Source organism: Myiozetetes cayanensis, unplaced genomic scaffold, assembly GCF_022539395.1.
Source record: "Myiozetetes cayanensis isolate MyiCay16 unplaced genomic scaffold, myiCay2020 scf12, whole genome shotgun sequence".
Lineage (NCBI taxonomy): Eukaryota > Metazoa > Chordata > Aves > Passeriformes > Tyrannidae > Myiozetetes > Myiozetetes cayanensis.
This window is the reverse complement of record NW_026086826.1, coordinates 5,529,747-5,600,479: the sequence shown is the minus strand read 5'-3', so window position 1 is coordinate 5,600,479 and position 70,733 is coordinate 5,529,747. Positions and strand designations below refer to the sequence as shown.

The 70,733-nt window shown below is 44.6% G+C and overlaps 2 protein-coding genes across 3 annotated transcripts; one reads left to right on the top strand and one right to left on the bottom strand.

Annotated features, from left to right (window-relative positions):
- Positions 1–33,134: 33,134 nt before the first annotated feature.
- Positions 33,135–47,841, bottom strand: CMPK1 (cytidine/uridine monophosphate kinase 1). The gene is made up of 6 exons (XM_050307027.1): positions 47,621–47,841; positions 38,774–38,920; positions 37,758–37,910; positions 36,159–36,235; positions 35,966–36,062; positions 33,135–35,499 (listed from the first exon to the last, which is right to left on the bottom strand). Exons 1-6 carry the CDS (start codon positions 47,693–47,695, stop codon positions 35,458–35,460), a joined length of 591 nt encoding a protein of 196 aa, XP_050162984.1. The 5' UTR covers positions 47,696–47,841; the 3' UTR covers positions 33,135–35,457.
- A 595-nt stretch (positions 47,842–48,436) lies between these two features.
- STIL (STIL centriolar assembly protein) lies at positions 48,437–68,633 on the top strand. 2 transcript variants are annotated; one of them, XM_050307135.1, is made up of 16 exons: positions 48,437–48,629; positions 49,679–49,786; positions 51,149–51,264; positions 51,360–51,547; positions 52,510–52,757; positions 53,577–53,660; positions 53,783–53,869; positions 55,500–55,647; positions 56,772–56,881; positions 57,707–57,821; positions 58,599–59,642; positions 60,935–61,100; positions 61,846–62,071; positions 63,960–64,152; positions 64,772–65,025; positions 66,837–68,633. In XM_050307135.1, the coding sequence occupies exons 2-16, from the start codon at positions 49,695–49,697 to the stop codon at positions 67,660–67,662; spliced, it is 3,897 nt and encodes a 1,298-aa protein (XP_050163092.1). In that variant the 5' UTR covers positions 48,437–48,629; positions 49,679–49,694; the 3' UTR covers positions 67,663–68,633. The 2 variants fall into 2 exon arrangements, with proteins under 2 accessions (XP_050163092.1, XP_050163093.1); XM_050307136.1 differs by lacking the exon at positions 58,599–59,642 and having other exon boundaries at positions 66,837–68,632.
- Positions 68,634–70,733: the final 2,100 nt, after the last annotated feature.

Below are 70,733 nucleotides of genomic sequence, written 5' to 3'. Positions count from 1 at the left end.
GAAGCGGCGGGAGAAAGAGCCCCCCCCGAAGGGAGGGGAAGGGGGAGAGGGAGGGGAAGGGGAAAGGGGCTGGCGCCGCGGCAGCTCCCTGCGATGGGGAGGTCGGTCCCGAGCCGCTTGGCAATATATAGGGCGTTCGCCCCCCCGGAGGGGCGTGCGGTGCCGGCCCGCCCGGCCCCTCTCCCCCGACGGGAGGAGGAGGTCCCCGGGGAGGGGTCCCGACTCCCATGACTAAATCCCCCAGCCTCTCCTGGGGTTCGATCCGCAGCCGTGCCCCCGAGCGGTCCCTCCCCCGGGGGTCCCGGGGCCAGCGCTGGGCCGGCCCCGCTCAGCGGCGCTTCGCCTTCCTCGGAAGAGGTGTTTCCTCCCAGGAGAAAAAGCAAACAAAACTAGTCCCGACGGCCAGCCCGGGACTAGTTTGGTGCCGCCGCCAGCCCCCAGCAGTAGAGCAGGTAACCTCCCGCCGGGACCCCTCCTGCGCTTGGATTTCGTTGTCTTTTTTCCTTGTGGAGAGCTCTTAGAGTTGGCCCCAAGTCAGTGCCGGCAACAGCCAGGGTTTCTCCACGAAACCAAGCCCCTCGGTTTAGTTACTTTGCAGCCTGGTGAGACCTCCTGGGTAAGGAAATCCTGGGAAAAGGTTTCTCCTTTTTCCCGAGAGAAAGAGAAATGGTCCGCAGAGCTCAAAGGCCGCCCGCAGGTACCTCTCGCAGTGCGGGCAGGGTATGCAGGAGAGGGATGGCGCTTTGGGGCTGGACAGGGGAAGTGGAAGTCACTTTATCACTGCAGACAATCTGAAGCTGGAGGAAGACACCCGTCTCAGAACGCCCTATTGGTTTTTGGAGAAAACCTCTTCAGTTCTCAGAGTGGTGCTTCAGAGCGAGCTGGCTGGGCAGAACCGCGGCCCCTCATCCACATGCTGACACCAGAGCTGGGGGCTGCTGGCTGCTTTAGCGGCGCCAAAATAGCCGGGAGCTTTCACACCGTCCTCACCCATTGCCGCCGACCGTCACCTCCAAGCCAGATGCCCAAGGAGCCCCCAGCAGGTAAGGGAGCTGCTGCATAAGGGTGGGCTGGACAAGCCAGGGGGGATTTCTGTAGCCAGATCACAGCTTTACACATAGCTACATGTCCATGTCCTGAGAAGGCAGATGGAAATGTCTAATGTCTACACCGTTAATGCAGTGGCAGATCTCTTCACATGTGTGTGGAGTAAAAATTGAAACCTTCAAACTTCATAACTTGGTTGAAAGTATTTCCAGTAGCAAAGCACGATGAAAGCCATTCTCCGCAGAGGCAAACAGGTGATCTTGGTCGGGTCATATCATCCTTCTTCCTTCCTCTTTAAACTAAAAAACCACCCCGTCTTTTGGAAAAGAGCTCTTCAGCTCTTTCCTTTAAGCATTACCCAGTGGTTTTATGTTCACCATCCAGGTTATCTCCCACCATCACTCATTCCCTTTCTTGTGCCTGCATGTGGTTTTGTCCTTGTTTTATTTTTCCTGCAGATACATGTGGTTCTTCATCCACTCTCCGGGGCTCAGTCAGGGAATTGTGGTCTAACAGAGCCATGGCAAGTCCAGTCCTGTTCTGACACAGAGCAGTGCTGTTGCAGTAAACTGCCTCAGTTTTCATTCTGCCAAATTAGGGTAACAACAGGAGTGTAGCTGCTGGCTGGAGGACAGAGAGCAGGTGAAAAAGGGTGAAACATGGCCTTAGGGAAAGGTACCTTTCTCCACAGAAGACAGATCTTCAGGGAGGAAAGCAAGGGAAAGGCACGGCTGGGACTATTCATTCACCTTGGGAGAGACATGGGAAAAAGAATGCAATATTTGTATTTCCCCTGGAGTGTGCATTTGAATCAAGCAAGTATCAGAATGCAGATAGTTCGTTTCAGTCAGAGGATCTGACTTTTCCACTCACTGGAGAGGACAGCAGGACAGGTGCCCAAGAAGGGAGTCACTAAAGATCACTCCAGAACGCACAAAGAAAATTAACTCCCTGGGGGAGAAGGAAAACTTTCGCTTTGCAAACATTAGCTGGTGAGCTTTTCACATCAGTGAGAGGATTGTAACATATCCTGATCTTGCAAGAATAGTTATGGGAGGGAAAAGGATTATGGAGTGGAAAAGAGGAATGGTTTTTCTCAGTTATATTAAATAGCCCTTACTTATCACTCACTTTTTTTTTTTTTTTTTAAGTTTAAACAACAGAAAAAAGAGTTGGAAAAGAAAATCCACCAGTATAGCTGGATCTGGAGCAGCCTGCACCTGAGATCAGATCTAGCAAAGGAGGAGACATCTCATCTGGACGATGGGCTCTGAAAACCCAACGGCTTTAAGTGTTTATAGTCTGAGGCCCTGATCTCATGTCATTTTACACACACTGGGAGAAGCCCTGGCCCCATCTCAGGCTGGGGGCTGGCTGAGACTCCAGCTGGTGAGTAGTTACTTTAAGGCTGACGGGACCATTCAAATTACTCTCAACTTCAGTGGGTTAAGACGCAGATGTCAGAGTAGCTTTGACAGACGGATAAAACAGCGGGATGGAGGTGGTCAGGAGCACACAGACAGGAAACAAACTGCGTTTTACCATGGAATAAGGAAGGCCAAAACACACAGACTCTGATTCCCACATATGCTTTCTCACTCAGGGTGCTCTTTGGCCCAGATCTATTATTAAAAACTGGAAGACAATAATAAAGATGGCTACCAAACAAACGCAACCTGGATCTCTCTTTAAAGTGAGGTGAGGAGAAGGGAATAAATCACATTCACTAGGCAAGCGTAAGTTTTGCCAGCAACTGCTGCCTTCTACATCAGCTCATCCTAACTGAATATGCAGAGCAATTTCAACTACTCTTTTACCTCCAGCTCCTGAACTTCTTTGCACTAGAACTGCAGCCTCCTCTAGAAATGTTGCACACACAAATCATTTCCCAGCACAGGTGAAGTTGTTTCACTGCAGAGGAACGGGGCTGTGCACCCTCAGTGAGCTGCTGTTTTAAGCCCTGCATGCACCCAGGTGTTGCACTGGTGGTACCCAGGCCACATTTCCAATCTACTCTTTGCAATCACATGGGTTAGAAAAATATGCATTTTCTTGCCCCAAAACAAAACAATCTTTTGCTAAAACCACATGAAATATGGGGGTAACTGGGTAGAAGGTTCATGATCTTTAATGCAGCCATGCTGAGAGACCAGTGGGTTTCTCCTATCCTGAGTAAAACAGTAGCCTAGACGTCTGCACCAGGCATAGTTGCACTTAGAGCATCCCTGTATCCAGAGCCCTCCCCTTAGCCATGAAGGAGTCATCTGTTACTCAGTCCCCCCTGGGATGTGCAAGGAAGAACAGGGGCTGAGAGCCCTGAGAGCAAGGAGTTCTCTTGTTCCTCTCCCAAGAACTTCCACAGTGAGCAGCCCAAAGCATCCTCCAGTGATGCCTTCAATGACACAACACCTGCTGATGGTGCTCTTAACATGGCCCTGAACTACCCTGTTACTTACTAACAACCAAACATTTGGGGATTTCCCTGGCTGAAAGCTGTACAAACCCATTCCCACCCTCCATGCATCACTATCTGAATCCATCCATGCTTCAAAACCCCAGATGGAGACCCTCAGAAGAATCTTGAGAGATCCTCCCACCACAGGTACTCTGTGTGAGGGGAAGGCTTTGCCACCAGAACATGAATCACATCGCCCACAGAATCACAGAATGGGTCGGGTTGGAAGGGACCACAGTGGGTGATCTGGTCCCACCTTCTTGCTTGAGCAGGGTCATCCCAGAGCACATGGCACGGGATTGCATCCAGATGGTTCTTGAATGTCTCCAGTGAGGGAGGCTCCACATCCTCTCTGAGTAACCTGTTCCAGTGTGCAGTTACCCCTCAGGAAAGAGGTTCTTTCTCACATTCAAGTGGAACTTCCTGGGCATCATTTTCTGCCCCCTTGCCTCTTGTCCTATTGCTTGGCACCCCCAGAAAGAGCCATGTAAGAGGTCAACACATTTGCACGAGGTTACTTCAGCTGGGGTGTGTGTGTATGGGAAATCCTTTCCTCCTGGGACATTTCCCTCATGGGATGCCACCTCTCAGAGAAGGAACATCTGATGGAAGAAGCAATGAAAGCAAAACAGTAGACTTGGAGGGTTCACTCTGAGGCTTGTAACCCCAATTAGCACATGTGCAGGAGTGGGGCCACAATGCTGCTCAGCTACAGGATCAGCAGCCATGCAAAAAGCAGCACAGGACACCAGGCGATGACTGCCTGGGGTCAAAGGAGCCACAGTTAAACACCCTTCCTGAGCTGTTCCATTTCTTCAAGATGCAGGAAACTGATAACTAAAGCAAATAAATTCTTCCTGAGAACTAACTCTTTGAGTCACTTATGTATTTGTAGGTAAGTGTGCAGTAAGGTCCAGACAAAATCGTTTCTTCACAAAAATGATAGGTAAAGCATCTACCAAAACTGGGGAACATCAGGGAAAAAAATACTAAAAAAAAGAGTCTCATAACCTACTCTTCACCTTTCTGGGCAAGTTCTGGGTGTTTTTTCCCTCCAAACCCAGTCCAGAATGTTTTGTGCATTACCACACTATTTCTCTCCCCCTGACCCCACACATTATCCCAAGCCTTCCCCATGCTGGGAAGCTCTGCCTCTACCCACTTCTTCCTACCTGCCATGCAGGAGATTTTTCTGCTGCCCAGATCCTGTCTCCATCACAGCTCTAGCCAGCCCCCCAAGCCTCTTGAGGCTTGGGTTTGTCAATGAAATCAAGGGAATGATGCCCAACTGCCCCAGATGCTGCATACCAGGGCTTCCAGGCAAGGACTTCACTGCAAAACTCTCCCTTTTCCTTGTCAGTTTGCTGGTTTCTTACAGATACCAATTGCAAGACCAGGCAGATGCTTAAAATCCCACATTGCTGGCTCACTACCTGCTCTCTTTTTCCTCTGTTTAATGCTCCTGCCAGCACTGATTTCACTCACCCCAACCATAATAGCCTTTTCCCTCCCCTCAGGCCAGGAGCACACCTCTGTCATGAAACATTTCCCTCCTGTCTTGTACCTTCAGCCTGATCTGCCTGCAGCCCGACTGGCAGGTTGTTTTTCTTCTCACCACTTAAAATACTTCTGAAACAAAGACTCTTTAAGGCCCCCCAGCCTAGCCAGGCCCCTCTGGGAATCCCCTCCTGGTAGTGCAGGGGGAGCACTAACCTCAGCAGGGTGTACAGGGCACCCCTTGAGCTGGTGGGACCAGGTAAATGGAGTCTGTGTAGGACACAGAATCTCCTGAGATGGTGAGAATGGAGTGGGACACAGAGTTGAAAGCATGAGATGGCAATCTAGGGCAAAGAAGAGCAGAGATCCTCACACCTAGCCCACGTGCTTGCTTACTAGCCTACAGAGGTGTCTCCAAGACTAAGATTTTGTGCCATGGCTTCAAAGTGCAGGAAAAGGGTCTCCAGCCATGACAGGCCAGCGTTCATCCCATCATTTCCTTGTGAGAAGGCAGGAGAGATGATTCAGACTCAAATCAGACTGGACAAGTATGAATCACAGCATTTGTCTCACATTCCTCCTAGCCAAAACCATCCCTGGCTGATGCTACTTCAGGGCTGGGAGAATCAGCCTGGGTATTTCTTTATTTCAGAGGTCCACAGACAATGCATTAATTCATTCCCATCTGCCACTTCTGATGTGGTGTGGATGCTGGAATGCCCCAGCTGAGATGGGAATCTCCATGTAAGAGCAGTGTTTGATGAAGGTAGGCAGCAGCATCCAGGTGCTGGGCCGTTTCTGTTAGAACTGAGTGCCTGGGGAGAGCGTTTGTGGTTCATCCATCACCACTTGCCCTGGAGTAGCTGTTCAGGAGGACCTCACCACATCACTGGCCTTTGGTGAATTGCTTCAGTTTGGATGAAGAGCAGTTGATGCCGGTCTGCAACATACCTGGGCCAACTCTATCACCTTGGAAGGCCAGTTAGCCCCAAAACCAGCACTCATTCCTTCCCAAGCCCTCCAAGCAGCGTGAGCTATGGGGAATGTGGCCTCCCTGATGGAATTACAAGCCCCTTTCACAGCTCTTTCTGTTGGCCTTTTGTCTTTGAGTCTGCCTTTCCCAAGGGTGCCCAGCAGCCCCAGCCCTGCCTCTTCTCTTTTCATGTTGCCAGCTCAAAGCCCCATTGTGGCCTGGACCAGAAGGGTCCATATGATGCTTGAAAGAAACCAAAGCTTTTGATAACCTAGCAGGGGCTGAACAGGTCTTGGGGTTCATCTAGAAGGTTAGCAATAAGGCCAACTCCATCTCGTAGTGCCACCTTGAGTATCAATGATGAGAGATGATTTTTGACTTGAAACCTGGCTTGGATCGTGGTTATCCAAGAGGATAGGTGTAGAACCTGAGACTGAACTCCCTTAGCAGCTGAGCATAGAAGAGAGCTCTGCCTGCACTACATCTCAGCCTCAAGGATTGGAGACCACGTGATGTCAGCCTGAAGCACCCATCTTTAAAAATGTCCAATAGAGTAAGTCCTTGGGGAAAGGTTAGAAATTGTTTTGCCTGTTTCTAAATGGGGATAGCAAGTAGAGCATAAGTGACTGACTCATCTGGAGCAAAGCAGCAAGCCAGTGACATCATTGGGACCACCATCCAAATACACTCTGACTTTGCAGAAGCATCTAATTGGCATCTCTGGAAGCTTTTCCCATATACATCATGTTATTTTAGTTACACAGAACAGATACCACATGCAGTTAGTTTTTGCATGCATAAAAAACATTTTCATCATGACTCTGTAGGACAAAGCTCATGGCTTAACCATACAGGTTAAGTTTCCACTCAACCTTCATAATTTAGTTTGTCAATAGGAATGAGTGAGTAACAAACTCTGGTGGAGTTTTCTGAATGAGAAACCTGCGGTAAAGGAGCAGAAGATCCTTATTTTTCCACTGCAACCAGAACTTCTGGATTGCCTCACCTTTTTTCTCTGCTTGAGAAGGGTCAGTGGTGAGGAGGCCATCAGTGACATATGACTGAGACCTGAGATGCCATGGGAAGGGAAGGATTTCTCTCCCAGGGATGGCCAAGTGGATGCTTTGTCCTTGCAGCATAAATGTTGAATGAAATACATCAGCAGAGCTTCCCGATGGGAGCCAGGATGGGAGGTGGCATCCCCTTAGTGCTGTGGGAAGAAATCCTCTTCAAAATGCCATGAAATCATCAGCTAGAAAACAACACCTGAAGGTCTCCAGGAGGTAACAGCAGCAGATACAGATGCTAATAAAGATTTACACAGGCCCAAGACAAGTCAGGAGACAAAACTCAGCATCAACTGCTCCCCTTTCTCAGTCAGTTTGCTGCACTACACAATCCTCTTTGAAAGATGATCAGATGGTTCGATATTATTTTCTTTACACTAAATTTGGAGTGTACAAACTTTGCACAAATTTCCCTGCCTTGTCACTCTCTCAGCAGACATGGCATATCTTCATAGACCTAAAAGATCAAAAGTGGGCACCTTGTCCCCACCACACAGGCAGGGAAACTGAGGTGGAGACACAGGAAACCTGGCCTAAGCCTGGAAGTGGGTCAAAAAACAGAAAGAAAGGAAAAAAAACCCACAAACCAACACCAGGATCATTTTTCCAGCGTAAAGAGTCTGGCAGATGTTTGTAAGAGAAACTTTATAACCCATCTTCCATTCAAACCAGCAAGAACTGGGAACTTACATCCTGCCATAAAGTTCCTTAAGAAAAAAAAAAAAATCATCAGCAACAAAAAGTAGTTGTAAGAGGTCCAAACAAGTACAGGCAGAGTGGAAGCCAAAAGAACTGTCTTAAGTCCCAGATGAACAGCACATGGACACCGAGGCATTTGAGGTGTGTACCTGACTACAGGGATGAAAGGGTAAAGAGGTGCCAGGGTGGGCAACCAGCAGCATGCCAGGCCCCACCAGGAGCGCTCAGCAGCTTCCACTGCAGAATTAGCTGCTTGCAAACAAGTCCTAATGGCTTTGCCTTGTAGACCCACAAAATCCAGAGGCTGGTGTCTGCCATGGGCTTGTGCTTCCACTGCTTAGTCTGCCCCTAAGGGGCCAGCCTTCAACATAATCCCAGAGGATAAAAGATGAGCAAAGGAGAAGGGAAGGCCATTTCAACAGTGAGGTGTCTGTGCTGTAAGCATCCTGGGGGACCAAGGTTGGCCTCCTTCCCAGAGCTGCCAACCCTTGTGTTTTCATCACGGATTTCTCAGAGTGGGAAGGATTTATTCCCATTTAATTGTTTTGGTTTCTTTACTTCTTACACCACAACTGAGGAGTCCAGATTGTGAAGGACAACAAGAAAACTCTGATTTTTCATGCACACCCCCCAGAGGTCAAGGGAAGATCCTGTGTTGCTGATGATGGTGAGAGCATGCAGATGGGGAAAAATGCTCTTTTTAATCCAGTCTCAAGAATTTGGTTGGCCTCAGAACTGAGCCTGAGGTGCTCAGTTCCCCCGTCATCAGCTGCCAGGAAGACATCCCAGTGCTGAGCAGACCCCACAGAAGGGATGTCAGCACCAGCTGGGCTTGTCCTTGGCCTCTGGAGATAGGAAGTCACTTTTCCTCCAAAGCCAAGACCAACCGAGAGCCTCCCAGGGGAGCAAATCGCAGCACACGCCCTCCGTCAGCAGGAGCCATTGCCAACTGCTGTCATGGGGCCACCAGCCAAGAGCTGGGCTTGGGATAACTGTATCAAAATTCATTAACCTAATTGTTGTGTTCCCACGTGGGTGGAGAGGGACTTCAGCAGGCAGAACAAGCAAGCCACAACAGCAGGCGGTACCTCCTCACTGCCAGAGCAGGGACTCGCAAGGAGGCTCTGCCTCTTCGCTGCTTCCCCTGCACACACTCAAATTACAAACCTGCCAACCCCCTCACTCTGCAAACAGAAACTCAGATGCCCCAGAGGGTCTCACAGGCCTTATTCAGGTTGATGCTTGTGAAGAAACTCCCCCATTCCTACCAATTCCAGGGAAAAACTGTGGCAATGGAGGTCCCAGGTTAAGCCTGCCATGGGATGCTCTACGCAGGACCCAGACTAGAGCCCTGCACACCACGTATTCCATGGGGCAGGAACACAGCAGCCTCGTGTCCTTGATCACCATCAGAGCATTGCTGCACAAATATCCCTGCAAAGGAGTATATGACAGTAATTTCTCCCCTTATGTGATGGCCTTTGTTGTATGTACCCACAGCAGATATTGTGGCCATCACAGCCAGGGTGATTCTCACAAGCTTGATGAGAGCTCTGACACAGACCAAATGTCCTCCAGATCCTCCACAGAGTAACCAAAATCTCAGCCAGAAAGGCAGGACATCCTAGGAAAGGCCAGTGCTTTGGTCTGTTGACTTGGACAGGAGAAGAACCAGACCAGACCTTCCTCCCAGGGTGAGACCCAACATGGACACAAAGTCATCATTCCCCTTATGTATCTGGGGAGCTCCCCTCCAGACCATTGAACCAGCAGGGCAGAAAAGATTCTTGGGATATAGGAAACCAGTGGAGAGTAATTTCTCATGTGAGACATCTTTGCATAATTACACATAAAACACATCTGCTCAGTAGAGTTACCTAGAGATGAAGAGTCAGAAGCACAAAAGAAAAGGTTGGATTTACACCAAACGTGCCAGTGCTGAGGAACGATGTGTCTGCTCTCACCACCTATTGCAGCCTACCCACACTGAAAACAGAGATAAATATTCATCACCTGCCCCAGAGGTTTGTTGCAAGGGTTAACTCATTAACCTGCTCACCTAAAACAGTACATGAAGAGCACTGGTGCCTGATCTCAGCACTGAATCACACCCAAACTCCTGGACCAGGGCTCTGGGAAGCAGTAGAAAAACACGGTGAGGTGCCACTGCCAGCTACACCAACCGCGGCAGAGCAGAGAGCATCGGTCACATCACCACTGGCCCTAGGCTTCACGTGTCACTGATTGACTCAAGTTTTAATTATGCCCCAATATCTCCATGTCTCCCAAAACACAAAGCTTCCAGCCGGGCAGTTCCTGCCAGCCGAAATTTCATAAAGAGCAGCGAGTGACTAAGACAGCCCAACCTTCAAGTCAGATGCTAACAGCTTTGGACAAGTGTGGGATTTTTACACCCCTATCTGCAGGAAAATCTGATGTTTGGTGCCCTGACTGTGAGCAGGTCACTCTTAAACCCCTGAACATCCCAGGCAAAAAAAAAAAAAAAAAAAAAGTCAGAAAAAGAAAAAAAAAGCGCCGGAGGGGAATTGTACTGGCTCTAATCCCTTCTGCCATTCTGCATATTCATGGAACATTGTCATAACACATCAGCAGGACAAAAGGTCTGTCGGCACCTCCTCCTCATTCCTTTGATAAACCACGAGACAAATGCTGAGTAAACACTTGGAATCCATTCACTGCACTATTCTCATCGGGATGAGAAAGGGCTCCTCTTTCTTGCAGGCCCAGAGCTGCTCAGCCTAATAAAGTACGGCCCACGGCCCGTGAAAAGAGAGGCCTATGGATGATGAAAACATGGATTATCTCATTTCACCCTCCTTGTATCAGACCCTGCTCACATTCTGAGTGCACTTGGTCTGACACGCAATTACACACGCCAAAAAAAATTAATAATAAAATTTAAAAAAAAAGCCGGGTGAAGGGGGTGTTTAGCAAGTGGGGGGACTGCCCATGAAATTTCACACATGACCTTTCCCTAGTGGGAAAGTAATTTGTTTCTGTTCCAGGACTATTCTCATTGATACCATCATTCCCTTAAATATTGTGGCTGGTGGGAGAAGAGATAATACTCAGGACAAAGCTTTGCAGGTCACTAATGGCCTGATTCAAGCTGGCACAGAGCACCCCATGAATGGCTGGGATGTTACTGAGTACCCCCACAAATGACCCCCTGGCCATGCTGCTGCCTTGGCTCTCTGTTGCCTGCCTGGCAGTGGGAGCAGGCAAAGCCCCATTCTCCTCACAGGACTGCAAAAATCAAGGGGTCAAAAAAGCACCTGGAGAAGGAAGAGTGACTTCTGTGCCCAAAGAGCGATGCAAGCACCTTGGTGGATTGGGATCTCCAGGTGAACACCCCAGTGCCAACGGCGCAGGTTGGGGCATGAGATCTCCTGTGATGGAGGTCAGAGAGCTCCAGTGTGGAGTCCCTTTGGTCAGGCTGGGACCTCACCAGAGTCAAGGGCAGGCTGGTGAGGCTGGGAGCAGCATGGCTCCTTCAGCCTTTCTTCACACCCCACAGACAGACAGAGAGACCAGAGACACACTGCCAGATAACTACCAATCTCCCAAAATCAACACAAAAAGCCTCCTTACCATTAGGTGTTCGGTGACTTGACCCAGGTTGCACAGGACGTCGATCACCAAAGTCAACCCCAAGCGCTTTCCAACTCTTAGAGCAGCCTCCTCTGTTGTTGCCCAGGTTTCTGGAGGCTCAGCTAAAAAAGCCTGCAATAAAACAAACAATTTAATAACCCAAAACAGGACAAGGAATTAGTTCTTTTGAAAGCAATCGTCTGAAAGAAATATCTTCCATTTAAATAAGGTCCTTTACTTGGAAGAATAAGAGCAGTTTTCAACATGAAAATAAATTTCAGAGATGGTACATGGGAAACAAGTACACTTAAAGCAATTGTGCCCATAATGAAAAACAAGACATAGTTATGAATTGCTGCCAAGTAATGAAGAAACAGTAAATAGACTGCTGATTAACTAGGGTCTCTTTGTTAAATAAATGGCTCATAATCCTGTCCACTAACTGATAGATGAGTATATAAATAGCGTATTCAATGTTTTTGTTTCTGAAGAATCCTTAGGTTCACCCCTAAGTTTCAAAAAAACCTGAGCAGTTGCTCCTCGACCTGGCACATCAGTGTTGAACGTTGCTGCTCAAATATTTGCGTTTTACAAGGTGTTCGTTACAAAACCTCCCCGAGGACTCGGTGCAGTCTCACTGCAGCTCCAGTCGCTCGCCGGGCTCGAGTAAAACCCGCGCCATCCCCTGGCCAGGCAGGCGATGCGGGCTGTTTGTTTTCCCTGAGCGGGTGACTCCTCAGCCACCAAGAAGCAAAAAGCAAGTGTGAAACTTGCACGGTTTCCAGGGGGCTGTTTGTTCTGCTGCCCGAATGCAATTCCTGGGCTAAACTGTGTTTGCACGTGTGATGGCTGCACTCCTCTGCCCCGGGATGGGTGACGAGCAGGCTGCTGCCTGCCACCTGCAAACACCTACATCTGACCTGCAGAGCAACACAGCACAGCACTTCATTAAACTGTTAGAGCAATGCACTGATTTCCTTCCTTAGATCATGCTTTTATTTCCCCAGTTACTGCATTATTTAAAAAAAAAAAAAAAAAATCAGCAGTGCTGTTAAGCCCAGATCCTCTGAGACTGCTTAGGCACATAACTCCCATCCACGTCCAAATGATCTCAGGCGTCTTTGGGATAGGAGCCTCGGAGAACTCATTGCTTGGTATTTCTTGCAGACACAAGTCTCCACGCAGTTTCTCTCCCTGCCCAGCCCTGGCTCCAGCCTGCAGGGCTTTGGGGCTCTGAACTCAATCCCATGGGATAAACACTGGTTCCAAGCACTCAAAGATGCTGAGCAATTTCCCTCCACTCATGCAGCCACCGGTACCAGATGCCCTCAGCTCCCTTCTCCACAAGCTAGCACCCAGCTAGGGGACAGACCAGTTTTGAAGGGGAGCAGAAACAACCCTCATCCTCATTTCAGCAGTTTTCCAGGGACTCTCTTAAGCTTAGCACCAGGTTTCATGGCTCCTGCACCATTCCCCAGGGCTGGGATGCAGGCAGCTGTGCTACAAAAAAGTTACCTGGACTTCATCCCAGGAGCAACCCTGGGTTGGGTTTCTCAGTTTTTAGCAGAGTACCTTATTCCAACCTGTTGCTCTCCTGGGATGACTCTGACACCCCTGAGAACTTCTGGGCCCTGGGGAAGGGTCAGAATTTGGCCCTGAAGATTGACAGGGAGTTTTCCCATTGACTCCTGCAGAAGCAGCTCTGGTACCTATTGCATCCTGTCAGCAGCATTCAGGTTAGAGCCTCCAGCTTTAAATCGACAAACGTTGCTCTCCAAACCCAATAAGTAATTGTGGGATTCGCTAATAGGGCTTGTCAAAATCAATTGGGGTTAAACACCTTTAGCTACAATAACAGTCATCTGATCCCGGGCTCCAGAAACCGCCGGGCTCAGAGGAACCCCGAGGGGTTATTCCTGGCTTCCCATTGCTTTGAGACAGATAAAAGAGCAGACGATGCAGAGCTGGGTAATCCGTTCAGCCCATCCCAGCCATGCACTGAAGTGACAGCTCCCAGAGTTTCTGCAGAGCTGGCTCCTCCTGGGAATTGTGTGCGGAGGGGCCAATTTGTTCAACAAAACCTGGGCAACCAGAGTTTTCTTAAATTCAATTGCCTGAAGGAGAAGGCAAATAGCATTTAAGCGGAGGAAAGTGCATTAAAACCACATCTTTGATACAATGGCTGATACACCCCATGCTGCCAACGCCTGAAATGATAATATTTTTTTTCTTAAATAAATAGCTCAGCAGCAGGATCCCAGCTTCCCCCAGCACAGGGAGGCTTCATGCTGCAGTAGCCACATTTCCAGCCCTCCAGGCTGGAAAAAAAAACTGCTTCAGTGCTTCCCCTTTGCTGGGCTCATTCCTGACGGTGGACCAGTTCAGGACGGACCAACAACAGTGCCCATGCTGGATCCACACATCCAGAGGGCACTTTCAGCTTTATGTTTTCCCAGGAGCCACGTGTAGGAACACCAGTTAGCATGGACATCCTTCCCAGGTTAGTACAAAGGGCTTTTCCTGCCCATGGGAACTTGTTGGCTTTAGAGACCTGCCAGACCTTGACACAGAGCATAGGCAAAGCAGGGTGGGTCAGGAAGAGAAACAAATATTCAGGATTTGGAGCACTTGCATAACCCAGTGAGCTTCTTTCTCCTTCTCCAGCTGTGGGATGCACCACCACCTCCTGCTCTTCCCTGGGAGCTTTTCATCTGTGCCTTCCTCGCTTTTCTATCTGGGCAGTGCCTGTGACCATGGGGGTATTGGGGACTGCAGGAGAGCATCTCCAGGTATCCCAGGGGAGGCTCCTTGAGGACCTGAGACCCTGAGCTAGACAGAAACAGTGCAGAGGAAAGGAACACAGCTCTCATGCTGTGCACAGACAGGATGCTCGGTGGCTGGCTGCCGCTTGTCCCTTTGCAGAGCAGCAGCCAACTTTATACTTAAGCACATGTGATATTTGAATGGAGTCAAGCCTATAATGAGGGATTTAAAATTGTCCCACCCGGTCTCAAAGTTTTTGAGAAACTATGAGAACGTCAAAGAAAAGCATCCTTTTCTATCCCTCCACAAACTGGAGAGAAAGCTGCTTTCAGGTCTTTCTCCCTGGGGATTTCAGCTTCTACTGCTCCTGTGAGAATCCTGACAAGGTTGCCTCTCACTCCAGACAGGCATTTGAACTTCTTACCTTGGCTGGAGCCCAAAGAACCAGTGCCAAGGTGAAAGCAAGCAGTACAGTGAGTGAACAATTACCCCAGCATTCCCAAACAGGCATCGTGAGGGGAGAGGGAGGGCAGAGGTGAAACCTGAGCAGAAGAAATGCAGGGAGTGATACCAGGCAATACCAGAAGGGAAAATGGGAAGGAAATAACAAAAAAAAAAAAAAGCTTTCCTATAACACCAGGGAAAGGTTCCATCTGCAAGGGATGTCACACTATGGACATGTGTGCTTTTACCAAGAATCATCTTCAGATTTCCCCCAAACCACTCTCTGCCTCAAGCCCAACTCCCTCTATCAGAGACCAGACCCCCACATGTAGGATGCTGGCACGTGAAACCTTCACTTCTGACAAGTTATTATGGTCCCAGTGGAGGGAGAAGAAGATTTCCAAAGGAATCTGAAACGGGGGGTTTGCTAGTGATTCAACATGAAAAGCAGATGAGGAAAACCTGGGGAATCCCAGCAGGGAAGGTGCCTGCCTGACCCCAGGGAACAGCAATACTTAGTCCTATCCAGGGATGGGATGCAGCCAGGACCACCCACGCAGTCATTCTCACATTGAGGGCTGTTAGTTGCCTGCAAGCCTGAAGAAATAATTATAAAAAATTAAATCCCAAGATCTCCCTGAATCTAGAATCATCTCCCTCAGCACCAGGGCTGTACCACCTGCCCAGAGCCTGTGTGTGCTGGTATTAATCAGAGGCTGCAACCAATTGCACCGCAGATGAAATCATTCTGCTGGGATGATTTAGCTCCCCCAGGTGACATCAGCATGGATCAGGCTTCAGGCAGCATCCCTTGAATGGTCCCAAATGTGTAGATAAGGGCAGGCAGGGCAGAACACCAGCTGTTGGGTACCCCTTTTTGCCCATCCTCAGAGTGCAGGAGGAGGGCAGCTCCAGGATTTGGTCCTCTTGTTGTGGGTCCACACAAGTGAAGAGGAAGCACTGTTAGTCCTTAGCCTTCTCCTGAGTCACTGCAGCAGTGGAAGTACATCCCTCTGCATGGAAAGGAAGGACTTGGTGGGTATCAGATAAAGGGGATATCAACCTCACAGCTGCTTGGGACAGATGCCAGCTCTCATGTGTCATATTTTATAAAACAAAAGTGAGTCCACCCAATCCAAGACACTTCTGGTGCCGGCAGCAAGACCCCTTTTGCAGGAAGATTGACCTGCGCCTTCACCTGAGCTCTATTTTACCAAAACCCCCCAAATATTAAATGGGAAGGGAAATTCAGAGGGAGTTGAAGGGCTCTGCATTGCTCTACTCGAAGGAGACTCCAAACTCCAAAGAAAGTCCAAACCGACTGTCATCGGCCGAGGGGCACGGTGTCCCTCGGAGCAGTGGCTGGTGCCACACTGGAGGTATTCAGTCTAAATTAACTCTCCCCCTAATACCTGAGCAAACATTTTCAGCTTGAGACTTAATATCCCTGGACATGTCTGCTGTCTCCCAGGTGAATCCCCAGATAAACAAGGTCAGCTCAGCCCTAATGCGACCATAAAAAGCTGTCTGTCAGCCCAGGAGATCTGGTTGCAAGGTCAAACCAGTTCTGAAGGGTGCTGGGGCCAAACCTGGCCTGTCACTCATTTTAAGTGCAGGAAGGTTTGTTTTCTTATTACCATGTCAGGTATCCCAAATTTAGGATTAGCTGTTGGCCGCCAAAACATTGTTCTTTCAAAAAAAAAAAAAATAAAATAAACACATGCACACATACATCCCTGGCCCCAAATAAATCTGTGTGCTGAGCCTGCCTGCAGCTGGGAGGTGAAAAGAAACCTGTCCTTCAGGAAAAGGGAAAGGGGATGTTCCCACACCTTGTGTGACAGTTTCTGGCACAGAAGAACCCCCAAAGCACAGAGCAACATCCTTCAGCTAAAATACACAGTTGAATTATGGTATCTCCACTGCTGAAAAGCCTCTTTGTGCAGCAGATGAGGAGTGAGGCAGGGGCACCCTCCATCTCAAAGGGGACATGTGGAAGCTGTCCCAGGCCACCTGCAAGCAAAACAGCTTTGCATGGGCTGAATCCTTGGTGCTAATGTGTGAAATGAACACATCACCTTCCCCAAATATTACCAGCTATTTAGGAGTGGGAAGCAGTTTCCATCTCTGCATTGTTTCTCCCAGCTACAAATCACTTGTGACCAGATGATGCTCTGGGAACAAGGGCCAAACCAAACAACCTGCCGGAGTCCATCCAATCCAACCTTGGCTTGGTCCTCCCACTGCCCTCGTGGTACCAGCAGCACAGCACAGGGACAGTACTCACAGCTGGGGGATGAATAGGAATGTACAGACCTGGCAATTGGGGAAAAAAGCCTCCCTGTTGCTCCTCTAACCACAAACTAGGGAAATAAGTCCACAGGGAAAGGGATATTAAAGAGGCTCTTAAGGCAACCTGTCCCTTTCAGAAAAGGGCCAACCTCCACCGTGAAACTCCCTTGACCTTTTGCCTCTCACCACCTGCTACATTAACTGGCTTCAGCCCTTCACCCTCTGCTGCTTAAAGCAGAGTAAGTTGGTCCGTGGCCAGTTTATCCCTTTCTGGGGGAACCAACTCCTGCTGGTGTTTGAATATGTTTTTTCTACTGATGCAGGGAGCTGGCTGGGCAGAACAGCCCAAGGTACATGCCAGGAACCCATCCTGCAGCTGAAGAGCAGGGTAATTTTTCAGCCTGTGTCTCAGGAAGGTAGGACAGGGAGCAGGGAGCTGCCCCAGCCCCTTAGAAAGAAAAAGGAAAGACAAATAAACTCCTCAGAGGAGGAATTATCAGACTGTGCACAAAGAGACAAACCTGAACAGACTTGTGCCAGGAATGCCTGGAGTGAGACAGGCTGATGACTGACAGCAGCACTCTCCCTCCACAGCAGGCATTGAGGCAAGTTTGTGACAAAGAGCAGGAGAGGTGTGTTCATTTCAGCCCCTGGTGTCTCCACACATCAGTGGAGGCTTGATGCCCCAGTCCTCAGCTTGTGCTGTCATGTTCCAGCCATCCATGAAGACTCATGGATCAGGTGGAGTTGGATGTGATACCTCAAAGAGAGATATATTGAGCCTCACCTCCCCAGTAATCGGATTCAGCAGAGGTGCCCCAAACCCCACCAACCATTGTCCCCAGGGCAGTAGAAAGGGCAGGTAACCACTGCCTCTTTGGGCCACACATCTTTGCTCTCCAAGGTTGTCAGAAGGCCCTCTTTACCTGCAGTGCATCTCTAGTTTTGCTAGTCAATGGCTGTGTCAGCACAGCAGTCACAGTACATGACTGCAATCAGCCACTGGAGAGAGATCATCTGAATGGCTGAATATTCATGTACAACCGTATAAAGCCTCAGCTCCCACAGCAAAGCCAGACTGAGAAGTTACCATCCTCAGTGCCTGCAGCTCCAGACCACAGTTCACTGCCACACCTCCAAAAGGGATTAGTTTTTAACCCAGACCATTTGGTTATCCCGTAACAGCTCGGCCTTATAAAACTGTTACAACCACACAGCATAAGGGATGGGGAACTGGGGCATAGCTGGAAGAGCAACCGGGCCAGGAAAAGCTCAATTTCAGCCAAAGTGAGTGAATCATGTATGACTTAAGCAAATCTGAGTTGACACCATCTGCTGCCCATCCTGGAGCAAACATCCAAAATGATATCTCATGGTGAAGGAAACCTCCAGAAAGCAAATAGACAACAAAAGCCTGTGGAATGCCAAGGGTGATCATCTATCACCTGCAGGGCTAAGGCACTTCCCTAAGAAGCTTCTCCTCAGTGCTGCCCATTACAGGGATGTCCCACAGCCAGTTAACAACATCCTTAATTGTTTTTTTTTTGTTCTTTCCATTTTCAAGGCACGTTAATTTCAAAACAAAGAAACAAGACACTGTCCTTAAACATCCCCAATATTTCAAGTTCGACTTTGTTTCAACATCCCTAAAACTGTGTTTTTTTCAACAATTAAACCATTCATCTTTTCCAGATCCACTCAGAACCTCATCTAGATACACATTAATCTTCCTGATCTCAAAGCCAAGGAGAAAATAGGCATTTCTTTCCTCTGCTCCTACAAGACAATACTGCCTCAGTACTTGCTGCTGCTTCCAACCCAGGCTATCAATGCATTCAGATATTAGGCTTCCCTCATGTTGCAACTCAATCTAAAATATCTGATTCTCAGTTTCATCCCATTACATCAACATACTAAAAAGAAAACCCCCAAATCAGCCACCTAATCAAAAAATCTACTTCTTGCTGAGGGCTCCTGCAGAACACTGCTCTTGACTGACCCAGAGGATCTCAGGAGCTGCTGTTTCTGCTGGAGATGGATGCATCCTGAAGAAGGATGATGATCCTGAAGAAGGGGAATGATCCATCCATCCACCCCCTCCTTAACCTAACTCAGGACCATTTGACCTTACTCATTGCTACAGCATGTAGGTGTTGCTCCTTCCTCTTCTCTCCTTTTCCACTGTTCAAGAGCTCCAGCTGAATCAAGATCCATTCTCCACTAAAGACACTGGAGCTACTCCTGGTATGCTGCAGTGGTAGAGAAGCTTTGGCCACACACCAGTTCTCTTCCCTGTTCCAAAAGATGTCATTCCCTGTTCTGGAGCATAGCGTGATGAATTGTCACCACTATCAATACACACAACACAAATACTCTCACGGTTTACAAAGCATGTTCCCTCCCCTCCCCTCCTGCCTTGCCTGCTTGAATCCAGAGATGGCCAACAACTATTAAACACATCAATGTAAACGTTGGTAGATTGCTTCTAATAGGAAACAAAAATGTTTTGAGCAAAGCTAATTGCCGGGAAATAAGGTCGTTCCAATATTTCAGCAGGGGGTTATAAATCTCTTGGTTCCTGCCTCCTTCCAGCATTAAGGTTTTACAGATGTTGCTGTCTGAAGGAGAAGAATGATTTCAGATGCTTGTTTCCACTGTACATTTAAAAAAAGGGCATAAATACATGCAGTAAATTGCTGGGCAAGTTTTCTTTCTGCAAGAAAAAAACACACACAAATCTCAACAAACAAAATACAGAAAATCTGCATTGGGACTCCTAAAAATCTTATAATGATGCAAAATGCTCAACACACTGATAACTGGCAAACTTTAACATGTAATTCAAGCCAGCCAGTTACATTGACTGCCAAAATGCTTCTTCCACTCCTCGGCTGCTTTCTACCCTTCTCCACCACCAAATGATCACTCTACATGGAGGAACCTTCTAGCACCAGGAGACCAGAAAACAGCCCTGTTCTTCCTGAGCTGGAAGAGGAGAAGGGGCTGAGCAGCCACAGAGAAAAGAGCTGTTCTTTTCAAAAGGTAGACCTAACCCCAAATCCAAATTTTAAGATGGCAGGGAGAGGGGAGAAAGCCTCTATTAAGTACAAGAAGATGGTTAGGGTAAAGAATGAGACCTGGTGTCTGTCTCCAAGTTGGCTTGCCAGGGTAGTTAACCATTTGCATGGGAAATATCCACCAGCAAAGGGGTTGGGCTCAGCTCTTTCCCCTTGCACAGAATGGCTGATGAGCTCTTGGGAGCCCCCAGACACTCCCAGGACTAGGGTAAAACTCCCCACCCCAACCCCATGTTGTATACCCCATGGTATACACTGTGCTGTCTTTGGAAACCATTCTTCAAGTAGCAAAATCTTGATAAGAAAAAAGAAAACAAGACCTGCCAAAATAAAGCACTCAGCTGCACAAACCATTTGCTTTGTGCAAAAACAGAGGAAGACCAAAGGCAGACCATCACAGACCAGAGGTCAGTCCCTGCAGGAAGGTGCCCATCCAGTTCCTCATCACTGTTTTAATTGGGATAATGTAGGCATTACAGAGGAGGACAGTGCTGTGGTTCCTTCTCAGCACCACCACCAGACCTCGGTCACCTCCCCAGTGCAGCAGGTGTCCATGCTATCAGCAGAGTCTGCACCCACCATCTGAGCCAGGCACCCATCAAACAAGGACTCGAGTGGGCTCTGGATGCCCATGTCCAAAACTGCCACCACAAAAGCCACGGTAGCTCAAATCCTGATGGGGACATGTACACAAAAGCAGACAGATTTGCTCTAACTGTAACTCAGTGAGCTCATTTAACTTTCATGGGTGTCACCATCACACATTGCAGTGTGTTAACGTGACCTTTTTTTCCAGCAAAGAATAATCCATTCATTCTCCTTCACTTACCTTTAACTCCTCGATGCCATCCAAAGGAGGGGAGGGTTCTGCTTCCCCCATCCCCAGTGACCTCCCTGGGGCTCAGTGGCATCCCTCCCAAGGTATGAGGTTTGCTCCAAACACGCCTGACTCAAGCCAAGGGGCCAGGACCTCTCACGAGAGGCATTCGGGCTGCTTTATTTTTCCAATTCAGCAGAAACTGTGACTCTCCTGCTGAGAAGCCTGGAGCCTGCTCTGAAGACAGTGGGCCTGTTCCAGATTTACACTGTTTTTCCTTAAGCTCAGAGATCGCCACTGAGTTGTTCTCTCATCCTGCTTTTGGCACTTTCTTTCATTTTAAACTGCAATCACAATCTCTCTCCCCACAAAAAACCCAACAAAAACAACATATCCAGACAAGAGACCATCCAGTTCAGCTCCTTTTACACTCCCAGGCATCAGTACAACTTCTCCAACTGTGGGGGGGTTACATTTTGGATCTGATTTCCACAAGACACAAGTGGCACCCCTAAAAAAAAAATATTCCACTCCACTGGGACAGAAGAGCTGAAGTTCAACATCTCTCTTATTAGAGGGATTCATGTCTATCTCAGAAACCAGACAACCACCACATATGAAGAAGCAGGTACATGTCCATCCCAAATCTCCCAGCATTCACCCATGGCTGGACCCCAGCAAGGAGGGGGCTGTACTCATGTTTCTCATTTCCCATCACGTGGGCTACTCTGCAGGACCCAAGAGCGGGGTTATACTTGCTGGACCTGGGACTGACACCTGCCAGCTGGAGAAGACAAGGATGCTGGGATTTCAGGATCAGCCTGTTAAACCTCAGAGCCCGCTGTGGCATCCCCAGGCACCCCTGTGTGGCGGGGTCAGCACCTCCCGAGCCGTTGTTGTCTCAGGAAACCCACCACGCAGGAGAAGCCCCGCCACCTCCACGCAGGAGATCGCGCCAGCTCCTCGCAGGAGGGGTGGCACAGCTGCCAGGTGTGCGCTCCAGAGTGCCCGTTTTGGGAAGGCTCCCCTGCCCTGGCTGTAAATACCAGCCCTGACCACGATCCCCAGCGGCTCCCCGCGTTCTTCCAGCAGATGTGCCAAGACAAGCTGATGCGAGGCTCCGCAACCGGCACTTTGTTGGTCTCCCGGGGCCAGTGAAAGCCCAGACTGGGGACTGAACACAGCTGACTCGAACACACAAGCAACCAAGCTCTGCTAGGGCCAGAAGCAACTGGGGAATGATTTAGGAGATGAGTCCTTGATTTTGCCAATTATTTATCTAGTTGATGACTCAGACAAGCAGTTTTACGGTCCAAACCTTAGGGGGAAAACATGTGGAACTAATCAGGGTACACCAAAGGGGAAAAAAAAAAAGACAAAATTAATATAAAATAAATTGAACAATGCACACAATAACCAAACCTGATTTTTCCTTCCAAATAGGCACTATATCTGAGATGCTTGTTCTTGTTGTTTCTCAGTTATTATTCTTTTGCTTTTAAAGGGCAACACATGGCAGTAGAAGTCATTTTTGCAAGCACAACAAAACGTAATCTCTCCACAAAGAAAGGCAATAGCTGTTTATTCAGCAGGTCCCTCCTATTCATGACGTTGCCATCTAAAAATAAGAATGTAATTGAAAATAATAATAATCCAAGACATTCTTGTGGCTAACCTAGAAATACACCAATGTGAGTGTTAGAGCAACTAACACGAGCAAGGTTTTATGCTAATGGGTGCTGTTTGTTGTCTGTTAATGTAGACTAAAGGAGGAGACAAGATGCTTTGGTGCTGTAACACCAGCTGGGAGGTTTGGAGCCCTCTATCTTTCATGTCCCAGAACCTTTGAGAAAGTCACTTGGACTCAGCTCATCAGGATCTAGCTGCCTAGTTCCCACAGAGATGCACATTTTGGGATCTTGTGGGATTTGGGACCACCTCACTGCACAGTGATGTCCAGAGCCTCACCCTTGCCCAGCCAGCATCCAGGGTATGTTAATCTATAGTTTCAAAGGTGTGTATCCCAGATAAAAATTGAGACTTTTCTTTAAAAGTACAGATTTTGAAGAAAATTCGTGGGGTGGGGGGGAGATTCAGGTACCAACCCCATTAAAACAATGTGCTTAGAAACAGGTCTGAAATTGCACCCAGCATCAGAGAGGACATAAAATTGAGTCAGCCTAAAGCAGACTCAGCCCAGCCAGTGCTCAGCCTCACATCAGCTCTCCTCCAACCCCTTGCATCCCTCTTCAGCCCAGGTGAATCACGTCCCCTCTCCCACAAAAATCACCCCTCCTTGGGACCCCAAGGCCTGACTGTGAGCCAGAGGCTCCTGCTTGCCTGCCCATTTCACTGCCTCCTGTCTCACAGCCTCCCAGATAACATCAGGACAAGGTGATTATGTCCTTCCCGGGCCAGCAAACCAGATTTTCTGAATGACCTGCCCAGATCACTTCTCATCAGCCTCATGCATTGGTCAGTGCCAGGGCTCTTCCTCTACACAAGTCACCAGGTATTGTGCTGGAGCCAGACAGTTTGCCCTCCTTGTGTTCACTGAAAGACCGAGCATTTCATTGCTGGAGCCATTCACTTCACACACGCTCCAACAATTCACGTCCCCACCCCGTCACCAGGTCACTCTGAAACTTGCCTTTCCACTGTGCCCTTCCTGTTTGCCTTCTCTTCTCCACTGCACTTTGATTGACAGAGTTAAAGATGCCCCTGTCAAGTAGGCTGCTGTCTGGGGCCAAAAAGGGAAAAGACCACAGTGAGAAAGGTACCTGCTGGGAGAGTTTATTTCTTCGCTGGCAGAGGGATTATGTTTCACCTGAGTGTCGTGGTTTAAATCCAGACAGCAAATGGCTTCAACTGGGAGAGAGTCAATTTTCTTCCTAGCAGCTTTTACAGTTCTTTGGTTTGGATTTAGTATAAGAATAATGTTGATAACATGCTGATGTTTTAGCTGTTGCTAAGTGTAGCTTACTACAAGTCAAAAACTTTTCCATTTCCCATTCTCTACCAGTGAGAAGAAGCAAGGGAAGCTGAGAGGGAGTGTGGCCAGGACAGCTGGCCTTAACAGACCAAATGGATATTCCATACTATAGAGCATCATGTTTGCCTTCTCTTCTCTACCACCCTTTGACTGACTTGCTTAAAGACCTCCCTGTCAAGTAGGCTTTGGTCTGGGGCCAAAAAGTGAAAAGACCACAGTCAGCAGGGAAAGGTACCTGCTGTGAGAACTTATTTCATTCCTGTCAGAGGGATTATGTTTAACCTCAGATATATTGTCTCCCTATTGAAGCAGCCTGAGACTCTCAAGACAGGGCTCAGCAGAGAACACCCCACTGCTGGCCCATCCCCAAAAGCTTCCCAGCAGCTGCTGGTGATATTTTTACTCATAGTGGGTATTTCAAGCAGTTTCACAGTTGTGTTTTCTATTAGAGAGCAGCAAGAGCCCAATTTCTGCCTGCCTCTCCCTCATCCACGCTCTCACCCATGAGGCAGGGGACGACCCCAGGGGCTCCTCTCAGCTGCAGAGTGAGGGGGACCTGCACCCACCCCGGGTGCTCATAGTTCTTTCCCTCTGTACTGACAGGTGCCCACTTTAAGAGACTACAGTGGCCCCAGCAACAGTTCTACTCACACACCTGCAGGCCCTGCCATCAGCCCCACTTTCACTAAAACAAACCTTTCCTCAGGAATGCACCTTCACTGGAGTCACAGGGCAGGAAAGACCAGGCAAATACCAAAGAGCAAGTGAGGGCACACCTTAAAACAGAGCCACAGCCTCACACAGCATCCCAGGGACTTTTTATTTAAGAGAGACAATCGGCATTCAGGCTGACTTAAAAGATTGAGCAGTATGATGACAGCTCCCATTTCAGGGGAGAAAGGCAGAGGGAGAGGGGATTTGGTTTCAGACTAAACCCTCGCGGCAGGCTCCCATCAACACGCACCCCAAGGTCACACATGGGAGGCAGCTTCTTTAAAATAATAGGACAGCTTGGGGCTTTATTTACCTCCAGAAAGGCTTTTTAACTCGGCTGGCGGTGACTTCACCCCCATAGGGACCTCATGGGAAGCTGGTAGTGTCAACTCTAAAGAAGCAGGTTTTGGGGACCAGTGTCTGTAGGGATGGGGAGAGCAGAGCCCAGACAAGGGTCCCATGTCCCCAGGGATGCACACCTGGTGGGTGAACCCATCCCCCAGAGAGGGTTTTACCTCTACAATACACAGCCCAGTACTGCCACTCCACTGGTGTCCTGTCCCCACCTTGGATGTGCCCTACACAAGGCAGGGTCAGGCTGACGCAGCCTCTCTGCCTGTGGCTGCCCAGCAGCAGCACAACACCTCCTGTCCACCTCCACAGACACAGGCATGTTAGGATGGACACTCAGTTTTAGGCACACAAAGAAACCATTCCCTCTGCTCACACCATCACACACTTAAAAGCACAAAGGATCAAGCCTGGGATTTTGAGTTTGCTGGGAAACAGAGTGTCCTGTCTCTGCAGCCAGGCACAGCAGCATCTCAGCACCATGCCAAACAGTTCTCATTTCTTTCACGTGTCTCAGGTGTTAAATATACCTCTTTGCAGCAGAAAAGGGAAAATGGCAACACCTGTGCATGAAACAGAGCGCAGCTGGTGGGATCATGGTCTTTCTGTCTTACCTCTGTCACTCGCAGAGGAGGGTCAGAGTTTACTCGTGCAACTTGCCCATTATTTAGAGCTTGCTCTGACTTAAAAGTGAGCCAAGAAAAGACCAACTCCCCAGCATCACACGTGCTGATCTGTGGGCAGGGCTGAGCCCTGGCAGGCAGATCTTGCCACCAGTCTGATACACCAGGGCAGCTCCTCCAGCAAGGGAGGTTCACTGATTTGCTGCAGGTGTGTGGCAACTCATTTAGTCTTCAGCATTTCTTTCACCTCTTGTCCTTTCCTCACGTTCTCAGTTTAAAGTCTGAAGCACAGGGACAGCAGGAGAAGTTTTCTACTAAATAGAGCTAGCAATGCTTCCTTAAAGCTTTCAATACTGGAGTTAGAGGGAGTTGAGTATGATTTTTTTCCCTTTAAATAAAGCTCCAAGAGATGATATCGTAATCTATGTCCACATAAAAAGCATCCATCTTTCTGACTCTTTGTGGTTATTGAACAGAAACAAACAAACAAAAAACTCCCAAACCAACAAAACCAACCAACCAACCGAACAAATGAAAGCAAAGGGGGAAAAAAACAAACAAAAAACCAGCAAACCAAAAAACCCTCAAGCTTTAGATGATTTCTAACCAAATTTCATGCTCTCTGAGTGACTGGCAGGCAGTCCAGTCACGTAGTCTTTGAGGCACCAAAGTCCCCTTAAGTAACATCAAACTCCTCAGTAACCTGGGAGCTTTGGGGCATTTACCCCTTGGGAAAGGGAGTCAGGAGCATGGGAAAGATCCCAGCTTGATGGAGACCTCTGCCCAAGAGATCCCAAGGTCTTGGGCTCAGGTCTCTGCCTCCTAGTAGTGCCCTATGAAACAGAAGGAAGCTACACAGCCAAACGTCCTTCACTGCTCAAAAGCATCCCAGCACCTTCCCCTCATACCACAAAACTCCTCTCAGACAGCCCAAAGGAGCCAGCAGCTTTGTCCCTGAGCAAACCAATGCAGTAATAACTAAACCCAGAGCTCTCACCTCTGCTCCTTCCCTGGATCCCAAAGCTGGGGCTGCAGGACCAGTGCTTCCCTCCCCCGGGTGCGAGGTCCTGGGCTCCCGTCAGCACTTCCCCACTAACTTCTGGGGACCAGCAGGAGCCCAGTTAGTAACTGCCTGTCCTCACCCATCTGGGCTGGGTTCCCTGCTGGAACCAATTAGAACAATTAGTAGCTCATCAGGGTTGCTCTGTGCCAAGGACTTTCACATGTGGATACTTGCCAAAGCCCTTACCCATTTCTGCACCCTTCAGCATCTCCTCGGCTGTTTGTGGGGGTTCTCATCTCCCCATTTTTATTCTTTTCCCCCAGAGCTCATATTGTTAAGGGACTGTGCAGTTCAGGGAGGGAACAGCAGGGGTAGATAAGGCAGGAGTTGATGAATTGCTCATGGTGGAAGAATAACAGCCAAGCTAATTAAGAGTCTTCATATGCCTCGTGCAACCTTCATTAGCTGCTGTGGTGACCCTGTGCCTACTTAGACAGAAGAAGCCTAACTGCTCTCCAAAAGACTCAAAATCTCCCCTCTCCAGAGCAATCCCTATCAAAGTGTTCATTAATGGACGCATCATTTTTTCAGTAATTTTCAAAATTAAGGCTATGACTTATTATTAATGATAATGTCACTTGTGCCTTACCAATTTAATTAACTGACGTTCTTCTTAACTTTTAAAAACACATGTTATCTGAAACATAATTATCTAGTCTTTTATTCTGCAGCACAGATGGACATTAGCAGGTTGGACGTGACTGCTGACAGATGTCACATCCTTCAAGGAGGACTGGACTTTCAACACAGTTTTGGTTCTCAGACTCTGCCCTCTGAGTCAAGAATAACTTGTTCTTGAGGCACTGCTCTACCAGCATCAGCAAGTGCCCTAAAAGACTGCATTTATGAATTTCCCTGAAAAAAAAGCCACCTCCTCTCAATATTTTGGACAAACAGCAGAATTTGTTTAACATCCTGACCTAAACACCTGGACTAACTCTGGGGGTAAATGACTCCTGACTCCTTGAACAGATGCAGTGAATTCTGCTAAACCCCAGTAAGCCTGGCCTTCCTGAGACCTTCTCCTGTTAACTGCATTGAGTTAGGAGCCAGTTTGGTCAAACTTGAGCAGTTGCTCTTTGCAAAGGCTATTTCTCCTTTTGCCAGTCATGCAGGATGTGCTTCTGCCAAGTTTGAGAGTTCCTTTGTGCATTCATCTCCCCATCTGTAATACAGGCTGTGCTAGGAAGTGGGAACACATCTAAGCACAGAGGAACAGATCTGCTTCAAGGGGGCTGCAAAGTCATTAGTGCTCAGCCCCCAGCAGTGCTGCTCTGCTGTCTCGGGGGTGTCACAGGACCCAGATGTCACTGGAATAGCAGGAGATGCTGAGCCTACACAGGGGGTGGCTGCTGGTACCAGTCCTGCTCCTGCCCTGTGTTCAGAATTACTGGCCATGCCCCAGCATGAAGTTCTGTTGGCGTAACCCTGCTGGCATAACCCTGAGAGTTCTCTTCTCTGACCTCCACCAGCCAAGATGCCAACCCCATTCTGTCTCTTCCCTACCCTGAGGTCTTTTCTGGGAAGCATGGGGCTGTTTTTGCTGAAGGATACTCAGGTAGAATCTGCACAGCCGTGCCTGAAGGAGTAAACTACTCCATGCTTTTCCATCAGAGTCGTTTGGAAAGAATAATAGGATGGAAAGGCAACTAGAAGATTTTGCCAAAAAACATCAATCAACAGACAAAGCAATTAAGGTTTTGACTGTGTAGCTACAGTGCTTTCCCCCTGTAAAATTTCCCTGTCAAATGGAATTGGATACAATTCCCCCTACTAAAGGGAGTTGGGTGCTTACCACTCAGCTTTTCCCAGCAGCTTAACTTTTGGTGCTCCCTCTGCCAGCCCAGGGCAGATCTCACTTCTGAGGCACTCTGGGGTGGGGAGACACCAGGAACATTTCTCTGCCGTGGCACCAGGTATCAAACTCCTTCATTAGTGAAAAGCTCTCAAGTCAAAAGTCAATCTTGGAAATTTCCCAGTTGGTTCATGCTGGGAATGGCAATTCTATCACAAATGTAGTGGCACAGAGCAGCCACAATAATTAAGTTGGCCCCATCCAGTTGTTCCCATTAGATACAATTAAATAAACTGACACATACACACACACACAAAGAAAAAAAAAAAAAAAAAAGGCATGACATTTACTGTTGCCAAGTTACCAAATAGCAGATCTCAGTTAAAAAAAAAAAACAAACAAACAAACAAACAAAAACAAAACAAAACAAAAAACCACAACCACACTAATCCAAAAATACCTATTTCTCTATGTGGATTTTTTAAAAAGAAAGTTACGCCGTTAAAAACAATCACGCTTTTAAACTAAAAACCAGGTCTTTCAAGACACGAGAAATACCGTACATCCCACGAACGCCACCTCCAAGCTGCATCCTGCTCTCCGCGAACCTTGCACCCCTCCTTGTGGCGGATCGAAGCAACTGTCGCGTGAGCAGAATCCTCCCTGCCGGTCTCCAGCTCCCAAAAAAGACCCCAGGTAAACACCAGAGACATCCATCAGCCTTGGCACCGACCATCACCTTCTCCAGCTTGTGGACGTCTCCGAGCTAGAGATATAAATGACTTCTGCTCCTCTCTGGAAGTCAACTCTAAGCATGCATTTCAAACACTGTTAAACTGGAGGGTGTAGATACGTGTGACACATTGGAACAGTTAAACTCCTCAATGTTTGTTTAAAGGTTACTTTTGGATGAAAGCTGGTTGGAGAATAAATAACAGATGCCGAAGGCATCCATTATGTATTTTTGCAATTAGCAGAAAATCTTGGTGCTTTTCTTAAAGAACATACATAATTTTGTGGGATGTTTATTGCTGGAAGCAATCTGCTCTCGCTGGCAAGAGCAGCATCCAAGAGCCCGGGGAAGCTTCACAAGGAGTCACACATAGTAAGCCAAAATCTGTGCTTGCTTCAGGAACAGCACTTACAACCCCGCGCTTGCTGTTGCAAGGAAGCGGTCAAATGCTCTTTATTTCCACAGAAATTTTCAAATTACAAAGAACACGGTGAAATTATCCCTGTTTCGGTTTTCCACAGACATTTTGGCTACCCAGCAAAAATGTGGCTCCTGATTATACTTTCACTTGAAAAATGCATCCACGACGTTTCATGCCACTGTTGGCTTCTGTGCCCAAGGGCTTCTTCCATGGTCCAGCTATCAGCTCCCCTTTTGGGCTATGGAGATACTACTACACCTTAGGAAATCTTGTGCATCCAGGATGCACAGCCTGGAAGGAAAAATGGAAGGAAGGAAGCCACTAAAACTCACAGAAAGCATCTCCCTCTCACAGAAGCTTGTGTGTGGAGTATGAGGTGGGGCAGCAGCTCAACTTGGAACTGAGCCAGTTCCTCCCCCTGAAATAAAGGCACTGATGATTTCCATCACATCCAAATAAAACTAGAGAAGGTATTCAGACAAGAACAGAGAAATTTGAGTTAGAACATAATACATATCTCAGAAATACTTGGTGACCATAGCTGGGAACTTCAGCTGGTTCTGGTTTAAGAAGACAACAGTAGTAATGCCCTGAACGGGAACCTAAAGAGATAGCCCTGTGCTTAGTCAGGAGAGAGGACCACCACATCCCACATGCTCCCTACACTCTGATAGATCCTGATAGTCCCTGAAGGCCTCCACAATAGATTAAGCTTCACTCCTCAGGCTTCATCTAATTCTATCCCAAAATCTCTCCTCATATCTCATGGCACTAAATAAAAGTGCATGCTGAGAACAGAAGTTGTCCAAGATGCCACTTCCATGTACCATCCTCATCCTGTTACACTTTGGTAGTTGCACAGCAATCTTTCCCATTTCTTACCACACAGAAACAGCATTGTGCTAAAAAGCCCTCCAGAATAAAGCAGATAATATCTTTTGGGACAGTGCCTTGTATTTTCCAAGAGTTGTCTCGCTGCAGCAGCTATTACAAACTAAACCAAACCCTCCTATTTGTAAATTAGAAAGAAAAAGCCCAAATTCAAACTGGTATTTGGTTTAGGACTAAATGGTTCACACAGTGCTTAAGAAGCATTTTAGACAAAAGCAAGCTTTCTGCCAAACATTTGAGGGAAAAGAGAAAATTTCGGCTTTTGCTGTCTGAACCCAGTTATAAGCCAGGATGACAAAATAGCCTGGCACTGCTGCCCACAGTGAAATACACTGTGCTTCTCATGCTTCACAAGCAAGGTTCAAGTTGCCTTCTTCCTGCCCAGTTTAGTTTCTATGCTGTTATCCTGAAGAAAAATTCCTGTCTTCACCCCTAGAATTTAAGGGGGAAGAGTCGATGAGGGCAGACAGGGAACTTGTAGGCAGGGAGGGCATTTGCCTTAATTTCCATACAGCACAACCATGAAATAGCTGGACTCCACAAGCACCACTGCTGTGCAGAACAGGTATGCACCTAAAGCTGAAGTCTGACTAGTGAATGCTTCTCTAAGCATCTTCCCTCCCCTCCTCAATCATCTCACTTGCCTCCTCCATTGAAGCATAACTGGTCACTGCTGGTTTTACACTAGTGATTGAAGAGGTTTCCTCATGCAGCTGCTGCTAAGTGCTGTGCTGAGCATGACAGACACAGCTGATCTGACTCACACAGGAGAAAAGAGCAGAGGTGCTACACAGATTTTCTGTAGCTGGGAAGAGAAAAAAAAAAAAAAGCAATGTGCAATGTTGGTTTTGTAACAGCTTATGCGCCAAGTTCATGTCAGAAACAAGTTCAGGTTGCTCCAGCTGAAGGTTTAAAGATTTTCTTTATTTTGAAGGCACAGAGAGATTGGTAAGCACACTCCCTTCCCTATCCCAAAGAACATCTGCACTTCACAAACGTAAAGAAAAGGCATTAAAAGGCAGAAAGCAAAGAGGATAGAGCATACTTCAGCTGAGCAGATTAGAAGACTCTATAATAAAGACGCCTATTGTTACCAACAGAAATACTCTACAGACCACAGACCGAAAACCACCATCTTAAACTAAGCAATCCATGAAAAACAGCAGAGAGCTGCAAGATTAAATTCATCCATGCTCCCCTGTCTCCACTGGAAGCTTTATAAATGTCTGCAGATCAAAAGAGCGTGTGCACTGCTGCTATCTGAAACCAAGTATTAGTATTTTTGTTACTGTCTCCTTTGTTACCTGATCAGCCGAATCCTCTTCTCATTGTCTTGCAGTTTTCACTATCAGCCATTAACCCTGGGATCTTTGGGCTGTGGCAAGGGCACAGCCCCAGGTCTCCAAGTCCTGCTGCACCACATCTTGAAGAAATAACCTGATTGTGCCCAGGAGCCAAGTGTTGCCTCCCCCGCCTCCCCTCGCACAAGACCAGCAGAGCCGTCACAGATCACAGCCTCCAGAGACATCTGTGTCACAACAGGGACCCAACTGGTACAGAACCTCAAACTAAGCAGAAAAGTAATCCCCTAAGCTGCAACTTTCCTAAATGCTGGCAGCTGGAAACTGCCAACCGGTAACGACAGTTGGCAGCTCCAGTCTGAACTGAGGGTTTTTTTCCATTTAACTCTCCCCTTCTCCCCAGTTCAGCCTGGGCAGCAGTACATAGATGTCCCCACTGTTGTAAGACACAGAATTTTCCACAAGACCTTGGAACACCCTCATATGAGCCAGCTCTTCTTATTAAGGACAAATGTTTCTGGTGGGGAGTATCTTACACTGAGGCAATCCTCAACTGCATGCTTATGGTCTTCTCTGCCTGCCCCCACTCCCACAGTGGGACACTTAACAGAAAATGTCTGTTCAGAAGGTGCTAATTTGATGGGCAGCTTTGCCCCTCCCTGTCAGTCAGCCCCTGAGGACATGCTACGACCTCAGGGTGAGGTTTCATTCAGCATGAGTTTGGTCTGTGAGGTTTTACCAGCAGAAAGATACCTACCACTGTTGGAAAATCCCCTGCTTTACCCACCTCCTTTCAGGCCAGCTCTGCAAATCTTCCCAGAGTAAGGTTCCAAGTCGGAAGGGTTGGATTCCATGATCTTAAAGTCTTTTCCAACATAAATTATTCTATGATTCCAAGTTCAACATGTTGTTTACTGGGAACTTACGCATGAAAAAACAACCCATTTTATGACAAAACTTTACACAAAATGGGTTACTCTAAAACAAGCCTGGCACCCTTTCAGTTTCTTTTATAAAGAATATTATGCTGTGCCAATCTCCTTTAAGAACACAGGCTGGAGTACAGCACACAGGCATGTGATGCAAAGCAGCAGAATGGCATTCAGATCAGCTGGTGACCGGGCAAGGAAGCATGAGAAATCAAGACAAAAAGTGTCTCCAACAGCAGCTGCACAACAGGTTTGTGTTTCCTAGAGCACTTCTAGCTCCTTTTCTTTCATAGATGTGCCAAATGAATTACCACTGCACAACTATACAAAGAGAGTCATTTGATAAATCCATATAACCAAGAAAAGGTACCAATTCCCCAGGCAATTCCCTGGTCTTATCCTGCGCCTAACAGGATTTGTGCCTAACAGTCTTCAGGGTGAAAACTGAACTTTTATAACTTTTATATACATACCTGTGTGTATGCAGCCATGTGAAGTATATAATGCTAAAAAATACTCACTTTATATAGACAGATATATATGCAAAATATCCCTTGTGACAGGTATCCAAGCACTCATTAAGCCACAGAAGAGAGTTTATTGGATCTCCTCAAATTCTTTATACAGTTTTGCTGCTAAATGGACACAACACATTAGCATATTGCCTTTAATCTTTATTTCAATCATAAGTCCAACTTGGAAGAAGTGGTAACACATTTAATGGCATCTTTAATAAATAAAATGACAAAAAAATCTAGTCCTTGCACAGACACATTACAATCCACTCCAAATTCAATACTGCCAAAACATTGGGTTTTATTTTTCTAAAACTTGCTCCAAAGGTTATTTTTGTTTCAGCACTTAAATACACAGAAAAGTGTAGGATGAGAGAAAATGGATACTCTATTCTGAACAGAACTTGTAAAAACCAATAACTTAGAAACAAAAGATAATTAAATCTAACTGCATTAAAGAATCCTGTTTGAAATATTTTTTTGAAAAACCCTGATTCTAACCTTCATATCAAAACATGCAGTTTTGCTGGATCCTATCCTACGTCAACATATTTATATAGTAAGAACTAAATTCCATGTTTTCTTTTCCTTTTTTTTTTTTTTCAGGGGAAACTCAAAGTGAAAGCATCAGCCTTCCACACTCACAAAAGCAGTCATGGTCCAAATATTCTGCAGTAGTAAACAGCTATTTGTGCCCAGTCCATTGTCTGAACTCCTACCAGACTGGAAGAGCTACTGTAGTTTACCCTTTGTTTCTGTACACATCTCTTTCCCAGACCAGCACTCTTAACAACCTCAGAGAGATGAGAATTCCTGCAAACACAAACCTGCCTGCACAGATCTGGCTGCAGGATGAGGACCAGCACATCTGATTCTAATTAGAAGCCAGGCATAATTTAAACCTTTTCCTAAATGGAGAAAGTCATCACTAAAGTAAAGCTGAACGTCAAGATTTCCAAACTGCAATTCCGTGTAATTAGCATATCACAAACCAATTATAGCGTCAGTTAATGTAGGAAGAATTACTCTCTCACTAAAATTAGTTAAAACTCTCATCCTTCAAGCCTTCAGTGGAAGCTCAGGGCACGCAAGGAATGCATGGGTAGGCCCCCACAGACCTATGCATGCTATATAGGGGAGAGAAAAGGTTAAACAAAAGACAAAGTTGCACCACATCTGTGCAAACATTTAAACCAGTTTGTTTCAATTAGTTCCCTGCTTGTCCCAGCTATTGCTGCTGACTTTACTCGGCTATTCCAAGAGAACATGGTGAAGCAGGACTCAATCCATGTAAGGGAATGAAACATTTTCTGCAGTTATCTTCCCCTCAGCTGACCACATCGTAACAAAAGTGCAATAATTTACAAACTTCTCAAGCAAACAGCTATTAAAATTATACATTTTTAGGGAAACAAATTCACTAGTTTAACCATAAAAAAATATTTCCCCTGGTTACAAACCTTAAAGCATTTGGTAACACAGTATTTCAACAATAATAAAGAAAAAACCCTTCCACTTGTTACCTAAGACAGAACTGTTAGAAGATTTTGCTTTTACTACGCTATTTAAGAGTTTTACCATCTTGTGAACACCATGCTGTAATTAAGAATATAACTATAATTTAAAATAAATGAGCATTGAAATATTAAATCGACTTTCTTAATCTTTTGCAAATGAAAACAAGGTAAATCCCAGGGCCAGGTCACCCAGGTCCTCAAGAACTTACAAGACAGTTTACATCCAGAGTCGTAAGAAAGCACCACTTTCCATAAAGTACTTTGTATGTCTATTCCTGAAAAGCACATTTAATAGTTCTTTGAGAACTGCTAAAACAGATTCTCATACTAACTGTAGCTTGACTTCCAGAATTCATATTTGGGGATGTCAGTGACTTTTTGACAAAATTACACTTTGGAAAAAAAACCCAAGAAACAAAAACTTGCTAAATTTGGTCCAAGCATCCAAAAAAACAAACAAGGGCACATGGGTCCTTCAGTGCTTAGTGCTGCTGTTCAGTTAATCCTTAAAAAAAAAAAAAATAAATAGGTGTATGGCAGTAATGAATAAAAAGGGCTGTCCATGACAGGCACAGAACTGTGACAGAATAAATAGTTTCTTCAAAGAGATATATTAACTGCAATTCTGCCATGTGAGTAACTCAACTTGTACTAACGGAGAACCCTGAAATTTTGTATCCTACAGCCACAAGAAATGATTTCCTATTTAAAAAACAGATCAATTTCTAATTAACTGCTTTTACAATCATCATTAGATATGTGAAAAAAATTTAAAAAAATCTTTTAAAATAATTACAAAGAGTGGACTGCAGTAGCAGCTATTCAAGCAAGATTCAAGCACAAGTTTAAGTGAAGTTTCAAGCAGGGAATTAGCCTTCTTTGTCGAAAATTTGTACAACTTTTTCAAACACCTAAAAAGACAAAGAAGAATATTAATTTTATGAACAGTTACTTCAAGTCAAACCAACATAAACAGTATTTGAGAGCATTTAAAAAAATATATAGGGTTTTTTAAAACATTCACAGTAATTCTTTAACAGTGAAATTGGCATCAATTCTGGGAAGCAGACAGAAGAGCAACACAACTTCAGAAGAGCAAGAGCTCATGAAAGTGAAAAAGGCAAGGCACTTAAACACAGAAACACTGAAAATATGTTTAGTTGAGTTCATGTTCAAGCAGAACTAATCAATTTCCTGAAGTTATTCACAACTCATTCAGTTCTTCAAGAGTCAAAACGAGAGTTCCACAGCCTCCCTCAGTAATACACATCAGTGCTTAATTAGCACCCTAATCACACATAGACACATCTCACAGGAGTGCCAAAAATATGTACCCTGCCACTGTCATCCACATAGTTTTTTGGCTTATACACTTACTTCATCAACAGATTTAGAGGCATCCACTTTTCTGACTTTTCCCATTCTCTCATACAAATCTATGATAGGCTTGGTAGACTGCAGGTATGTATGAATTCTAGGAGAAAGCACAGGGAAGAAAAAAACCCACAAAAATACACATTACATAGTAAAATTTAAACAGAAGGGAACTGAAAAGTTTTGAAGATAGTACCTCTTTTCCAGACTCTCCCGATTATCATCACTCCTACCACTGCTCTTGCCTCTTTCAAGACAGCGGCCAATACAGATCTACAAAAAAAAAAACAAAACCAAAACATCAAAAGGATGATTAAAACCAAGAACACAAAGTGCCATCTTTGAAAGCAGGAACAAAACACAAACCCTGAAAATCTAAATAGGCCTGTGAAACAAAACACTGTCCAGATCTGGTGGAGGTAATCAGAACTCCCAGGGAAAGTTAAATTGTTCCAGAGAAAAAGGATGGCAGCTTTACACTTCATCAGTTTATTAAAATGGGATTGGGGTTAGAGGAAGTAAAAGTAACATCAAGCTCTGTGGTTTGACTGGGTCTCTAACTAAGACATTGAAAGAAGAAAATTACCTGATTTTCAAGGGTGTGTTCAGGCTTTCTGAAAAGCAGCCTGTCAGATGAAACTACTAAGCTATGCCTGCCTGACAGTCACTGTGTGTTCTTTTGTAAGGCAAACTGACAAAATTAAGTTATTGTCAGGTAAAATGTTCTTACTTGACATCACTATAACAAAGACTTCAAAATGTAAGTAAAAAAGTGAAGAAAGAACTAACCATAGTTAAAAGCTGCCCAACTGATGAAGTTTTTAAACCTGAAGTTAAATAAGCAAAGCTGACACATGGACACCTCATCAACACATTTATCCTACTCATGCAGGAGGACAATGGTTAAAAATTATGTATTCTTACAGAATACAATCATAGTAAAAAACCAAAAATAAACCAAGAAGATCATGTAGGCATTGGTTATTTTTAGACCTTGCAAAAAAAAAATCAGAATCCCAAAATTAACTCCTCACCAAGGAGTTCTTAAAAAAAAATCTTAAGACTTTGAATAGAAAAAAATAATCCCTTATGTGTTCAGATTAAAAATTAATTGCAAATAAGTTAAAAAAAAAGGTAATAAAACCTTAGGAAGTTGGGGAAAAGGATAAAAAGAAAAAAGTCAGCTTAAGGTGCTGGGATTCTCATATCAGTTTTTATGTTATGCCTCAAGGGCACTGACATATTTAAAAGACAGGATATCATGGCACTTGTTAAATGAATATAATGCATCACTGTCAAAATGCCCTTGTAATCTAATGACTTGCTGAATAGAACATTGATTACTGCTATCCTACAGCACAGCTAGTTACTGTGAAAATAAAGATTGCTGCTGCACTTCAGAATTAAAGCAGACATTGCATCAAGTTCATTTTGGACTAAACAACAAACTACTAAGAGTAAACAGAGTAATATTTTCTGAAAAGTAACCAAATTATTTTGCAAAATGTATTTAAAAGTTTTGATAAATTTTTTTAATACTGCAATTACCTGAAGTACTTCTTCAAAATAATTTATTCACATATGATTATAACCAGTGTCATCAGCTGCCTATTTCAATAAACATGCAGCTTTTCATCTGCAAAAACAAGTTGCCAAAAAATCCTTCCAAATCACAGGCCAAGTTTTCCTTCTACTCTTAAACTAGCCCATTCTACCTGACAAAATTTTATTTTCTTCTTGAATGATTCTCACAATATTGCAAGAAAGGAAGTCACAGAACGACCCACTTCTTTACCTCATTGTCACAATCAAAAAACAGAACAAAGGAAACATCCGCCTTTCCATCCATAGTCTTATTCCAGCCTTGAAGATTATCTTCATTCCTGGGAAATCCATCAATCAAAAACTTGTTCTTCTGGGAATTGGCAGCCATTGTCTGATCCATAGCCTGATAAAAGATAATTCAATTCACAGTCTCACACACACACACTGATTTATCTACTTATTAATTTACCCCCAAATGTTGACATGGTAAGTTGAGAAGCATTTATCTTGGCATTATTGCAGGTTTACAAAATGTATTTTTGTTTCACCTTCAATACACGCTAATTAGTTCACTGATGCACCAACATAACTATTGTTCCAACTGAATTAATTATTTCATAAAGCTCAAAATCTCCTAACACAATCCCAGCTTTAAAGTTGACTTTCCACAAGATACTGCAAAGTGTTGTTACACAATAAGACATAAAAACATTCCTGATCTAGAGTTAATTCTAATAGAAAAGCTCCAGGTAAATTTAGTGCCATGAAGAACAGAAGCCTTTTCTGTCTTAAAGGAGGTACTCACTGTTTTCATGGACATCTAGTAAGGATAAAGGCTGGAGCTGATCCTTCCACGAGAACATCAGTAGATGCTCTTCTTCTTCACTTGACTATCTATTTTGATAAAACTTACAAATCTTAATGCCTTTAAAGCCTCTACCCTCCAATCAAATATGACCGAGCAGACCAAGAGGGTCAACAGCTAGTGCAGGGGAAATAAAAAAATAGAGTTTCACTGATTTCCCTAGAGCTCCTAAAAAATAAAATAAAATAAAAAAATTCCCTTCTCACAGATCCCCAGGTATCAGAGGCCATTACCTCTCCAGCAGTCAGAAAGAAAGACAACTGGTTGCTGAGAGAAGCACCTACGAGCCTGCCAACTCACAGTACTCGCACTGGAGGAAAGGCAGCTCTGCCAGAACACAGCCACTGCTTTGTTGCTTAGTTTGCAGGAATGACCCTGCAAGGAAATAGCCCTTCCCTTACCCTCTTCAGCAAGCTGATCGTTATTTCAACCGGTACAATTTCCCCCTCCTTAATGTAGTTCTCAATGAGTTCTCCATACTGTGAGCCCGGCCTTTTCCGCTCATCCCGGAGGAGGTCACCGGCAGAAAGGTGCGTGTAGCCGTATTTCTGGAACATGCAAAACAAACAGGCACAGGATCCCTTCAGTTCAGGCAGGTGTGCAAGGTTAACATCAGGCAACAGCATCAACCCTATTTATCTTTGCATTGCAACAGAAACACATAAGGAATAGCATTTTGTTGGTGATGGATCTATTCCCTCTCCAGCGAGCAGTCTGACAATACAGCACACTGTATGCATGCACAGAAAGCACAGCCATAGAGTGATAGAGTCATTAATGCTGGAAAAGACCTCCAAGATCATCGAGTCCAACCTTTGGCCAAACACCATCATGCCAACTAAACCACAGCACTAAATGTCACATACAGTCATTTCTTGGATGGTGACTCCATCACTTCCCTGGGCAACCTGTTCCAATGCCTGACATCCACTTCAGTGGTGAAATTCTTCCTGATGTCCAACCTGAACCTCTCTTGGTGCAGCTTGAGGCCATTTCCTCTTGTCCTGTCCCTAAGTGGCTTGGGAGAAGAGATCGATCCCCACCCTAGTACAACCTCCTTTCAGGCAATTGTACAGAGTGACAAGGTCTCCCCTGAGCTCCTTTTCTCAAGATTAAAGGCCCCACCAGCTCTCTCAGCTGCTCCTCACAGGACTTACTCTCTAAACCCTTCACCAGCTCTGTTGCCCTTCTCTGGACATGCTCCAGCACCTCATTGTCTTTCTTGGAGTGAAGGGCCCAGAACTGGACATCCCTGAGTAAAATGCTCAAGAGGGCTTTGGTCAGGTATTTGTGTATGGCTTTCAAAGGCAGTCTTGTTATGTTTGAAAACAAGACAAGACAATAATTTTGCCTAATTACCTACTTAAAGAAAAGCAGATGAGGTGATTCCACAGGTCCTTTGGAGCTGGAGTAATATCCCAAGCAGGTGTCAGAAATCCTTATGTTCCTATTGTGGCTCTGGCACCAACTTCCACCTCCACCTTGGTGAAATCATCTAAAACCCGACAGTCCTCCTGCACTCCTCCAAACACTCCTCCATGCCTGCCCCTGCTACCTCCTTTCCTGGGATGAACAGGACAAACTCAGGGCAGCCCTTGGGGAGACCAGTGCCTTCTTCCTAAGGATGACGTGGCAGATGAAGGTAAACAGCTACACTGGTGCCACCCTCTGTCAGCCGTGTACAGTAAACAGAAAGAGCAGAGAGATCAGGTTCAAATCATCAATCTGGTGGCAGCATGAAGGAAAACAGCACACACCACTGCTCTGCTCTTTCACCTCAAAGTACAGCTAAAAAAAGTCACTGATACAAAATACCGATGAAAATATTTATTACACTTGAATTTCTCAGGCATTTATCATTGTAAATAGACACCTAGTGCAAGCATAAAAATATATTCCTACCAAAGAGAAAGGTATTGTTATAAAGGAAATTTCAGAGCACAAAACAATTGTTTTTCTCAGCTGATTTAAGATCACAAGAAAACTGACCACGTGTACTACGCTCCTCGACCAAATGCAGTCCATAAAAACAGGTGATAAAGACATCTCCTTGGTTATTCCCCAAGATAGCTGTATATCCAAGAGCACACATACATATTCTCATCTTCAAGTTTTCACACAAAACAAAAGCAATAGCAAAAAAACTTCAGGTTGGCTGCAGTAACATCCAAAGCAAATTTCAAACAAGGTGTCTGAGAGGCATAATAATGTGACTACACACTCGAACTTGGGATTTAAAAACTTGGCTACTGGACTAGGTACAACAGAAATATTACACAACCCACTAAGTGACTTTAAAACATTTCAGTTGCTTTCCAATTTCACCCACAAAAAGCATGGAAAGTTAGTTCTGCCATAGTCATAATTTAAGAAGGGATATAATTACTAAATCTCCAAAACTGTACACAGTTGGCAAAAAAAAAGAAGCAAGATTTTACTGTAAATAACTGTGAAGAAAAAGCTTCACTGTTCCAGACATTCTCTGTAAGCTCACTGTACTCCTGCTTTAATGTGCATTGCATTTGGATATGCCTACTTAATTGCAAATCTAAATATTAACTATGACCTGCAGAAGTCATAAACCAGAATAAATCTTTCCTTGTAAGCAAGAAACATTACCCTGCTGAACAACTAAATTAACATCTAGTTCTTCTTGCTAAAGTTAAAGAACAGTGATTTTTTTTAACATCAAATTTCTACAAAGGAGAAAAAAGGAGGAAAATATAATCCCTTCAGTTTTAGAGGATTACCAAACCATTTAATTTTCCTTGGCATTTCCCTTTTCATGCATGAAAACAAAATCGAGCCAGACAATTTTTGGAATTCTCTGCCTTTTGCAACAGCAAACTAAAGCAGTTTTTAACAGCCAAACTGGGAAGGGAAAGACAGAAGTGTTTTAAAGTGCTGTTGTACAAATAGACTTGTTTTAGATAATAATAAATTGTATTCAAGAGTAACCTTCAGAATGGCTTAACCAGGCAATAAGAAAAACAAACCTCTCCTTCAGGGGCAAAACATCTATTTGTTAACTGTACTGAGCCAAGAGCCAAAGAAAACATGTCGGTTTAAACAATGTAAACAAGCAGGGAGAACAGCTTGGCTGCTGCTCACACACAGAAGGCTTCAGAGATGTGGCACTCGAGCTACTCTTGCCAGTTTTAATCAGGGCATTCAGGGCACAAAGTTTTCTTTGATTTCAGGTGAGATAAACCCTCGGCAAGTGTCCTGAATCAGAGCAAATCATCACAACCCCAAGAGCTCACAGAAGGGGCTGTGATAAAACAGCAAGCGTCAAAACGCTCTTCTGTCTTGACAAGGTTTGCCTTGTGCCAGCAGGATTTTCCTAGCAGTGCCAAGTCCATCTTGGTGCAATCCCCAGAACGTGACTTGTTGCCACTACTGCCTAATTCTTCTCCTCTGCAATCAAAAAGGGAGCAGGACTGTGGTTGCCAAACAATGAAAAAGCAGTTTGTCCAGTTCTTGCAGGATGCATAATGTCAGACTGAAAGGAAGACTTGAACAGAGACTAGGTTAAAAAAATTTCCAAATACTTAGAAGCCAAGCATCTAAAATCTGGACAGATTTTGAGATTATGGAGAAGAAAAAGGAAAATACAGAATTAACTATTCTAAAATGTTTCAGAGATGATGTTTTCTGCTATGCTAGAAGACCGGCATGCTGTTCTAGAAGAAGAAAAAAAAAGATTAAATCACTAAGTTGCTATTGCACTAGTTCTCATTATTTTTAAATTTATTTTTATATTAGGAGAACCATAAGTCAAAACATACAAAAATCAACTGTGAATGAAAAAGTGCTGTCTTAAGCACCACTCTAGACATCTTGCTTCTTTGCTTAAAAAAACAAACAAACAAAAAACCCCAAAACATAACAAGTAAAATAAAAATATAAATTCATCCCAGTGAAGTGGGAAGGCAAGCTCAAGTTTCCATCAATCCCCCCACAGCGGTGTTCCTCAGAACAGCACTCAGCAGCACTGGATAGAGCAGAGCAGGGCACTGCTCACTTGTTTGTCTCACCCTGGCCTGCTCACTCAGTCCCCAGGCAGCAGGACAAACTGGGACACACAGGCTGAGTGCTCCACATCTCCAAATGACAACCCGAGACCGCAGCCTCCCTGGGATGCCCTTCTCTCCCGTCCCACAGCCCTTCCAGCTTTCTCCTGTCAGCCAGGATTTGCAACTTCCACTCCGCAAACAGAACGTGCTTTGTTTTCGGTAAATGCAATAAACAGATGAATAGAAGTGAAAATACATGAGTCATATCTGTGTCACCCTGGAATCAGGCAGAGTCTGCCCCGGCAAGCTCGAGGCAGCAAGGAAGGATCGGTGGTGAGTGGTAGCTGCCATGGGGACTCCCGACACAGACCCCTTTCAAGGGGCACAGGGTTTATTTCTGATTCAGCCCTGTGTGGTTCAGCAGCACATCTCTCCACTAAACACACAGCTTGAGACTTCCTTAAGTGAGCAGAAGCCAAGAAAAAGCAAGAGAAACACAAATTACTCCTCTGACCTTGACTCCTATCTTAGGTTATCATTGTTAGTTTGAAAACGAAAGTCACAGGGCTTAAGATTTAAACAAATAAAATACAAACTTTTATTGCCCTAGTTCTAACCTCCTCGTTCTTGGGCAACCTTAATAAACAACCAAAGTTTGCTACATACACCATTCAAGAAATAGTTAAAACAAAAACAGAACTGTGTGAAGCCTGCAACCTTCATATTTTTTTTATAACCCAGAAAGCTTTTTGCTTGTCCTGTTAGCACAGAGAATTAAATCTTTGGGGTACAGACTATAATGCAGTAGCAGACCTTCTCTCTGCTTATTCCAAATTAAAAAAAAAAAAAAATCAGACATTTTCTTAGTTTGAAATATCTTCTTGCCTCTGGAGGAAGAAAAACAAACCAAAAACCCACATCAACAAAAACAAAATGTACACAGGAGATCCCACTGACAGTGCCCCCAGGGAAGAGGGGGGCAAACAGAGCACCCCAGTGCTTCAGGAGGATTGAGCTCAATAAAAGGCACCCAGTATGTTTGGGAAAGTCCAAAATTCAATGCCCAGTGTTCTGCAAAATGGAAGAATACAGGGATAAATCATCAGGGGGTAGATTTAAATGATCACTCACCACATTTAAAAAAAAAAAAAAAAAGAAAAAAAGAAAAAAGCTCCAAAGTTCAGAAATATATTCCGAAAAACAACTATGAGAACTCAAGGCTAAGTAGAATACTAATACCGGACACTCACGGAAGAGCTTTCAGGAGTTTAAAGCAAACAACTAAAAAACCATTTTTATTTCTAGGAACTTAGTGCTGTCTCTCAGCAGACTTCCAGAAGCCCATTAACATGACAGCAAAACCTAAATCTTCTGCTACTTTCAGAGGAGTGTTTCTGATAAAATGAGTTGTTCTTTGCATTGTTTCCTTCACCCTAGGAAATCTTCTTATCATATATCCAAAGCAACTTAACAGCTTTTTCTATTTGAATATTAACTTATGCTCTTATAAAAGGAGAAGGCTCAGCATCCCACCTTGTGGAATTAATTTAGATTTAACCACAAATATACAAGATAGGGTTGTGGTGGAGGTGAATTATATTTTAGGTACACATAAAGGGATGTCCTGCATACAAGACATCTTGCATACAGATCACCTTGCTAAAACAAGACGAAAAATACAACTCAAATCTCGCTTGGAATAACAACAAATGATTTAGTTATTATTCTTTGCACCAACCAAAGACCTTTGCATCTCAGGCAAAGGTTCTCAGGATTTAAAATTTAAGTACGAGAAAGCGCATTTTGTGCAGATTTGACAAATGCATTTTTTTCCCCTTTATTTTACCACAATGACTTCATAAGCAAAGTTCAGAAGTCAGCGATAAGACTCACTCATTTTGCCCTACGCACACAGAATTATCTCACAGTCACAGAGGATCCACTGTGGAAAGCACGAAGGTTATTGCAAGAACCTGCATTCGAATGACATCACTCAACTACACGCTCAAATATTCTGCCTCACACGACAGGCCCAGATGATGCCAAGCTCCACCTAACAGAGCTGTAGAAGGTTTCAGGAGTTAATCTGCAGAGCTGGAAGGGAGAGGATAAGAACTTAAGAGGGAATTCTGCTTCATCCCTCTCTAAGCAGGAGGAACTGCTCCAGAAGAGCAGCAGTTCTGCTGCATTTGCATTTCCCTGACAATTCTGTGAGTTCGTGGCACATACAAGAGTCGAGTCTTCCCTCTGCGTCAGGGAAAGCCAGCCTGGCTCAGCTGTCTCACCCAACCTTATCTGTGGAGATAAAGACTCCTAATCACTTCCCCACTCTTCCCTTCCCTACACTGTGTCAATACCCATTTCTGCCTGTTATTAGGTCTTCTTCCCTCAAATAATTTCTCCACTTGGGTCCAAATTTGGCATGAATACATGCCTTCCCCAGAATCAGGGATTTCAGCACACACATCTTGAGCAGTCATGATTTAGGCTAGTACTTAACAAATACGTATTTCACCTACAACATGGGATGCCCATCTCCCTTTTTTTGGGAACGTAAAGCGTAGTCAGCAAAATAATTACAACACTTTGAGAAATCATTCCAAGGTACTAAGTATGCAACACCTCCTTTACTCTACAAAACACAGACACCCTTGGTTTTCAATAAAAATAGTTTGATGTTAAAATAATACAAGATCTCACCTCAGCCAAATGAGACTTCTTGCACACGTGATGTGCTCTGTCCCAAATCTCCAGTATGAATAGCAACCAAGACATTTATAGCTCATACTGACTTTTTGTTCAGCACAACCTTCAGATTTGCAGCAAGATACTGGGTCAGATTCATTCCAAATGTAAACTAATATTATTCAGTGCATTTACAACAAGGATGAATGAGGTTGATTATGACTCAGCTACAGGCCCTTTTCTCCGTGGCAAGCTGCCAACAGGGTTAAAAAGATGAATAAAAACACACTTTCACCCTAAATACAGCACTGACTGCGTAAGGGCTCCTTGCCCTCCTGCACCAGGGCTCTCTGGGGGCTGCCAGGGGCCAGGGCGAGGATTTGTGCTTAAAAAAGCCACTCCTCTTCAGTACCTCTGCCATGTTTCACCCACACTTCCCTGCTCCTGTCCCCTTTTCCTAAGTTTCCCAGCAGCTCTGCATCAGTCCAACCCTCCCTTAAGCCACCTCAGACCCTCTCCCCCCCAGGTTTTAGCCAGTGACTCCCACAGAGGTATCTGAGCAAGCAGAAAGGCTCTCCCTGGCAGTCAGCTGGTCTGAGTGCTTTCCACTGTCAGCCCACTGACTTCAATAAACTTCTTTCCATGCAGCAAACGGGATCAGCAGAATTAAAGCAAATTTGGATTTCCCTTTCCAGGCTTAGAGAAGAAAATTAATACAGTACAAGCAAAGTTTGTCTTTTCCTTCTCTCCTTTCCACCAGCAAATACGATTTGAGCAGCAATGGCTCATTTGAACTCCTCCTAATAAAGTGGTCTTTATCCAATTACATCAGCCTATCCAGCCAAAGGCATTTATACTTCCAAACAGAGGCCAGCAGCCACACACAAGGTACTTCAGCCCTGAGGCTACACTAATGGTTTGGTGAAAGCCATTAATGACAGCCTACAAGATTCCCCTATAGTTTAAGCTCATTTGTTTGCTGCGTGCCAGGGGCTGAATTTGACCTTACCAAAAAAGCTTTATGAGCACCACGAACCTTTCATTCCACAATTTAATTTAATGAATATGCTGGTTTGAATGCAAGTCTGTAATTTGAGGTTTTAAGATCCTTCAGAACTAAAGTCATAACGGCATTTTTCAGTCTGGACCAAATTCACATAACTCAGTTATACAATACTGAGGTCTGGGATGTAACAGCAGCGTGGATAAACTGTAACAGCACTGCCAGGGCACCACCAGAACAGACAACACGCTCAGTGTGTCCATTCCAGGAGTTTTGGGGTTCTTTCCCACCAAAAGTTTCAGGAACAAGGGCATCACCACAGTTCTTAGACATTCCTTTCAGTGAGGGTATGGAGAAGCTTTGATCCTAGGTGGCATTTAATCAGAAAAATACATACAACTGCTCAGAAAAAAATGAAAAAAAAAATTAATCAAAGAGCTGTTTCAAATTCACCATACACACGTTTGGAAGCATTCAGCCGTAACTACTTCCGTAATTATCCACCTGAATACAGCATAATTATCCCTGTGGTTTTTGGTTTTTAAAAGGGCAGCACTACACCATGGAGCGTTCACCGGTCCTTCTTAGATATTTGTTCTGTCTCAGAGGGCTGAAAAAATGTATTTAGAAAACTGAAAATTTGATAATACAATCAAAAGCTTTGGCAAATTATGCTGCCAGTTTTAGTCTCTTTGAAAAGCAGGGACAAGATCTATGGGATCAGGACATCCTTTGACCTCTACCGTATTCTGTCACAGAACCAAAGTTTCATTCTATTTTTAACACTGTAGTTCTACAACTCACTGAGATGGCACCGGGCCAGAAAGCCAACACCCCGAAATGCCTGCTGTGCCAGCTGTTACATTTATGGGACAGGCTTCGGAAGACACGGACCTTGATCCCACACGTGTGAAGTCAACGTGTGTGGGACACCTCAGATCTACTTCCAGGCCACGACACCGGCAGCCTGAGCATCTGAGCCACCTACGTGGCCGTGCCAGCGTGTACAGAGCCACTCACCCGGGATGGGCTGCAGGACCGGCCTGGCAAGGCAGCGCCCCCCGGGCAGCCGGGAATGTTTCCAGGGCCGATCTCCTGCCCTTCCACCCAGGCACAGAGGGGCAGCCTCCAGACCCCAAGCGGGTGTCCCCAAAGTGGACGCAAAAAACCCCACGGGGGTGTCCCCAAGCCGGATGCCAGCACAGGCAGACCCACGGGCGGAGCGGGATCCCGCGGGGCTGGGGGACAAGGCAGGAAAAGGGATAAAGGCTAGGTGGCCTGACAGGGGCGGGAGTGGGGACTGCCCCACCGCTTCACCCGCTGGCGGGGGAGATGTGGGTCGGTTACTTTTATTTATCGCCACCGAGGAGCGGGGGATGGACGAGGGCCCCACGAGAGACCAGACCGCGGGGCAGGGACGGGGGGCGGCACGCTGGCCCAAGCGACCACCCCAGGGAAGGTCACGGACCCCAGTGCGGGGGATCCGACACCTCCCAGAGCCCTCCCGGGGCCGCCCCGCAGAGCTCCCAGCGCCCCCGCCTCACCTCCACGATGCGAGCGCACTGCGTCCCCTTGCCCGCCCCGGGCCCGCCGAGGACGAACACGACGACGGGCTTCATGAGGAGGAGGAGGCGGCGGCGGAGCAGCAGCAGGACAGCGGCGGCGGGGCGGCGGCCGTGCGGCGGCCGTGGGGCGGGCGGGGAGCGGCGGGGGCCGGGTCTGTGACCGGGGCCGGGGCCGTGACCGGGGCTGTGGCGGAGCCGCCGCCGCGCTGTCCCCGCGGCACGAAAGCGCTTCCGGGTCCCGGGCGGGGCGGGGCGGACACGCGGGCTCGGGGCTGGCGGCGCTGCCGGGGCTCACGGAGCGGGGTCAGCGGCTGGGAAAGGGCGAAGCCGGAGCAGGCGCTGCAGCAGGGCCGGCATTGCCGGTTCGCGGCCCGCCCCGCCCGGGGGTGCCGGTTCGCGGCTCGCCCGCCACAGCCGGGCTGGGAAGGACCCGGCGGGCCCCCCCCCCAGCGCTGCCATGGCAACGCCCCCGCGCCTCCTGCACTGCGCCTGCGCCCTTGGGCATTTTTTTAAAACCCCCCTCCCCGCGCGCGCGCTGGCGGTTGGTTTGCCCGGGGTGCGCTCGGATTGGCCCGAGCCGGCGGTCCCGCCCGATTGGCCCGGAGCGGGCGGAGGGGGGCGGGATGCGCGCTCTGATTGGCCCGCCGAGGGTGGAGGGGGCGGGGTCGGGGCCCGCGGGAGGTGCCGGAGCGGGCAGAGCGGGCGGGCCCGGCGGGAGCGAGGCGGGTTCGGGGGATCCTCGGTGGGCTCCGGAGGATCCTCGGTGGGCTCCGGAGGATCCTCGGTGGGCTCCGGAGGATCCTCGGTGGGCTCTGGGGAGCCTCGCTGGGCTCTGGGGAGCCTCGCTGGGCTCCGGAGCATCGGCGACACCGGCCCCACTCCCCCCCCACGGCCCCTCCGCTGCTCCCGCGCCGGGGAGAGGAGGAGGAGGGAGGTGGGAAGAGCTGCGGCCCTGCCCCGACCCCGTTCGGCCCGACCTGGATCTGAGGTACCCGCATCGCCCCCGGCCCCCCAGCGAGTGCGCCTCTGGGTGTAAAGAGCGATGAGAGGGAGGGGGTGCTGCTTCGTGCTTGCCAAAATCTGGTAGAAAAAGGGGGGTTTTAAACGAGTTTGCTCTTTCATAGGCTTAAATTCGGGGGTTATTTTGGTTCGTCTTATTTGGCTTGTTTTGGTGTCGACTTTTAACGGGAATCAGCTGTGTGCCGCTGGAAACACGACTGGTGTTCCTCTCATGGAGCAAGAGTTCCTTAAAGGACCGCCTTAAAAATAAAGTCCCTTCCTGGCATCCTGAGGAAACGCAAAGGAAGCGCCTTTTCTTGGCAAAGTTTCGCGCTCCAAATAACTACAAAAGCGACTTCTCGCTTATTTGTTAAAAGGTGTCGAGGCGTTTGCCAAGTGATGCGGGCTGTCAATTGTTTTGTGTTTTACTTGATACGATTGGTTTACGAGGCTCAAAAGAATCTGCTCGTGTAAATAGGTTAATGTAGTTACTCACTGATTTCTTCAGGGCTCTTTGAAGTCTGATGGCAAGTTTTGCACTATATTATTTAGGCTAAAGCTTTATTTCAGAGGCCTTCAAAGCTTAAGTGGATTGTGTTCTTGCTTTAAATAAAGTGACTAAAATAGAGCTTTGGGAGGCTGATCTAATCTTAAATTTGTCTAAATCAAGCTTTTCTGTGTGCTATGGGAGTTTCTAATTACTGGTAACTCTCTTCTTCCCTAAACTCTATCCAGAGCAGCTTTTCCTTGGGCTTTGTATGCAGACTTCTGTTTTGGCCTACACATCTTCCAAGGCTGCAGGAAGAAACTGTCAGGTGGAAAATAAAAGTTTTGTGTTGACTTTGTAACTCTGACAACTTCGTAGGGCAAACTTTCTTCTCTGTTGAGCTGGTCTTGAAACAAATAAACACAAAATACCAACAGCTTATGTATCCCCTTTCTTGTTTTTACTGTGTCACACCTTTGCTCCTTCTTTTAAACATTATAAGATAACGATGTACCTTTATCCACTTTTTACCTCTGTGATCCTCTTCCCAGATTTGTTCCCGAGACGATGGTCCCTTTCAGTTTCCCTCTGTCCAAGTGTGCACTTTGGGACCCGGTCCCCATGGGTGATGTCATTGGAGCACACGTTACCTACTACAGGTATCAATAACCTCTTTTTTTTTTTTTTTTTGTGAAACTGAAGGTTAAAATAAATCATAAATTGCGTGATTCAAAGCCTCATTTTGTCTTTTCATTCTGTTGTATGGCAAGGCACAAAGGCTTATATGTTATAAGCATATAGGGATTTTTATTGGAAAGATTTGAATTTCCCTTTATGTGATGTAGCACGAGTGGGTTGGAGGGGTCTCAGTCTAAAGTAACTCAGTTTCTTTCAGTTTTCTCAAGTGACTGCATATTTGGAGCTTTCTTGTTTTTCAGAGAAAAACATGGTTTTTCAAAATGAGATGCATGGTGTGTCTCAGGTAAAACTTACAACTAAACATTTAACTTGCTTCAGTCATCTGGCTTAAAATGTTAAAAGTTCCTATGTTTTGGTTCTTACTGTTTGCTTAGAATTAGTCTAGAGGCAAATCTGAAGCACTTTGGCGTTTCTAGGGCAGGATATTCCAAATCCGACTTGAAAAACAAATGGAGGGTAAAATTTAATCATTACTACTTGTAGGGGTAATTTTTCTGTAGATGCTAAAAAAATCTTGTAGTTGTTAGAGCAGGTATATGGATATTTGTGCATATAAGGGTGGATAGTCCTTACATAAGGGGCCTCCACTTGAATTTGCCACACAGTCTTCTTTGAGTTAATATTAAAACCTCAACATTTTAACAAAGTTTAAAATAAATTACTTTTGTGGAGGCACTTCACTTACTCTTGAGCAGGTAGGATGTGAGGCACCATCACCATATTCACATAAACCAGTAGCTTCATTTTCAACTTTGACTGCTTTTTGGGTCAAAATCAGATAAGCTCTTCCAAGCTAAAATAACACTGATGTATTTACTGCCCTAGATTCCAATTTACTACATTTTTTACCAAATAGTGGTTTTATAATTACTTAACCTTTCTCCATACTTGCATTCCTGTGTCACTGAGCCCAGTCTGCTGCTGCTTTAAGCATCCACAGTAAATATAGTGCTAAAATGAGTTACCACCACTTCAAAATTAGTTAAGCTTCTTTGCCTATTTTACTCTTTAAACTTTTGAGGCTTTTTGAAGGTTTTTTCTTTTGCTTTTAGTGTTTCTAACTTTTCCTGCATGCTATTAAAATAATTCACTTGTGTGCATCTCTAGTTCTTGTGACAATGGTGCCCTTCGGATGAAAAGGCTTTTCCCTCTCATTGTTGCTTATTCTCCATAGGAAAAAAAAAGCTTCTTCTATCTGCTTGCTATTTATTCTCCACAGGGAAAATTGTTTCCCTTCTGATGTTGGTTTGCTGGACTAGTCAAGCCAAATGTTCTTGGTAAAGATGGTTTGTGAGTTAAACTTGCTTGTTGTCTCTCCTTAGAAACCCCAAGTTGTCTCTGCTGGAGAAAACCTTGCGTCTTGCCTATCGCCATGCAAAGCAGAGTGAGAAGAAATCACTTTCCTGTTTTTTGCTTGGGACCCTTGCACTAAGTGAAGGTAATTTTGAGCATGAGGTGAACAGTCAGTATTGGGTGGTTGAGTAGCCTGAGTTGTTGCTCTTGGACTCTTAACTTTATTTATTTGTTTTAAAGATGGGGAAGGCGTAACGCTGACCATAGACCGCTTTGATCCTGGTCGAGAAGTTGCTGGTGGATCGGGCAAAATTCCGACTGCACCTCTTCCTGGAGACTTCTTGATTCCATGTACAGTTAATGCCTGGGGGCCTTCTTCAGATAATGTTATAGTGCACAGTGCTGAAGATATCAGCTCGGCTTTCAAGGTTGGCAGCTCTCAGCTGGGTCTCTTGAACAATAAACTGTCTGCGAGGCAGGAGGCTGGACTATGCGCAGGGCTTGATTTCCAACACAGCAAGCTTGTGGCTGAAGCAAGACTATGTAATTAATTATGTGAAATGAGCTGCTTGAGTGTCATTGAAAAGTGTATTGGAAACTGTTGAAATCAGTTAGTCATCACAGGTGTTTAAGGATTACCCACTGTTTAATCTTGGAGTAAAATCTTCCTGTCTGACCAAAGTTTTTCAGCTGGTTTAACCACCAAAACCAGCGAAACAGTGATTGCAGCAAACTTACTTAAACAAGAGAAAACAGCTTTTTTTTTTTTTTTTTTAAACTCTCATGAGTGAATTGCAGTGTTTAGGCAGTTGTTGATAAGGTGTTGCTAGGGAAGTGGCTCACAAGAAACATGTAAAGCCTTATGTAGGTTAGTAGCCATAGCTACTGTGCCTGTCATTTCTATGCTCTTCTGTAGACATAAAGACTACTAAATCCACCTTCCATTCCTGTAAATTTTTCCCTGTAGTTGTTGTAGTGTGTATCTTATAACACAAATTAAGCTTGCTTTGCATCTAATTTCTCATGATTATATATCCAAATGTTAAATTACAAACTTTCGGATTGCAGGTAAAAATAACGTCAATAGATCAGCTTGAGCCTTCTAGTTGTCTGTTACTTATATAAAAGTATAATAACTCTAAGTTATTTTAATACATCATAAAACAATTGCAAGGTATGCATCACTAATTTTTAATGTATTCTATGTTAGTCATTATGTTTGGTAGAGCAATGAACTTTAGAGAGCTGGATTAATGGCTTTTTGCATCGTACCAGTTGCAGTAGTAGCTATGATGAATGATTTGATTTCCTAATGTAATACATCTTGAATCGTGGTAATCACAGGAAGATAATTTAGTGTATTTAACTCTTCTTTTTTCCTTACTTCTAGGGTCTGCAGAATGGTCTGTGCAGCAAAGAATCACTGGATCTTTCTAAACTGCTCACTGTTAGAGCTCACATTGTTTTCACAGAAAACCTGGATAACCTACATTTTAATTTTCACTGGGCTTCTGTTACTGTGGCAAATACCTTGGAATACACCCCTGTGAAGTCTGTCCCAATTATTCCAACAGCCCTGGCAAGAAATTTGAACAGCCCTATGAGTATTGCACAAGTTCGAGGAACCTGTAAATGTGGGTGAGTAAAGGGTATTGCTAAAGCTGTCAGAGTTACCTGGCAGTTTGCTGCCCTTCTTAAAGGAGGTAGGTTGGAGAAACCTCAGCTGTACTTTTCTTTTTAGTAAAATAGCTGGCATAAAAATAACAGAACTCCTGGTCTTGGAAAAATACTGCAAGTTATGAACAAGAAACAGGAAATGGGGTGGAGCAAAAACACTAACTGGTTCAGTAGAAGTTCTTCTCGCTCTTGGCTTCAGTAGAAGGATCTTCCTACTGGGGTAGGGAGACACACCTCCAGATAACATAATAAATATAAACACCATCCAGCTTTTTAAACACCATCAGTGCTTGTCCTGGGATGCAAATCAAAGCTTCTTGTGTTAATGGTGCTTCTAAGATGGTATTGGGGAGTCATCATTCTGACTGGGAACTAATTTGGTAGGATGAGCTAAGGATAGATCAGGGAAATAATTTGAAGCAACTGAATGTTATTTTACTTGGAGAGAGAGACACTTTGCATCTCCAAAAGTTACTCTTCAAATTTAACATGACTTGCACTTCTGGATTTGTTGTGAATACTAATTCTAGTGTTCACTGAAATACTGGAATTAGTACTACCAATAAGTACATTTTATCCTTGATAATTCTTTCATACATGGGGACTGGATGAAAAGCTGAGGAGTTGCTGTAAAATGTGGAGAAGAATAGTTTTGATTATTTTTCCCCAAACTTCTTTTCTCACAGTATTTTCTAAACTTGTATTTTTCCTCTTTAAGATTTTTTTCTGAGACTGCCTTCCAAAATACTAAAAGAAACCCCAACTCCTGCTTTCTTTCAGCTACCTTACTATGGACCAAACACGGAAATTACTTTTGCTGCTTGAGTCCGATCCCAAGGCTTATGCTCTGCCGTTAGTTGGAGTGTAAGTGTTTTGCTCTGTTGGTCCAGACTAATACACATTGATTTGCCATGTATCTGAGGGATTGCACAGTGAGAACTTGGTAACAGAACTGGCTCTAACTGGATATTTTTCCTTACTTCTAGTTGGCTGAGTGGAGTTACTCAGATCTGTAGTCCTCAAGTCTGGGCCTGTTGCTTGCGATATTTATTCAGTTCTTCGATTCAAGAAAGGCAAGTCACTTTTATAGGTAAAATAAAACACAGAAGCTGCCTGGAAATGTATTCCACAGAAATGCATGGCAGCATGGGCTCTGTTCAAAGATATTTGAGGGAACGCTGTGATTTATGTGTTGTATAGAGGTAAAGCTGTCTGGTTTAAATGTTCTTTTTGGTTTTGGCTTCTGCCTCAAGAATTTTCTGTGACTGAATTGTTGGAAAGCTGGGCTGATATCTCAAAGACAGAAGAGGATAAACATTAATATCATGAAGGTCACTGCATTTTAGTTTAAATAAGAAGCTGTAAGCAGGAAATACTACTTTAAACAGTGATGGGGTTTTGGTTTCGGTTTTTAGCTTTTCTTATGGGTATTTTCTTTGACATAAGCTTTCTCCCTGGTTGTACCTGACCAACATATTGAAGCATATTGCTGAGCAGCTAATACTGCCCTGTTATGACTTCCTGTTAAATATTCAGGGTTTGTTAATAGTATTTGCATTCTGGGGTGGGTTTTTTTTCTTTATGATGTTAGTAGATAATCATTCCTAATTCTCTACATCTTTTCACTTGTGATGTTTGCCAAGTTATATTTACAGGAAAGCTGGGAGGGAGTTCAGGTGTTTACAGTTTAAAACTGCGCTTCAGTTAAATGAAACTTTAAAATATGCTGTATGCATAAGCACTTCTTTTGCTTGACCACACCTGTTTTTAAGTTATAAAATAAAACCACATTTGGTGAATAAATAAAACCACATTTGGTGAATAAATGTGTTCCCTTAACAACCTAAATACATCCAAATACAGATAAGAGCCCAATTAGATTATTAGATAGGCAAGTTAGATGCTTGACTCTCATTATCTCTCACTGATTTCATCATGGAACTGGATTAGGGAGATTTGATGAACCATGCAAACGGAATTAACCTCTGCAGGCTAACTGGTTAATCTGCCTCAAACATTTTTAACTCTTTAAGTTGTAAGCATAATTTTGAAGTTGTATGTAAATGCGTTTTTCAAGCATCCTGTTTCTACTGCTTTAGAGAAATATATTATTTAAAGCAAAAGCAAACAAAAAATCTACAAACAAGCATATTAGAAGTGCTATAAAAAAAAAGTAGTGCTGCCTTTTCCTGGAAAATACATTCTTGTCATTATCCTTGAACTTTTGTGTTAAATGCTGACTTGTTACTCCTTGTTCTCAACTTGTAGGAAAAAACCTTCAATATAATTTTTTCTTTTAATTTCTTTGCTAATGAGAATTTTTTTGATGTTTAGGGATAACTGAACCACTAAGTGTCTCTATAGTACATCCTCAATTGAATTCTAAAAAGAAAATTAAACACAGTATCATTTTTACAAATGTTTTCTTCTATGCTATTCTTGAAGTCTTCCAGGAAGTAATTTAAAGTACTAAGTGATCATAAAGGTTTGAACTACAAAGGAGATTAATTTCTCTACTTTTCCTTGATTCTTACCTGTGGTTTCAATCATAAATCCACCTGCTTCATCTATATCTCAGTACCACTCAAAGGGCTGTGATTCACCAGTTTGTTAAACCATGTGAAAATTTACTCCCTGTATTGAGAATCTAAGGGCCTTCTTCCTGATTAACTTTTTTAAAGATGCGTTTTTCTTCTATTGTAGGGTTTTTTCAGAATCTGGGAGTTTTCTTATTGTGCTTTATTCATTGACACACAAGGAACCAGAGTTTTATGAGTGTGTTCCGTGCAGTGGACAGGCTGAACTGGGGTTTCAGATCTTGACTTGCCATGACACAGTACAGCTCTTCAAAGTAAGTGGCTTGGTTTCCTGCTGCATCGTGGTACTTCAAAAATTGCCTTATAATGTGACCCAAATGGAACTGCAGTGCTTGATAATGATGTAGCTCTATAAAGATACCTTTTCCCAGTGACTGCTGTAAATTCAGTTTGTCCCTCAAGCTGGGAGATGACTTCCAAAGTCAGCACTGCTCGCTCTTCTAACAGCATTAAGGATCTGTCTTTGAAATGTGCTGTGTTGTGCTCTCCTGCCCGTGACTTTGGCTTTATGGGCAGAGATTCAGACTTCCTATAGCATTTGTTAATCTGGTGTGCTGTGTGTGCACTGGCCACATCCAACAGCTGCTGTGGGTGATGCTTTCTAGAGAGCAAAGCTGAGAACTGTGCTTTGCTTGAAGTTGAATGCAAAAAGAAATTCAGTGGTCACTAATCAACAGGTCTCTTGTTGCGCTGCAGTAATCGAGTATGAACAATTTTATCTTTTTGCAAAGTAACCCTTTGAAAGAATTTTATGATACAGACCTCTGGGACATAATTAGTAAGGTTTGAGGAAATTCTAGGAAATGGTAGTTCCTTGTGTCTTTTCCTAGGCTTGTTCAGAATCTGAATTGTCAATCTGCCCAATAAGTGCTGCTGTACTCTGGCAGAGAAGCAGCGACTTTAGTGTGTGTCCTGTGCTGTGTTTACTCTGTTCTTCCAATTAAATTTCCCTGGTCAGGACTACCTTCCACCTTTAGCCTAAGTGCAGCTTAGCTTTCTGAAGATGACCATCCTCTCAAGAGAGATTCACTTCTGTTGCCTCCAGGACTTGCCCAGCAGTGGTGTGTGAAGCAGTGTAGGAAGATTTGCTGTTTCCTATGGTGGTGGAGGCTTGTGGAGGAGTGTGTGAGCAGTTACAGCAAGGAAGCATCTGCTCATGGCTATAAATAGCCCAACCACTTCACAGAGTAGCAGGGCAACAGTGTTAAACAGGAAGGGAAGTTGCCTCCCTTCTTGCAGTGGTGAAAAATTTGAAAGTAGAGGACAAGCAGAAAATAAGCCTATAAACGTCCTTAAAACTGTTTTATTGGGAGTGGTACCTCAGTGACTGAAAGTTTGAATGTTTCATGCTTCACAAATATGGAACACTTTCTTCCAGAATGTTGAACCCTCAGACAAGACCCCTATCCAATTTGAGCTGAGTGCAGAAAACCAAAATGCAGAAACTGAGTTCTTCAGCAGAGTTTGCAAGAAACTTCCAATCAGAAGGTAAATCTTCCAGACGTCACTTATATGCAAAAATGAAATGTTTATTTGATGAGGTTTCTGACCTCTTCTGTGCTGTGTGTCAGTTTAGCTGTGCATACATGTTGTTGCATTAAAATCTTTGTATGTCCTTTTGTTTATTCCTAGAGTTAATATTTTTCAAGGGAGGTGGTCGAGTTGACTTGTAGTCCAAAAGAAACTACCCAGATTTCTGCTCTTAGTAGTGGTGGTTGTAATTTATACTGTCAATGTTTCTAAAAAGGCTTCCTTACTGATGAAGCTTAGTTCACTATATTAAGCTTTGAGATGTGTCCTTTGAAGCAAATCTCTAACTGAAATCTACTTAAGTTGGTAAAAATTCCTTTTTTCTTCCCACTTCTCAGAGCTCTGAGACCTGGATAGGTTGAAATTTTAGGAATTTTTCATAACCTGGCTTATCCATCAGATTTTTATCTTTAACTGAGATGGCCTTTATTTTCCTTCAAACAATGTTACAATCTTTATTGTAGCACTTCCTATCTTTAGTATAAATCAGTGCTTTGCTGTTAGAATGTCACTTAAAAGGTGTGTATGTGTGAGGCTGTAGGGGAGGGAGGGTTGGTATCTCTTTGCCCAGAAGCAGCATTTGTACTTTCACTGTTTGATCTTAAAATTATTTGCTGTGTGAACTCCCCTGTCTAAGCAGAGAGAAGATGGATAGCAACTGCTTCTTGGAAAAATGATGCTGATACTGCACTGTAGATGGCACAGTGAAAAACATGAAATTTCGTGTTACTGCTGCCAAATCTGACAACCAAACGTTTTCACTTTGATTTATTTTGGTTTTAGTCCTCTCCAGGGCTCTTCACCCAGCAAGTTGTCAGCAAGCGATCACGACTCTGGTGTAGAAGATGAGGATTTATCCCCCAGACCAATTCCAAGTCCTCACCCAGTGAGCCAACAGGTAAGTAAATAATTGCTCTGGGCATCTCAAGTGTGACACTTGGAGCAGCAAAACTCATTTTAAGGGGACTGGAGAGCGTAAAGCCTCTGTCTCAAAGTGCTAGAAGGGGAAAACAGAATTGAAGAAATGAACTGAGAGTCCTGACTCCTGCTCTAGTTAACCTGCCTTTATTCCAGTATTCTAGGCACTTTAATTCCTCTGTATGCTAGAATTTGGAAACAGAGATAGTAGTTTGTACTTTAGGAATCTTGCTGCTGTTCAGTGGAAGAGCTGTGGTGTCTGAAGCAAAGAGAGACAGCAAACCCGTGTAGTTTTGGGTGAATAAGTAAATAAAGATTTGCTGTCCTTTTTTTACTGAAATGTATACAAATACAATAAATAGCAGCCCTTGTACAGTCTAGAAGGATGTGACAGTTGTGGATTATTAAATATGCTCTGTTGTACCAATCTCCTGGGTCTAAAAATAGTAAGAGGGAGCATGTAATCTTCTTCTAGAAGGGGACTTTGAAATGACATGGAACACTCATTTGGTACACATGGCTGTTATGCTGTATGAAAGCAATTTTTTTCTTTTCAGAATGACCCCAGAGAGCTTGCTGCTTTTTCTGTATCTGGATTCTCCAATCTTTTAGGAATATATTTAATGTGTAGTTGATTTCGAGCTCATGATCATCATACGTTGATTGTAAATTAAAACATTTTCTTTGAGGAAATTCTGCATGTAAAGATCAGATAATATTTTTAAATTATCTTAAATTTTTGTAATTATCCCTTCAGGTTACCAGGATTTTTCCTTCAGTGCCAGAACTGTCACTTATTTTGGACGGGAGTTTTGTGGAACCAGGACAATTGTCTAAGCCTGTGGGGACTTCAAATGCTAAAAGTCTACCCTCAGTGCCAAATCAGCCTATTAAAAAGAAGTCCTGCTTGAGGTCTACATATCATCCCACCCAGCATTCTGAAAACAGGCAGAATTCTTCTGCTAATATGGGAGATCCCTCTTTGAGGCAATTACCAAATGCTATAAGCCAGAAAATTCCAGCTTCGATGCCTCCCAGAGGAAAGCAAGCTCTAGTACAGCAGCAGATGCACTGTAAGAACACTTGCCCTCAGTCAAGAAAAAGTTCAGGGTCATCTTCTCCTTCAACCCCTTGTAGTGGGCCTTCCCCAGAGACATCCGTGCACCACCCCAGAAAGCCATCGGAAAGACTTGTGTTGAATCCCGAAAGTGTCACACCGCAGGGAGAGCCTCCGGTTAGGAGAACATCAGTATCCAGTTCCAAGCAGCTTCCTGCTGTTACACAGCCAGTCCTCTACAACTCTGCTTTCTCACCAGAGAGCTGCAGACACCCAGCAGACCTGCAGGTGCCAGCTCAAGTGCCACCTTGCTGCCCGGCATGCAGCTGTCAGTGTCCTGCTTCCATCCACTATAATCTGGTAAATTCGTGGCAAGGAATTGCAAAAATGAGCCCCAAACATGGAGCTGAGATGCAGTTGGAGATGGCTCAGCAGAAGCCCTGTGCAGTGCTCCATCAAAATATCACTTGCCCAAATATTTGCTGCAATCCAGGATATGCCACAGGCAGCCCTATAAGCCCGAGCTATCATGGGAAAGCAGGGAGCTGTTCTCTGGACAGCAGCCTGTCACCTGGAACGAGGATGCCGTCCCACTCGAGCCCACAGTGCTGTGCAGCCCACTCGCCCTGCCTGCACACGCCTGCTTCTAAAGCAGGATCAGATAATGGAATGATGGGATTATCTCCAGATGCATACCGGGTTCTTACAGAGCAAGACAGACAACTCAAATTACTTCAAGCTCAGGTTTGTGGAAATGGCAGCTTTCTCCTCTGGCCTCTTAGTGATTATGCTTTGATAATTCCCCCTGCCAAAGGAATTAAATTAACTGTTGTCTATCTGTGTTGGAGCAAGGGAGCCTGTCATACCAGCTGCAGTTTGGGGTTGGAGAGGGGTCCTGATGAGCTCTGCTCGTTGGTGTCCCTTAAATGAAAACTATTTGGCTCATATCTAATTGAGTTTTGCGTTTATTTTATCACATTACCACAACATAAAAGTTTCCCTTTAGCACCCTTTTGCAATGCAAAATGTATAAATGCCTTGCCATATATAAGGTTTTTCTGTGTAAAAAAAAATAATCTACTGCGTAGGCTTTGGAATTATTGTAAGCACACAGATGAAGCACAGAATGTTCTCATCTGTTGCTTTGTCCACCTGCAAGCCTGCACCTCCCTGAGCTTTTGCTTTGAAGATTTCAGCTATCTGCAGCAGACTGGCAGGATTCATTAGATCTGTGTTGCTGTGCTGGAAAAATGGGCTTTGGGCATCTCACTGAGTTCTGTTACCTTACCAGGTTAAGCTTCTTCAAGATATCAGCCCTTTAATTAAATTGTTGTCTCTGTATTTTGCAGAGCATGACTTGGGGCTGAAGAGCCAGAGTTTAAATTTTGCTGCTGGTGATGAATGGTACGAATAGGAAAGTTGTTCATAGTACTTTAATTAGAAAATTACAGCTGAAATAAGATTTTGGTATAGTTCCTGTATGTGAAATCAAGCTCTCAAAGCGGAGAGGGATACCTCTGCTTATTGCAGAAATGCAGCCTTTACTGGTATTTTTCCCCAAAGCTACAAACTGATCGGTGGACAGGATGGGTGCAAATCCTAGAGTAAACACTGCCTAGGCAACCTCAATTTTATCACTTAAGTGCTTAGTTTAGTAATTAATACAACGTTGGTGTAGGGATAGTTGGCATATAAATGGCTGGCTGGTAAGTTGGTAATAGGCTTTGTATATGAATGAAAGGGACAAGGAATACTTCCAACAAGTGTGGTGCAAATAGGCTTTACTCAAGCTGTCTTGGTGCTGGCTTTGCCAGTGTGCTTAAACCTCTCCTTTGCTAGCTCTGCCAACATCAAAATTGGTGTTTTGATTAATGCTCTGTGCACTGCTGAGAACTGGAAGGTTATCAGAACTTCTTTGGCAGCTCAGCCTGGACTTGAATCCAGATCTTAGAGGGACGCAGTTTAGTAATTCACTTTTGCCTAGGATAGTTTGTATTTTCATCGTGCAAATCGTAACTCTGTGATAACTGTTACAGATCCAGCGCTTACTGGAGGCACAGGCTCGCCAGACGTGTTCCTCCGAGCCGGCAGCAGCAATCCATGCTCTGCAGCCTGAGAAGCAGAGGGACCTCGTTTCTATGGAAACACAGACCTCACCTCGTCCGCACAAGAGGAGAAGCGTGAGCGTTGCTGTGAGCACAGGTAACGCTTTTATTCTTTTAAAATAGACTGGCACCGCTTTTTCTGGATGTTTCTGGGATTTGTTTGGGCATGGAGGGAATGTTTTGCAGAACTGCTGTGCAAATGTGCACCTAGATCCACAAGCCAGTTAAGTTCTCTTAGTGTTATTTGCAAGTTTAGGCTGGAGTTACTTTTGTCTTTGGGCTGTAATGGCAGTGATTGCCATCACTGAAAGAATTACTTTTCCAATAGCTTTAGGAAGATCTTCTATTTAAAACTGCGCCTTATTGAAAGAAAAATCCATGTCTTTTTTTGAATGAATACACTGTTTTGAAAAGTAATAGCTTCTGTGCCATATAGTGTTCTAATAAATATATTATTGATGTTGTTTGTAAATCATGCATGAAGAGGAGACTGTATTTGCTTTAATTTAGGCAAGTTATGCAGCTGTGTCTGTAAAGTTACATATTAATGTATTGGTTCCTGTTAAATCCGTGGAAATATTTTGGTTAGTCTGGAGGAAACTTTCGAACAGGCTTAAGGTCAGTGCATTAAAATGACTTATTTCATTAAGTATGCTTTGGAGGAAACAAGGACTTGAATGATGTTTTGGCAACTCTTAGCTGATTTAAACCCTAAATCGCTTTTTAAAATGGTGAAAAAAGGTGAATTGGAGAAAATTATTCCCCTAGCTTTACAAAGCCGAAGCGTCTCAGGAGAAAGTAATGACTTCCTTAAATGGGAAAATCTTTAATTTTTGTTGTAGGTGCTAGTTTATTTTGGAATACAGCCTCAGAAAAACAAGATGACTCCATACCACAAGGGAAAAAAGAGGATGAAGAGATTTCCAAGGAAGACATAAGCATCTCAATTAGTGCTGAACAAGATGCAAGTAATACAAGTATTGCTTCTTCTTTAAGAGTGGTTGACATTCCCAGCTTCGTAGAGAGCACTCATCTTGTGGAGGAAGGAACTAATCAGAACATTCCCCAGTAAGTAACCAGAAATATCTTCTGTTCACATAATAGGCTGAGCTACCTTTCATAAGTTACTATTTTCATAAATTTTTTTATCCTTGGGAATTGTAAATAGTCACCTGACTTCAGTTGTTGTGTTCTTTCCTTCTTTCTTTGTCAGTTGTGCATCGAATTGTGCAGCTCACCAAAACACAGTTGCCTTTAGAGTCTGCATTTATCACTCGTGCAGGTTTAGCTTGCCTACCTATCAGCAGGAGCTGATGGCAAAAGCCTTTAACTTGGAAAAGCATGTACAGTGCTGGCAACATTCCTTTTCTTACCTTAAATCCTGACTGGAAAAGGAGATGCTGCTATAGGCAGTTGTTTTCTACAGTGGCTTTTCCCTGTCAGCATTCAGAACTCTTCCAGTCCTGAGGGTCTTGGGATGAAGCGTTTATGGTTATGTGTCTGTTCCCTGAATTTTTCTAGATTTTATACCTAATTACTTCGTGTGTAGTGAATGCAGGTACTGACTTCACTACTGTTTAATAGTTTTTAAGCTCAGATTCTTTATAGTGCAATGACTAATCTCAAACAGATTTCAGAAGTGATTTTATAACTTTTTAATTTTCTATGTGGATGTTATTTCTACATATGGAATAGCTCAGCAATTTAGCACTGTTAGTGATATAATATTCTCTAAGTATAAAAAGCCAAAGGAGAAGGAATGCCCTTCCAGTTAAATTAGGTTTCTAAAATAATCATATTGAGAAAGATGTTGGTAATTAAACTATAACTTAAACATTCATAGTCCTTGATTAAATACTCTCTGCAAACATACGCTGCTGCCATAAATATGATGGATTCAAATCAGTCTTCTGAACATTGTATATTAGGAAGATGCCATTTAAGATTCTCTTCAACTTGAGTTCATAAACCTGCAGAATAGCTGTATAAGTATCTCATAGTAAGAATGTAGAGCATCACCCAGATTTCTTTGAGGAGGAGGGAACATTTTTGGAAATGATGAATAATTGCTAGTGTAACAGCAGCTGATAACCTACATTGACTATCTGGTATATCACGTGGTTTAAATCTTATCGCTTTCAACATAGGCAATTGATCAGTTGAGTTCTGAAATTCCCTTATCTTACACTTGTCTCCTCAGGAGGAACAGGAAGGGGGAGGAGGGTCACTTAAGGATCTCCTCGGGATGATGGTAGTGTTGATATGTCTGGTCTCCAAAGGCGTATGCAATGCACACACCAGCTGGCTGAGGGGGATGCAGAGCATCATGTTGTAACTTGTTCTAGAGTATTTACCCTTTTTACCCTTTATTGCTTCTCTTTCACATCTGATTTGGGGAAATATTTCAACTAGGTGTTTGTTCTCAGTTCGATACTGAGTGTGCACTGTGTAACCTGTAACTGTGTGGGGAGTTGTTAAACTACCACAGGATCAGTTACTCACCTTGGTAAAAAAACCCAGCTTTTTGAATAAGTCATGTTTCAGAGAATGTGGAAGATATTTGTTCCTGAAGGCTTTTAAGTGTATATATGAATGCTGAAACATAAAAAAGAACTCAAATTGTTAATAACCTTCTTTTCATCTGCCTTAAGGTTGTCATAGAGTGTCATTGAGTTTTGACTAGTCCAGAGAAGCCATTGCCACTTTTAAATCATCTTTTGAAAAAACTCTTACAGTGTTACACTGCAATGTGTATTTCCTCAGTCCTCCAATGACTTTTGAAAGAAAGTGACTGCAGAAAGGAGCAAAGCCTCAAGCAGCAGACAAACCAAAAGGATCCGTTTCCAGTACTCGATTTTTCTCCTCCTCTGTTCATGAAATGATAAGGTAGATGTAATGATAATCATGCTTTTTCTGTTTCAAGGGAGTTTCAAGCTCTGTTGGTGTTCTCTTCCAGAAATGGAAACGTCTCCCAGGCGCTTGTTCGCCGTTCATCCTTGGAAGAAAGTGTCAGCGTGTCTTTACAGAAGGAACCATCGGAGGGAGCCAGCAACCAGGTGGTGGTAACAAGCGAGCAGAACTCAGAGCCACCCGCCTCGCTGCTGCCTCGGCATCCCTCAGGGGATCAGAGGCTTTACCAGGACTTGCTGGTAATTCACAAGCATTTCATATTCTGCACTCAGTGCAACAGTCAAAACAGCCACTGCTGAAGTTATGATGTGGTATTGGCATCAGCGAAAACTGCGTGTGGTTTTCAAGTTCACGTGTTGTGCTCTACTGAAAGTTCCAAGTTTGTGGTTCTTCATTTTTTTCTAAGGGTTTTAAGTGGTTATTTTGTACTTTGCTCTTTCATGCATACAAGGAGTACTGTCTGCTATCTAATAAATAGTAATTTCTTACTTCAAAGATGTCAGCTGGGAACTTCCCAAATTAGTGACCTTTAAAATAACACAGCATTTTACCTTCAAGTCTCTTAAAGGGCAGAGACTTGAATCTTGAATAATATCAGTATGTGATGTGCTTAAATTCAGAACAGACTCTTACAGAAAGCTTGAAATGTAAGATGTTCCAGTGTTTGACTACACTGCTGTGAGTTTAAGTGATTGCATCTGAACTGAATCTGAATTTGCCTTCTTTGTCAGAATAAGCTATTAACCCATCAAGTTGCATTTGAAGTTGCATAAGAATAAACTAGGATTTAGGTTTTTTACAAGTCCTGCATGTCATATTATTGTCATGTGCTCTCTTCCCCACTCCCTTTTTCTGTAGGGCCAAGTAAACCAACTCCTAAAGTCCTCAGAAGAGCAAGATCACTTGCCTGTAAAATCTGTATTTGTTAATGATGATGGTCCTAAGTATCAGGATATTGGTGGTTCAACAGAAGTGGCTTCAGAGACTGACACAGGAGTGGTGGATAAAGAGAGTGTCATTAGTGCTACACTCAAACAGCTGAAGAGTCTTGGAATAACATTGGACTCACCTGGCAATATGAAGAAAAATACACACAAAGTGGAGAATGCCAGGTAAAATACTGGTGGTTTTTGAATAGCAATTTGTAGATCCAACTGAAAATGAAGATTGGCTCAGTGGGAAAAGGGACTGTGTTCATTGCCACTGGGCATTTGGTTGCAACTTGATCTACGTTTTCTGCAAAGATGAAACACCGGCTCATGCTATGGGCATTTCAGATAGGTTTAAGAGCTCTGCTAGTAAGTCAGATTATTTAAATATAACACCAGTGGTTCTAGCTGCTAGAGCATCTGGTGATCCTTGAAGTATTGTGCACGCAGTAGCATGCAATTCCCTAGAATAATGAGGCTGCTTGAGTAATTTCAATCCTTTGGGCTATGACAAAGTATTCCAGAGAAACACTGGACTTGGGAGACTGAATGTTAAAGAGCTGTGTGTTTTCTCATTGCTTCTTTACCTTTGTCTTGCACTTCACCAGAGTACCTGAAATTGTTATCATGGCCTTGGTATCTAATCAAAACTGGTTCTGTCCTAATTGCTTGTTACTGTTACCATTACCTTGAATGGAGAGACTGCAGAGGCTGGGGAGGGAAACAGCCTTGTTGAAACAGAGGAAGGAACAGAAGCAACTTCTGAAGAAGGGGTTTTAACACAGGAATTTACTTCTGTAGCTGCTTGGACATGGGCTGATTGCCTGGTACAGCTTCACTTTCATACTTATTGTCTTCTTGAACCCAGTATGTAGCTGTTATGTAAACAAAAAATCTGACCACCTCCTAATTAATCTTCAGCCACGTATCAAAAGCTGCTTCCAGTCATACCAGTTTCTAACTCTTTTCTCTCCTTTTTGCTTTAGTTTTATTGGGTGTTTTTCTGGAATTTCTGGGCTACCTTCCCATGGGGAGAGTCTGTTAGTGTTCCTTTACCGTCAATAATGTGCTAATGAGTGAACCATAGGATAGAACTGGAAGTCTTGGGGTTTTTTTCTTCAAACTTGGGGAGCGGGGTGGAGTTCTTCCTTCTGCCACTTTCATGACTGATAAACAATTCTGAGAAAAGGTCTTACAGCTCAGTAGAGAGAGAAACAGCAGTGCAACTCCGCAGCATAATCAGTGGTTGTTGTTCTGAGCCAGTTTATTCTCCCTAAGCAAACTTCAGAATTTGAGCTCAGTTAAATAGGAAACCTCTTAACTATCGACATGAGGGGTTTGGGTTTGTGAACTAGTATATGACACATGTACTAAATGCACTGCTTTATAACCACTGCTGGTGTACCAGAGCTTGTCTTTAACACATAATGTATGCAAGAAATTGGTGTACCAAGCAACAGACTGAATGAACATTTCCTTACTGAAGGATGCTTTAGAAAACTAGAACCTTGCAGGCTTCTGGAAACAGATACTATGCCAGAGTTGCTGTAAAAATCCTGGAATTTGCAGGCACTGAGAAAGAGATGTTCTTTGTCTCTGTCACTGGGCTTGTAGCTTCTATCTAGTTATAAAATTTGAGTTGGATGGTAGAATCCAAAGTCTGAGGATCAGAGGCATGATGTCACACTCACTGTTGAGGAAAACCTGCTTTAAAACCAGAACCAGTTCTGAAACCTGCTGAGTTCTTCATATGAGGGCACTCTGTACTGAATCAGAAGAGAATATGATCCATTCTCTAACAGTGTTTGGATACTGTGGGGTTGAGTAGCTGTTTTTCAGTGAATGCAGAATGTAAAGTCTGGGTGCTGAGCAGCCTGATGAAGCTGTGGTGTTCAGAAGGAAGGACAAATCAGTACAGTGAGCGAAATTATTACATTTTGAAACTCACACTTTCCCTGTAATGCTAAACTAACTTTTTTGGTGCTTTATTTCAGCATCTTGGCATGCATAAATCCTGAAGCAGTGGTGCCTGGATTAAATTATATGTCATTTGCCAATGTCAGCATGTGTGGCTTAACTCCTAACGTTGTTGATCTGAGCATGGAAGCAAACGCTATAGCACTCAAGTATCTCAGTGAAAACCAGTTATCTCGACTGTCTCTCAGTCGCTCAGGCCAAAATCCTCCTGCAGATTTCTCTTTCCAAGACATCTTGCATTCAAATACGGACAAGAGCATGGTGGGTCTTAGCTTAATTTCACCAAACAACATGTCCTTTGCAACCAAGAAGTACATGAAGAGATATGGGCTGATACAGGGCAGCGACAGCAGTGAAGACGAAGAGGAACTGCAGGTTCAGGATGGCAATTCTGGCACAGTCAAAAAAGAAAGCGTGCCAGGCAAAAACTGTACCCCTGTGTTGGACAGCTTCAACCACTGGACTGAATTGTCCAAAAGAATGGATGGAAGACTTCCCATTCACCTAAAAGGTCACAGCAGAGAGTTGACTGTGACTGCTTCTCCACCGGAATTAAACAACCCTATATTAAGAAATATTGCAAATGAAATTTTTCCTCCCAGAGCAGATCAAGCAGATGAAAACTCAGTTCAGTTCTTAAAGGATTTAAAGTCGAAAACCAAATTGTTACCTGGGAGGATTGAATTCACTGAGCAGCCTGGTGGGAAAGATGGAGATACTCAGGTGTTCCCTGGAAATCTGCGTACTCCAACCCTTGAAACGTTAAACCAGTCAAACAGCATAAATTCTGTTGGCACCATTCTTGATGTGAAACAACTCAGGCAGTTGCCAAAGTTGTTCTGAACATCCCCTGAGATGGCTGGCAACCACTGTTACAAATCAGAGGGACCTCTCTGTAAAAGATGACAGGAAACCACGGATTAAGCTGTCTTGGAAGAGGTCCCTCTGCTGCAGCAGTGTAAAACTTCACAGAGCTGAGTTTTCAGCCCAGGTTGGGGACAGCCACCTCTAAGTGCCTGGCTGAGGCAGTGCTGGTCAGCACTGACACATGTGCGCACTTTTGTTTACAGTTAGGTGTGATTTTAAAGCATATGAAAACCTGAGCCCAAGATGTACTCTTAACATAATTTTAACAGTGGTTACTTAAATGGTTTTCTGTTGACTTTTTAAAAACACTGAGTTTTCCATGTTTGTGCCAACTGTGAGCCACTGATACTGTGTGTGGCAGAGCAGGGCAGAGCTAAAGCACTAATTTCTAGAAATTTGCTGAAATGGTTGTATTACTGTGTGTGGGTTGTGTCTTGGGGGGAGGAAAGGGAAGTATAACTGTGGCATTACTTTGCATAAAATTATCTTGAATTTAGCCAAAATGGCACATGTAACTTTCTGTATCATGAAATCTTTGAAGGAAATTGGGGAAAACTAGCACTTTTTAAAAACTTTTTTTGTGAATTTTTTTCTCCCCTTCATGTTTTCTATTTATTTAAAATTACATACTGCTTATAAATGTCAGAGGTTTCATTAAAAAAAAAAAAATTAATCTTTGGCCGTCTGATGGTGCCTTTATTTAAGACACATGCAGCTCCCCAGTCACTGTTAGAATGGTTAACTGGAAGTTCACTGGTTCACCTGCTCTTGAACTCAAGAATTCTGATACTGGGTGGTGGGGTAAGCAAAAATAACAGATTTGCTTTTTTCTGAGTTAATATACAAATGTTCTGTCATCAAGCACTACAGTCTGTCTGTTAATGAAACAGCTCTTTCCCATAACCACCTGCTGATGATACTCCACAAGGTGAAGAAGTTGGTTATTGTTTAACAGGTCCATTTCTGTTATGACTCTGGTTCAGTTTTTAGGTGTCATAGGCTGTTCTGTGGTTAGGATGTGTTGTCCCTGGTGCTGGAGCCCCCCCTGGGTGCCCAGTGCCAGCTGTGACAGCTCTGTCTGCCTCTGGCCGGTGCCTCTGAGGACGTGGCTTGGTGTAACACAGCCCTGTGCTGACCTCCTGGTCTTGGGAATGAGACACCGGTGCTGGAAGTGGTGATTCATTCCCATTCCCACCATTCCTAATGGGAGGACATTTCAGGATGGCAGTCGAGCCACGTGTTTTCTCCCTGCCTGTAGCACATCAGTGTGCTCTAACAGGCGCTGGAACAAACTTTGTTTTAGTGATGGCATTGTCTCAGCAGCGGTTCAGCCTGCGGTGCTGACCTTGGCTTTCCTGCTCTGAGTGTTAAACTAACAGTTGAAACAACCCCCTCTAAAATCCTGGGCCTTTCCCAGTCAAATCCAAAAGACTGCAGTGCTAGTTTGCGGTATGTTTGAGAGGGCACTAATTGCTAATTAATTTATTACAGAATTGGGGTGAGATAAGCCATGTGCCATTTCAAAGCCACTACAGAGAGAGGAAGGCAGCAGCTCCCTTTAAGCCATGTCAGAATTTCTCCTCTCACGGAGCCTCTTCCATCAACAAGAATATTTGCTTCCTTTCAGGAAAGGTGCTACTTTTGCTGTGCTGAAAAAATAAAACCTTTCTCAGTCCCTGAATCGTCCCTGGATCAGGCATAAGCTTATTATCTGCCAGCACATTTTCTGCTGAATCAGTCAAAAAATAGTTAATGTTTTTGAACATTCCAGTGAGATGAATGAGGCAATTCATACCTCTGAGCTATTGTTGCAGGGTTTTGTTCTTTGTTTCCTATTGTAAAATGTCTGGAAACACAGGAAGATGACAGTTGTATTGGTTAATATTTTAAAGACTTTCTTCAAATGCTCCAGGGCTAGAAACAATTTGAAAACAAAAGCCAAACTACTTGCACACAGCTCAGGACAAGGGTGTGGTGTTATATTAAGTTACACAAATCATATAATCTTGGACAGCAACCTCTGAGCGAGCGAAACATTAATTTACTTGACCAAAGCAACAAAAAATCCACCCTTCCCTAAAGCGGCATTTTCCTTTCATAGTGTGGTGCTGAGTAATTTCAAGATGTCTGGGTTTTGGTTTGGTTTTTTTTTTTCCTGAAGCATCTACTACAGTTAGAAGTAAAAAGCACATGGAAAGCCAGGTCTAGCTCAAGCACTGGCTCAGGAGGGAGTGACATGGGGTTGGGGCAGCGCTGTTTGGGTTTGGGGTGGTTTCTTTTTATTTTTCTCCTATGGTTTCTTTTATTAAAATCTTATTTAAAAATCTTTTATTATAATTAAAAATTTTTATAGTGCTTGATTAAAAGGTGCTGGTCCTCCTCGGAGCATCACTGACTGCTTTACTCTGTATCTTTTTGGTTTCTCCCCACTGTTTGCAGGACTTGCTACCTCTTCTGTAGTGAACGCATGGTGGGGGGCCAGGAAGCCCACCCGAGGCAGGGCAAGGGCAGGGAAAGGTGCCACCCCAGGGTCCCCTCAGGCTCGGGGTGGGGTTGCCGTGCGGGCGGAGGTGGGCTGAGCTCGTCCGCGGCTCCCATCGCAGCGGGGGCCGGCACGGCTGGGAATGGCCCCGCAGCGGCCCTCGGTGCTCAGAAGATGCTCGGCTTCCTAATCTCCCCCGCCCAGCCCCGGCTGTTCTATCTTTAACGCTTCCTGTTGGTGAGAGGAGCCGGCTTGAAAATGGTCGTGTTTCCTGGCGGGAGGCACGGCGGGCTCTCCGGCGCGTCGTGACCGCCCCTGCCCCGCCGCCCCACTCACGCTGCCGGGCATCGTGCGGGCTCCTGCCGGCCGGGACACGGGGACGGGGGGCTCGGGGAAACCTCTCCCACGGCCGCGTCCAGAGCGGGAGGCTGAGGGGAAGGAGTGAAAGGAAGAATAACAGCTCCGGCATTTCCCCCCTGCGGGAGGGTGTGCAGGTGGCGGGGAGACAATAGCGACCCCCGCACCCCGGCCCCGCCGCCGCCCCCGCCACGCACGAGCAGGTGCG

What these genes read in the sequence shown, in the direction of transcription:
- CMPK1 (XM_050307027.1), bottom strand. Translation starts at nt 47,695, where the DNA reads ATGAAGCCCGTCGTCGTGTTCGTCCTCGGCGGGCCCGGGGCGGGCAAG. An exon ending in AGTGCGCTCGCATCGTGGAG is followed by an intron (nt 38,921 to 47,620) that starts GTGAGGCGGGGG and finishes TGCATGTTCCAG; the next exon opens with AAATACGGCTACACGCACCT. An exon ending in TTTTTGATTGTGACAATGAG is followed by an intron (nt 36,236 to 37,757) that starts GTAAAGAAGTGG and finishes TTTTTTTTGTAG; the next exon opens with ATCTGTATTGGCCGCTGTCT.
- STIL (XM_050307135.1), top strand. Translation starts at nt 49,695, where the DNA reads ATGGTCCCTTTCAGTTTCCCTCTGTCCAAGTGTGCACTTTGGGACCCG. An exon ending in CTCACCCAGTGAGCCAACAG is followed by an intron (nt 57,822 to 58,598) that starts GTAAGTAAATAA and finishes TTATCCCTTCAG; the next exon opens with GTTACCAGGATTTTTCCTTC. An exon ending in GAGCGTTGCTGTGAGCACAG is followed by an intron (nt 61,101 to 61,845) that starts GTAACGCTTTTA and finishes TTTTTGTTGTAG; the next exon opens with GTGCTAGTTTATTTTGGAAT.